The sequence below is a fragment of the Babylonia areolata genome, chromosome 27 (assembly GCF_041734735.1).
Source record: "Babylonia areolata isolate BAREFJ2019XMU chromosome 27, ASM4173473v1, whole genome shotgun sequence".
Lineage (NCBI taxonomy): Eukaryota > Metazoa > Mollusca > Gastropoda > Neogastropoda > Buccinidae > Babylonia > Babylonia areolata.
In genome coordinates, this window is record NC_134902.1 from 8,351,781 (window position 1) to 8,423,869 (window position 72,089).

Below are 72,089 nucleotides of genomic sequence, written 5' to 3' on the forward strand. Positions count from 1 at the left end.
TTTCGCCAAGTGTCTGAGGCTGGTATCCCTCACAGTCCCCTTCAAACACTCGAGAAAATCCAGAGCAATGCTGCATGGCGAATATGCAGAACACAAAGAGAAACCCTTTTGTTGAGAAAACTGCATTGGCTGTCTGTCTCTCACAGGATAGATTACAAACTTGCTACTGTGTGTTTTAACGGCACACACACACTTTTGTGATTGTGTGTGTGCATTTTGTGCCTTTTTCCTGTGATTACTCACATGTCTGCAATGTGTACAATTGTGTTGGTGGATACAGATTTTGTTTTGCCACTTCTTTGTCTTCATGTGCTCTTGTGTGCCACAATGCACTGTAATGTATGTACTGTTTCATGTGAGGCGCTTTGAGCCCATCTATGTGGAGTTTGCGCCATATAAATACTATATATTATCATTGTTATTATCATTATCATTATTATTGTCATAATTGTTATCATCATCATTTTTTTTTCGATCTATACTCCTCTCAGACCTTTACGGTCAGCTGCTGGTTCCACAGTGCTCACAATTCCTTGAGGAAGAAGAAGAAGACGAAGTAGGAGGAAGAGAAGAAGAAGAAGGAGGAGGAGGAGAAGAAGAAGAAGGAGACGAATAAGAAGAAGAAGGAGGAGGAGGAGAAGAAGAAGGAGGAGGAGGAGGAGGAGAAGAAGGAGGAGGAGGAGGAGGAGGAGGAGGAAGAAGAAGAAGAAGGAGACGAATAAGAAGAAGAAGGAGGAGGAGGAGAAGAAGAAGAAGAAGAAGGAGGAGGAGGAGGAGGAGGAAGAGAAGAAGAAGAAGAAGAAGTAGGAGGAGGAGGAGAAGAAGAAGAAGAAGAAGAAGAAAAAGAAGAAGGAGGAGGAGGAGGAGGAGAAGAAGAAGAAATAGAAGTAGGAGAAGAAGAAGAGGGAGGAGGAGGAGAAGGAAAAGAAGAAAAAGAAGAAGGAGGAGGAGGAGGAGGAGAAGAAGAAGAAGAAGAAGAACAACAACAACAACCTCACCAAAGCCAGCACTCTTTCCCCAGGCTTGCCCCCCCCTCCTCCCCTCCTCCCCCCTCCTCCCTCCTCCCCTCCTCTCTTTCTCGGGACGTCAGAAGGGTTGCCCAGTTCAGTTGAAAACGTCTCTCACACACACCTCTTCCCTTATGCCTACATCTCATTGACCAGTGTGCTTCTTGAACCCCTGCTGGCTGTGTGTGTATGTGCGTGCGTGAGCGTTTGTGTGTGTGTGTGTGTGTGTGTGTGTGTGTGTGTGTGTGTGTGTGTGTGTGTGTGTGATAACTTTTACTGTAAACGTAACGAGCTCCCTGTCTGAGAGGTGTGAGCGTCAGTCTGTATTGTCATTATTGTCATTATCATCATTTTTATCTATAATCATTATTATTATTTTGTTGTTGCTGTTGTTGTTGCTGTTCAGCGCAAAAACACAAAATGCACCCACTACTAGACAGGCTGGTTCCCTCCCTCCCTCCAACACCCCCTTCCCTATCGCCCTCCCCTTCCCCCCACTTCCACCTCCCTTCTCCCTCATTCCCCCCGCCCCCCTCTGTAACCGTGCCGATGACGTAAGCAAAGCCCGTGGAAGCAGCGGCACAACTGGCCGGGCCCAGGTGGTCAGTGTGGCGTTAAATCGCTAATGAGTGGTGAGCGGGCAGTCCGCACCCCGTGCTCACTGACCCCTTCCACTGCCTTCCCTCGCTCCCCCCCCCCCAATCTCCCCCCACTCTCAGAGACCCCCTCCCTCTCCCTTCCCCCTCTGTGTGCCACTTCCCTCTGCTATACCTCCCTCCCCCCTCTGTGCCACCCCTATCCAACCCCCTCTCTGTGTTCCTTTTCCCCCGCTGTGATCCCTCCCCCTCTGTGATCCCTCCCCCTCTGTGCCCCCCTCTGTGATCCCTCCCCCTCTGTGATCCCTCCCCCTCTGTGCCCCCCTCTGTGCTCCCTCCCCCTCTGTGATCCCTCCCCCTCTGTGCCCCCCTCTGTGATCCCTCCCCCTCTGTGCCCCCCTCTGTGATCCCTCCCCCTCTGTGCCCCCCTCTGTGATCCCTCCCCCTCTGTGATCCCTCCCCTTCTGTGATCCCTCCCCTTCTGTGATCCCTCCCCTTTCTGTGATCCCTCCTCTGTGATACCTCCCCCTCTGTGCCCCCCTCTGTGATCCCTCCCCCTTCTGTGATCCCTCCCCCTTCTGTGATCCCTCCACCTGTGTGATCCCTTCCCCTTCTGTGATCCCTCCCCTTCTGTGATCCCTCCCCCTCTGTGCCCCCCTCTGTGATCCCTCCCCCTTCTGTGATCCCTCCCCCTTCTGTGATCCCTCCCCCCCTCTGTGATCCCTCCACCTGTGTGATCCCTTCCCCTTCTGTGATCCCTCCCCTTCTGTGATCCCTCCCCTTTCTGTGATCCCTCCTCTGTGATCCCTCCCCCTCTGTGATCCCCCCTTCTGTGATCCTCCCTTCTGTGATCCCTCCCCCTTCTGTGATCCCTCCTCCCCTCCTGTGATCCCTCCACCCTCTGTGATCCCTCCCCCTCCTGTGATCCCTCCACCCTCTGTGATCCCTTCACCCTCTGTGATCCCTCCTCTGTGATCCCTCCCCCTCCTGTGATCCCTCCACCCTCTGTGATCCCTCCTCTGTGATCCCTCCCCCTCCTGTGATCCCTCCCCCTCCTGTGATCCCTCCACCCTCTGTGATCCCTCCTCTGTGATCCCTCCCCCTCCTGTGATCCCTCCCCCTCCTGTGATCCCTCCCCCCTCTGTGATCCCTCCCCCTCCTGTGATCCCTCCCCTCTGTGATCCCTCCCCCTCTGTGATCCCTTCACCCTCTGTGATCCCTTCACCCTCTGTGATCCCTCCTCTGTGATCCCTCCCCCTCCTGTGATCCCTCCACCCTCTGTGATCCCTCCTCTGTGATCCCTTCCCCCTCTGTGATCCCTCCCCCTCCTGTGATCCCTCCCCCCTCTGTGATCCCTCCCCCCTCTGTGATTCCTCCCCCTCCTGTGATCCCTTCCCCCTCTGTGATCCCTCCCCCCTCTGTGATCCCTCCCCCCTCTGTGATCCCTCCCCCTCCTGTGATCCCTCCCCCCTCTGTTCCCCCCTCTGTGATCCCTCCCCCCTCTGTTCCCCCCTCTGTGACCCCTCCCCCCTCTGTTCCCCCCTCTGTGATCCCTCCCCCCTCTGTTCCCCCCTCTGTGATCCCTTCCCCCTCCTGTAATCCCTCCCCCTCCTGTGATCCCTCCCCGTCCTGTGATCCCTCCCCCCTCTGTGATCCCTCCCCCCTCTGTTCCCCCCTCTGTGATCCCTCCCCCCTCTGTTCCCCCCTCTATGATCCCTCTGTGATCCCTCCCCCCTCTGTTCCCCCCTCTGTGATCCCTCCCCCCTCTGTTCCCCCCTCTGTGATCCCTCCCCCCTCTGTGATCCCTTCCCCCTCTGTGATCCCTCCCCCTCCTGTGATCCCTCCCCCCTCTGTGATCCCTCCTCCCTCTGTGATCCCTTCCCCCTCTGTGATCCCTTCCCCCTCTGTTCCCCCCTCTGTGATCCCTCGCCCCTCTGTTCCCCCCTCTGTGATCCCTTCCCCCTCTGTTCCCCCCTCTGTGATCCCTCGCCCCTCTGTTCCCCCCTCTGTGATCCCTTCCCCCTCTGTGATCCCTTCCCCCTCTGTGATCCCTCCCTCCTCTGTTCCCCCCTCTGTGATCCCTCCCCCGTCTGTTCCCCCCTCTGTGATCCCTCCCCCCTCTGTTTCCATCTCAGTGCCCCCTCAGTCCTCTGTGCCCCCCTTCCCAGGGGTGATCCTGCTTGTTTGGTGGCGAGGGAGTGCGGGGGCTGTGGATCGGGGGCGGATGAAATAGCAGTGATGGGGACCGGTCCCAGTACAGGTCCGGGATGACTCCAGCCTGTGGGGTCCGTGTGCTGTTGTAACACGGCTTCCCTGCAACACCCTCCCCTTCAGTCCGCTCCGCGTCCCCCGCCACAGGCCGTGTGGACACTGGGCATCGTCACCACCCGTCACGTGATGACAGTGGGCATCGTCACCACCCGTCACGTGATGACAGTGGGCATCGTCACCGCCCGTCACGTGCTGACAGTGGGCATCGTCACCGCCCGTCACGTGCTGACAGTGGGGATCGTCACCACCCGTCACGTGCTGACAGTGGGCATCGTCACCGCCCGTCACGTGATGACAGTGGGCATCGTCACCGCCCGTCACGTGCTGACAGTGGGCATCGTCACCGCCCGTCACGTGCTGACAGTGGGCATCGTCACCGCCCGTCACGTGATGACAGTGGGCATCGTCACCGCCCGTCACGTGATGACAGTGGGCATCGTCACCACCCGTCACGTGATGACAGTGGGCATCGTCACCGCCCGTCACGTGATGACAGTGGGCATCGTCACCGCCCGTTACGTGATGACAGTGGGCATCGTCACCGCCCGTCACGTGATGACAGTGGGCATCGTCACCGCCCGTCACGTGATGACAGTGGGCATCGTCACCGCCCGTCACGTGATGACAGTGGGCATCGTCACCGCCCGTCACGTGATGACAGTGGGCATCGTCACCGCCCGTCACGTGATGACAGTGGGCATCGTCACGTGCTGACAAGAGACTGCACTGTGGAAAGGCCTGTACTGTGTCAGTTTTTGTTACCAGACAGACCTGAAGCCTCTGGCATGACGTCTGGTTTACACAGCTGACACAGTGACAGATCTTCTGACAGCTGAACTTCACGTGACTCGTAGAATTCATCCAGAATGGGCATGTTTCTCCGTTCTCAGTAATCTCACTTCAGATTTATATTATTGTTCGTTTGAAAAAAAAGCACAAAAATCAACAACAAACATACAAACAACAACAACCAAAAAAAAACCAAAACAAAAACAACAACAAAAAAACACACACAAAACCCCCACCGCCATAGAAAAGGTAGACATAGAAAAAATCCTCCGGTTTACCTGGCTTGGTTGCGGAGTGATTCTCGGTGTGTATAACTTCACGAATGAAGAGACTGTCACGATTCAAATAATACTTCTGTTCGTCTGTCCTTCCTTTGTCTTGACGTATTTCAGCCCTCAGTTGCTGGTAAAAAACAACAACAAAAAACAAAAACAACCCGCCCAAAAAACAACAAAAAACAAAAACAAAAACACAAGAAAATAAAACCGGACAGACAGAAAAGAGATTCGCAATCAAAAAGGAAGGAACTGCGTAGACTCTAATGGTTTCCCTTTTTCTTTTTATTTCTTTTCTTTTTACCGGAATGTGAAGTAATGTGAAGTAATGTGAAGTAACAATGACACGTGTGGAGGACGCCACGTGTTTGTGGCGGGTGTCTAACCACTCGGCCACCCCTCCAGATTAGCGGAATCCCAAACATGCTTTACACCACACTGTTGCGGTGCGGCCACGAAAGGGAAAGGGGCTGGGGATTAGTCAGTCCTTTCATCCACTACAACCACACAAAAATTCCACCCGCTTTTAAAAACAATGATTAAGTGGGTAGAGAAAATGGGTGGGTAGGCAGGGAAGGCATTGTGGTCTGATCGTTTGGGGGGAGGTTGAGAAGTACTTAGTGGTTTGGGGGGTGGACAAAGACAACATACCAACTACTCCGGTGGGACGTTCTCTCTCTCCCTCTCTGTGCTCCCCCTCCCCCAGGCACCCCCGCCCCTCCTTTCCCGCCCCCACCCTCGTGCTCACCTTACCGTCCCCGTTTTGAACACACTGAAATGGAAATAAACGAACGAATACATAAACAACAGTTATAACATCTATTAAAAAACGAAAGAGAAAAAAAGAAGAAGAAGAAAACAAGTTAACGTGTCTACTGCCGGGAGACAATGAAAATGTATGTTGTTTTCCGTGTAAAATGAAATCACAACCAATGTAGACCTTACATGATCACGAAGAGGAACGTATTGCATTGTAGCGAGAAGCTGCCCTCAAAGACAGCGGTGCAAACACCCCAGGCATCTGGATTCGTGCTGTCAGGATTCAGACTGACACAAGATCAAAGCACAACACGCAGTTAAACATCAAAGACGAAAACCGAACACGCAAAAACTGAAAGACAGTTTGTCAGAAGATTCAGAATGTATATAAATGAAATCAAACAAAATAAAATGTTTGGGATCAGTTCAAAGAGTCCTTTCCTTAATTAAAGTCTCGTAGGATAAAGCAAACAAAGGGAGCAGCTTTTGTCACTGTGACGAACAGAGAAAAGAACGCTTAGTTTTAGAAATGCTTACACTTATCGTTCGAGGATATTTCCAGCAGGATCGTTAACAAGAGTAAAAACAATGTATTGTATTGTATTGTTGTTGTCACAACAGAATTCTCTGAAATTCAGGCTGCTTTTCAAGGGTATTGTGCTTTGCCACAGTGTAGCGCCACCTGTTTCTCATCTTCGTTTTTGTTTGCAGTTACGAAGAAATTGGATTTTTCTGCATAATTTTGCCAGGAACAGCCCTTTTGTTGCCTTGGGTGCATTTGTGTGCGCGAAGTATATGCTGTGTACGGGGGAACTCAGTTTATCATCTCATTAGAAAGACTTGCACACAGACTACCACTGAAGGTGTAGAGAGGGTAGGGGGTTTAAAATTTGCATGCTGTGTAAGTGAGTTACTTTTATTCGTCGATTTAGTCATTTATCTATTCATTAGTTTGCTTATTTATTTGTTTATCTATTTGTGTATGTGTACAGTTCACGTTTGACAAAACTTGGAGCGGGCATCGTACAATAACTGTGAAAACGATGGGAATTGCTCCATAAATGAGTCCTTTTATTTGTTTATTTTTTTATTATCTTATATGACTTATATACTTTTATTTATTTGTTTATTTATCTAATTATCTATTTATTTATTTATTTATTTATTTATTTATTCAGGTTGGCTTGGAGAGGGAGGGTGACGAATGCAAAGTCAGAAGGAAGATGTGCCTGATGAAGGACCTCATTCTGTATCACGAACCAAGACAATCTCTCTCTCTCTCTCTCTCTCTCTCTCTCTCTCTCTCTCTCTCTCTGTGTGTGTGTGTGTGTGTGTGTGTGTGTGTGTGTGTGTGTGTGTGTGTGACCATCGTCGTGGATAAGTTATAATGTTGACAGAAAATGTCATGAACAAAAACAAACAAACAAACAAAAAAAAAAAAAAAAGGGGGAGGGGTGTGTGAATGGACATCAAATAAATATCTTTTTAAACCATTGCTGGCAAAAATTACACACAGAATCCCTTAGAAGGCATCTAACTTTGCACATAATACGGTGAGAAGCTCAGTGTCATTATTTGGAAAACTAGAGAAAAAGGCTGGAGACCATATTTAACTCGATTTGAATCAAACTTGGTATCGACTGGTCATGGGTGAAGCATGATCCTTCAGGAAATTCAAGGAAGTTGAAGAAGTTGAAGGTCAAGGTAGCAAAATGGCATGTGACACTGATAAGAAAAAGGTTTCTGCTGGCAAGAGATAGAAAGCGTTGTATATAACCTGTATCACAGTTGGTCAATGACTGGTGATGGTGAGAATGGAATCTGTGTCGATAAAGGTCAGAGGTCAAATAGCATATTGGGGGGGAAAAAAAGGAAGCATGATAGATCTTGCTTTCATCATCCAATTTTCATTAACATGGTATAATGATTTGTTTTGGTCAAACCGTAACTTTGATGTAAATTTAAGGGTCAATGGTCAAGGTTTCAATAAACATGAGCTGTTTTACATTTTTTTCTTTTCTTTATCATACATGAGTCTTGAAGGCCAGTCCTCTCTTGTTTATTATTATTATTATTATTATTACTATCACACACACACACACACACACACACACACACACACACACACACACACACACACACACACACACACACACACACACACACTGCAGCTTTTTGATTCGCTTGTTTTACCTATATTATCATATGGATCCGACATTTCGTTCCCTTGGGCTGAAACTAAAACTACCAGTTCATTCAGTACAGGAATGACAGATTTCTTTTAGAAACTGTATTTCTTCGAAACATTCACATGAACAAATGCAGAAAAAAAAATTGCAAACTGCTTCTAGGGGTACATTCTAAAACAATGAATCTGCCAACTCTAGCAGAATTCGGCAGATTTCCAACTGGAATTCATATTGCATGCAAAATTCTTGGCCACTGGACTCATATTCTGGATGCACATGATGATAGCCATATCATGATGAACCAACCAGACACAATTGGAAACCCCTGGTTAATATTTGTAAAGAATATTCTACACATTGTAGGATTAGGTCATGTTTGGATTAATCAGTCGACATTTAGTAACAGCAGACTTAATTTCACATTACGCCAACAACTAAGAAATAGATATGTACAATTCTGGAAACAGAGAAAAACTCAATACAACAGATTAGACTTCTACAACAAAATCAAAAGAAACGATTATCAAATTGAGAATTATCTAACTGATGAAATCCATCCTGCTCACAAAACAAGCTCTTTGTCAACTCAGAATAAGCGCACATTATTTAAATATCGAACGAGGAAGATACGCAGACATTCCCAGAGAAGAGAGGTTATGTGGTATATGTGAAGTTGTTGAAGATGAATTATATTTCTTAGATACGTGTATCTTATTTCATAATTTGCGAAACCATCTAAATACAACCGTACAGCAGTATGATCATCAGTCAAATGTGATCACTGGAAAAATACAAAACAATATCCTAAAACCAAGTGATTTATTCACCTGCGATGACTGTCAAAAAACACTCACCAGCTATGTATTTCATTGCATGCGTATTAGATGACCATTTATTTCTTTGTTCCTTTTGTTCTTTGTTGTGTCTATTGATCCTTCGGGATTTTATGACAATAAATGAATTCGAAGTCGAGTCGAGTCACACACACACACACACACACACACACACACACACACACACACACACACACACGCATATATATATATATATATATATATATATGTACATATGTGGGTTTTTTTAAAATTATTATTCATTTTTTATAGTGATGATTAATCCTTGGGAATTCCTCCACACTATATGTGTCTCTCTGAGACACTCTGTGTCTCTCCCACATCTCTTGGCGTTGTCATGTGGACTGCAACAAAGCAGACCAGTGACCACTTTGGAACTCACTTCCTCCATTCACAATGTGTGTTACATATGCCTGCTCACAAGTGTCTGCACTGAGGTGCACTGGAAAATCTGTTAACCACTTCATCCATTCACAATATAAGTGTGCGCTGATGTCAGCTCACACGTCTGTGCTCTGTTGTGTACTGTGAACGGTCTGTTAACCACTTCATCCATTCACAGTGTATGTGTGTACTGACACACGTGTCTGACCTGAGGTGTACTGTGAACGGTCTGTTAAATGTCTTGCTGATCGACAGGTACGATGTATCGGCGATGAGTCTGCAGTGATTCATATACGACTGATTGACCTGATTGATAGATGACTGCCATGTGTGATGTTCTACTCAGCATCTGCAGAATCCAGTTTTTCTAAAACTTCTTGTCACATTAAAGGCTTTTTTTTTCTTCAATTTTCGTTTCAATTTCAAGTTGTCAGAGCGTGCAAACTGCTCCATGTACAAACATCATATCTTGACAGCCTTTCTTGGAGTGACGGCCTAGAGATAACGCGTCCGGCAAGGAAGCGAGAGAATCTGAGCGCACTGGTCAGAATCACGCCGGCAGTCGCCAGTATTTTCTCCCCTTCCACTAGACCTTGAGTGGTGGTCTGGACGCTAGTCATTCGGATGAGACGATAAAACGAGGTCTCGTGTGCGGTATGCATTTAGCGCACGTAAAAGAACCCAAGACAACAAAAGGGTTGTACCAGACAAACTTGTGTAGAAAAATCCTAGGAAAACAAACAAAATTGCAGGCACAAAAAAAGAGTGGTGCTGTCATGTAGCGACGCGCTATCCCTGGGGAGTAGCAGCTCGAATTTCACACAGAGAAATCTGTTATAGGTAAAATAGTAATACAAAATGCAAATGTACAAATGACTCACAAAAAAGTGCACAGGTTCGAGAAAGTCGAGTTACAAGCTTGGAAGCTAAACAACTGAAAATGAGTTTGAAAAGGTTTGGTTTGCTCAAAACTACAGATACAGATGAGAATTAATTAATCACGCGATCGATCAGAGCAGCAAAATAGTGTGGGATCTCAAACCGTTTTCCTGTGACAAAATCCAACTCTGTACCTTCTCGCTCACTTGCATGTGCTGACGATTTGTGTGGATAGACATTTATCTCCCTTCCCTCCTTTACCTCCTGTTTCTCTCTCTATCTCTCTCTCTAGCTTCTGTTTTCTTTTGCAGAAGGCGCGCACGCGCGCACGCACGCACGCACACACACACACACACACACACACACACACACACACACACACACACACACACACACACACACACACAATGTATTCGTCTAAAATCACACATGAGGATAGACGTTAAGCAAAAGAAGGAACGAACACACAGGAATGAAGAGAGAAGTGAGGGGTGTATGCACCAGTGTGCCTCAAGTCCTGATTGTGCATTGTCCCGACACGTCAGGAGAATGAAGTTTGCACTCTTTACTGACGGCGCTGCGGGCAGGACGTGCAGTGTCACCGTGGCCCTGCACCCCGTCAGGGTGACTGGCTCAATGCTTGGGGAAAACTTCCACCTCAAAGACCGCTGCTCGCACATTGTTGTCCCAGGATTCAGTGTTCAAACCTGACAAAGGGCGAGATTTCGAGTCATGCTGTGTTGCGCCAAAATAAGATGGTACAATGTGGGCAACTTGTCCGCTTTGTTATGTCAGCTGTTGATCGTGGACTGGGCAGACATTGTGACAGGTTAATGGATCAGGGTGTACTTGGTGTGAATGGCGTTCTGAGTAACAGTTGTCCCATTCACAGCCCCCAACACCGCAGCACCCAACAAACCCATGGGGAGGGTGAATGTCAGTAGGTCGTCAAGCTCAACTCTACAGATTCACTGTGTGTGTGTGTGTGTGTGTGTGTGTGTGTGTGTGTGTGGGCGCGCGCGCGCGTGCAGCTTTATTATTATATGTATATATATATCAATTTTTAAAAATAATTATTTCGTTTTAACTTTCTTTTCTTTTCTTTTTTTCCATGGGACAGACAGAGGGAAGGGTGTGAGGGAAGGGAAAGAGGGGATTCACAAATTACTGTTTTTTTTATTCTGTCGCCCACCCGTAGTGTAAACGAAGCGTATGACCACTGACTGTCTGAACGAACGGGGCACCAATGCCATAATTATGTTCTGCAATAGTGAATCCCCAGCGGAATGAGGCCAGCCTGTGCCCCCGTGACATGGTGACCAAGAGCACTGTGCTCATGTCTTTGTGTCCTGGTTGACATTTGCACAACAGGTCCACTTTGAAACAAGAACAAAACAAAACAACAGTGTTCTGTTATTTTTTTCCACTTGTAATATTCTGCAATATCCAATTGAAGCATCAGACATGTGTTGGCATGGCAGGGTGTGTGGGAGTTAAGCACGGTTTGGACGACGACATGGACCTGAAGACATGGGAGTTGCTCAGGGCGTGTTGACCCTCAAGGACAGTGCGGGCTTCACGGGACAGCGGACCTGGATTAGCCGCTCCTGCACAAACAGCACAAGTGTTCCTTGACATTTTCATGTTGAACGTGCAAGACTCGGACTCCGCATTCAGCCGCACTTAGAAAATGCCGATCTGGATGTCGGTGGCATCTCAGATTTCTCTAAGTTCCCTGACAGCCCTCCGTGGACCTTTAGAACACCTGAGGTACGATTTGATCTGGCCTCGTACCGTAAAGACTCCACCAGTTCTCTGGCCTACAGAACTTACTTTTCGGAACTCTGCCACAAATTCCCCACTTTTCAAAGTATCTTCACTGACGGTTCCAAGTCAGAGGACGGAGTCGCTGCATCTGCGTTCTGTCCCGCCTTTCCTGACCGGCCCTCAACGGAACACATCCTGTCTGACAGCTCGGTGTACACTGCGGAACTGACCGCACTGGTTCTGGCGGTAAAGATGGTTCTCTCTTCGAAACAAAAGAGATTCATGATCTTTTCCGACTCCTTGCCAGCCCTGGAGGCGATCGCCTGCAGGAATATCACTCATCCCAAACTGCTGGAATTTTATGAAGCTTTTACTCTCGCAACGAAGAAAGGATACGAGGTTGTGTTGGCCTGGGTTCCCGGACATGTTGGCATTCGTGGTAACGAAAGGGCGGACCTGCTGGCCAGGAACGCTGTAAAGAAAGAATTATCCAGATCCTTTGTACCATACACAGACATGAAGCAGAAGGTGAACACTTATGTTAAGGATCTTTGGCAAGAGGAGTGGAACACCCAGACGGACAACAAGCTCTTCCAGATCCGTCCAGACCTAAAAGAGACCCTCCCTTCGGGGGTGAAGAACAGAAAGGAGGAGTCTGTGCTGTGCAGACTGCGTGCGGGGCAGACTTTTTTTTTTTTTTTACTCATTCTTACTTGTTGAAGGGGGAAGAGGCCCCTCGATGCATTCCCTGTGATGAGCCTCTCACCGTGAAACACGTGCTCCTTGACTGTTGGGATCTGCATGACGTTAGACGCAGACGTTACACGGCGGTTTCTTTGAAGACTTTGTTTGGTGATGTCCCTCCGTGGGCGCTGATGGACTTCTTAAAAGAAGTGAACATTTTTAACCATATCTGAAGGTTTTAAACTATGGAAGTTTTTTTTTTAAACTTTAGAGTGGAAAGTTTGAAGTGGTGACTCGTTTTAATTGTTTTTTTTTTTTTTTTATCCTTGTAGTAGTTATTGACGCGGCGATAGCCTTGAGATGGCCTTAGTGGTCGACGAGTCTCTAAGCACCATAATTTCATTTTCCTTTCAACGTGCAAGAAAGTTCGTCTCTGACAGCCAATCGCCTGCAAGTTGGTTCAGCAGAGTAGCCATGTCGCACGTCAGAAAGTGGGGAGAGGCTGATGCTGTGGCATGGTGGAAAGAATCCGATAGTCACCTGTTGGGTGTGTCCACATGGTGCGCACTCCCTACTCCAGCCCTGGACACAGCCTGCCCACTCAACGGCTACTGCAGACCTCAAAGTGATCAACCGGACCATCAGAGCTCATCTCCACGACGTCCAGGAGTGAGGGGGAGGACCAGGGGATGGTGTGTCTGTTTCTTACTCAGCTTGCTTATTGGAAGTCAGTGTGTGAGCTGTGTAGTGGGTCAGTGTCTTCATGCACCTCACACGTCTGAAACAGGGGACAGCGTAGTGAGGGAAGGTGAGGGAAGTCAGCGTGGTGAGGGAAGGTGAGGAAAGTCAGCGTGGTGGGGGAAGGTGAGGGAAGTCAGCGTGGTGAGGGAAGGTGAGGGAAGTCAGCGTGGTGAGGGAAGTCAGCGTGGTGAGGGAAGGTGAGGGAAGTCAGCGTGGTGAGGGAAGTCAGCGTGGTGAGGGAAGGTGAGGGAAGTCAGCATGGTGAGGGAAGGTGGGGGAAGTCAGCGTGGTGAGGGAAGTCAGCGTGGTGAGGGAAGATGAGGGAAGTCAGCATGGTGAGGGAAGTCAGCGTGGTGAGGGAAGTCAGCATGGTGGGGGAAGGTGAGGGAAGTCAGCATGGTGGGGGAAGGTGAGGGAAGTCAGCGTGGTGAGGGAAGGTGAGGGAAGTCAGCATGGTGAGGGAAGTCAGCGTGGTGAGGGAAGTCAGCATGGTGGGGGAAGGTGAGGGAAGTCAGCGTGGTGGGGGAAGGTGAGGGAAGTCAGCGTGGTGAGGGAAGGTGAGGGAAGTCAGCGTGGTGAGGGAAGGTGAGGGAAGTCAGCGTGGTGAGGGAAGTCAGCATGGTGGGGGAAGTCAGCGTGGTGAGGAAAGGTGAGGGAAGTCAGTGTGGTGAGGGAAGGAGAGTGAAGTCAGTGTGGTGAGGGAAGGAGAGTGAAGTCAGTGTGGTGAGGGACGGTGAGGGAAGTCAGTGTGGTGAGGGACGGTGAGGGAAGTCAGAGTGGTGAGGGAAGGAGAGTGAAGTCAGTGTGGTGAGGGACGGTGAGGGAAGTCAGTGTGGTGAGGGACGGTGAGGGAAGTCAGTGTGGTGAGGGAAGGAGAGTGAAGTCAGTGTGGTGAGGGACGGTGAGGGAAGTCAGTGTGGTGAGGGACGGTGAGGGAAGTCAGTGTGGTGAGGGAAGTCAGCATGGTGGGGGAAGTCAGCGTGGTGAGGAAAGGTGAGGGAAGTCAGTGTGGTGAGGGAAGGAGAGTGAAGTCAGTGTGGTGAGGGAAGGAGAGTGAAGTCAGTGTGGTGAGGGACGGTGAGGGAAGTCAGTGTGGTGAGGGACGGTGAGGGAAGTCAGAGTGGTGAGGGAAGGAGAGTGAAGTCAGTGTGGTGAGGGACGGTGAGGGAAGTCAGTGTGGTGAGGGAAGGAGAGTGAAGTCAGTGTGGTGAGGGACGGTGAGGGAAGTCAGTGTGGTGAGGGAAGGAGAGTGAAGTCAGAGTGGTGAGGGAAGGTGAGTGAAGTCAGTGTGGTGAGGGAAGGTGAGGGAAGTCAGAGTGGTGAGGGAGGGAGAGTGAAGTCAGTGTGGTGAGGGAAGGAGAGTGAAGTCAGTGTGGTGAGGGAAGGTGAGTGAAGTCAGCGTGGTGAGGGAAGGTGAGTGGTCAGTGTGGTGAGGGAAGGAGAGCGAAGTCAGTGTGGTGAGGGAAGGAGAGTGAAGTCAGTGTGGTGAGGGATGGAGAGTGAAGTCAGTGTGGTGAGGGAAGGAGAGTGAAGTCAGTGTGGTGAGGGAAGGAGAGTGAAGTCAGAGTGGTGAGGGAAGGTGAGTGGTCAGTGTGGTGAGGGAAGGTGAGTGGTCAGTGTGGTGAGGCATGGAGAGTGAAGTCAGTGTGGTGAGGGAAGGAGAGTGGTCAGTGTGGTGAGGGAAGGAGAGCGAAGTCAGAGTGGTGAGGGAAGGTGACGGAAGTCAGCGTGGTGGGGGAAGGTGAGGGAAGTCAGCGTGGTGGGGGAAGGTGAGTGAAGTCAGTGTGGTGAGGGAAGGTGAGGGAAGTTATTGTGGTGAGGGAAGGAGAGTGAAGTCAGTGTGGTGAGGGAAGGTGAGGGAAGTCAGTGTGGTGAGGGAAGGTGAGTGAAGTCAGAGTGGTGAGGGAAGGTGAGTGAAGTCAGTGTGGTGAGGGAAGGAGAGTGAAGTCAGTGTGGTGAGGGAAGGAGAGTGAAGTCAGTGTGGTGAGGGAAGGTGAGGGAAGTTATTGTGGTGAGGGAAGGTGAGGGAAGTCAGAGTGGTGAGGGAAGGTGAGGGAAGTCAGAGTGGTGAGGGAAGGAGAGTGAAGTCAGTGTGGTGAGGGAAGGTGAGTGGTCAGTGTGGTGAGGGATGGAGAGTGAAGTCAGTGTGGTGAGGGAAGTCAGTGTGGTGGGGGAAGGTGAGGGAAGTCAGCGTGGTGGGGGAAGGTGAGGAAAGTCAGCGTGGTGAGGGAAGGTGAGTGAAGTCAGTGTGGTGAGGGAAGGTGAGTGGTCAGCGTGGTGAGGGAAGGTGAGGGAAGTTATTGTGGTGAGGGAAGGAGAGTGAAGTCAGTGTGGTGAGGGAAGGTGAGGGAAGTCAGAGTGGTGAGGGAAGGTGAGGGAAGTCAGAGTGGTGAGGGAAGGAGAGTGAAGTCAGTGTGGTGAGGGAAGGAGAGTGAAGTCAGTGTGGTGAGGGAAGTTATTGTGGTGAGGGAAGGTGAGGGAAGTCAGAGTGGTGAGGGAAGGTGAGGGAAGTCAGAGTGGTGAGGGAAGGAGAGTGAAGTCAGTGTGGTGAGGGAAGGTGAGGGAAGTCAGCGTGGTGAGGGAAGGAGAGTGAAGTCAGTGTGGTGAGAGAAGTCAGTGTGGTGAGGGAAGGTGAGGGAAGTCAGAGTGGTGAGGGAAGGAGAGTGAAGTCAGTGTGGTGAGGGAAGGTGAGGGAAGTCAGCGTGGTGAGGGAAGGAGAGTGAAGTCAGTGTGGTGAGGGAAGGTGAGGGAAGTTATTGTGGTGAGGGAAGGTGAGGGAAGTTATTGTGGTTAGGGAAGGTGAGGGAAGTCAGTGTGGTGAGGGAAGGAGAGTGAAGTCAGTGTGGTGAGGGAAGGAGAGTGAAGTCAGTGTGGTGAGGGAAGTCAGTGTGGTGAGGGAAGGTGAGGGAAGTCAGAGTGGTGAGGGAAGGAGAGTGAAGTCAGTGTGGTGAGGGAAGGAGAGCGAAGTCAGTGTGGTGAGGGAAGGTGAGGGAAGTTATTGTGGCGAGGGAAGGTGAGGGAAGTTATTGTGGTGAGGGAAGGTGAGGGAAGTCAGAGTGGTGAGGGAAGGTGAGTGAAGTCAGAGTGGTGAGGGAAGGTGAGGGAAGTCAGCATGGTGAGGGAAGTCAGCGTAGTGAGGGAAGTCAGTGTGGTGAGGGAAGTCAGCATGGTGAGGGAAGTCAGCGTAGTGAGGGAAGTCAGTGTGGTGAGGGAAGTCAGCATGGTGAGGGAAGTCAGTGTGGTGAGGGAAGTCAGTGTGGTGAGGGAAGGTGAGGGAAGTCAGCATGGTGAGGGAAGTCAGTGTGGTGAGAGAAGGGGAGGGGAGTCAGCGTAGTGAGGGAAGGTGAGGGAAGTCAGCGTGGTGAGGGAAGGTGAGGGACGTCAGCGTAGTGAGGGAAGGTGAGGGAAGTCAGTGTGGTGAGGGAAGGTGAGGGAAGTCAGTGTGGTGAGGGAAGTCAGCGTGGTGAGGGAAGGTGAGGGAAGTCAGTGTGGTGAGAGAAGGTGAGGGAAGTCAGTGTGGTGAGGGAAGTCAGCATGGTGAGGGAAGTCAGAGTGGCGAGGGAAGGTGAGGGAAGTCAGTGTGGTGAGAGAAGGTGAGGGAAGTCAGTGTGGTGAGGGAAGGTGAGGGACGTCAGCGTGGTGAGGGAAGTCAGCGTGGTGAGGGAAGTCAGCGTGGTGAGGGACGTCAGCGTAGTGATGGAAGGTGAGGGAAGTCAGCGTCGTGAGGGAAGTCAGCGTGGTGAGGGAAGTCAGTGTGGTGAGGGAAGGTGAGGGACGTCAGCGTAGTGATGGAAGGTGAGGGAAGTCAGCGTGGTGAGGGAAGGTGAGGGACGTCAGCGTAGTGATGGAAGGTGAGGGAAGTCAGCGTGGTGAGGGAAGTCAGTGTGGTGAGGGAAGGTGAGGGAAGTCAGCGTAGTGAGGGAAGGTGAGGGAAGTCAGCGTCGTGAGGGAAGTCAGCGTGGTGAGAGAAGTCAGCGTGGTGAGGGAAGGTGAGGGAAGTCAGTGTGGTGAGGGAAGGTGAGGGAAGTCAGTGTGGTGAGGGAAGTCAGCGTGGTGAGGGAAGGTGAGGAAAGCCCAGTCATTGAGACATGAGATGAGATCATGGACACAAGATGAACGGGATGGGCTATACGCAAGAGATAAGGAATGGGTGGAGATGGTGGAGAGGAAGAGAAGAAAAGAAAACGAAAGAAAAAGAAAGGGAAGGCAGAAAATTAGAGAGTTTAGTTCCGCCACAACGCATTCATCATTTCGGAAAGCAAAGGGCGGGTAATCCGATCCCCTCTCCCCCTTTCTCCGGGAACGTCTTTAACGTCGCTCGATCAGACAGGGGGCGCAAATGATCCCAAGTAGGGGACACAACTCTCTTTTTGTGGCTCCTGTCGGCGACCTGAACTATTCAGTGCGAGATCAAAACCACGCCGGCTTTGGGTCCACGGCCATTGGCAATGACACCACATGGGGTTGTGGAGGTGGGGGATTTCTTCTTCTTTTCTTTTCTTTCTTTCTTTCTTTTCAGTTTTCTTTTTAATATTTTTCTGTCATTTTTACACTCTTTTTTCTCTCTTTTTTGGGGCGTGTGGAGGTGGGGTGGGGTGGGGGGGTGGGGGGGTGGGTTCACTCCTTTGTGTGTTTCTTGTTGAACACAGAGTGGATGAAGCTGTGGCCAGAGCTGTTGAGCCACGTTATCTGACAACACGCTGAAACGTTGGATCGTTTCTTTTCCCGGGGACCTGTGGCAGAACGGGAGTGAGGTGGGCAGTGAGGGTTGTCCAGCAATACGTGTCCCCCGGCCGGTGAGGGACGCTCCTCTCACTGCCCCAAGCCGAGAGAGGAACTTATACCGTGTCCTCACACACACAGAGCCAGCCAGGAGTTCCAATGCCCTCACTTGGAAAGTGTTCCGCTACTTCAACGTGGAACCGTCACACAGTTTTTTGGATTACAAAAAACAACAACATATTTTGCTTCTTCACTGAAAATGTCCAGCGACCAGTCAGAAGTTTCCGTGGTATTGACTGAGACAAGCCGCATGCCGTCTGTGATACAACCAGACAGTTTTGATAGTTCCTATAGCGAGGAGAAACGGGATATCTTTTCCTGTGTAAACCACGGTATGATTTCGTGTGCAGCCACGTTACATGGTGGATATAAATGTACTTAGACAACCCCACTCCCACGCGCGCGCATTCACATTGACACACACACACACACACACATACACACACACACACACACACACACACACACACAAAGGGACAGAACTCACACAACACACAGAATCATTATTTTTTTGAGAGTGCCATAACAAGCCAGTTAAGAAGTGTTTAGCACAGCAGGAGGTCAGTCAAGACTAGACCTGTGTTAGAATCATTGACACAGTTGAGTAAAAAAAAAGTTGAATGTGGAAAGCTTTCAGCACACCTGTGTATCATCACGACATCCGGCCCTCACCCATCAACACACACACACACACACACACACACACACACACATCTGAGCACGGCCGCTCACACATCATCTCTGATAGACTGTTCACGGTTCCCCGAACAAAGTGACAAAATCGCTTTCGCCATTCAGTTTACCCTGGTGTTAACTTTTACACCTACACTCTCCCCTCCTCCCTCCCCCTTCCTTTAAAAAAGAAGAAGAATTTCTGTCGTTTTTATGTTGTGTGTATTATATTTGAATGCTAATTAATGTCTTAATGTATGTGCTCATCCATTGAAATAGTGCCTTTGGCCGAATCCGTAAACCATTCTCTCTCTCTCTCTCTCTCTTTTACTTTGATGTTGTCAGAGGCAGGCACCACACACGGAAAAACACCAATAATAAGAAACATGCATTTTGTTCTTTCTCTTTCTTATACAGGTATGCTTCTGTTCGCCTGTGAAACTGAAACGATTGGCTTTATTCTCTGACTTAGATTTATCTGTGTGAAATTCGGGCTGCTCTCCCCAGGGAGAGCGTGTCGCTACACTGAGAGCGCCACCCATTAAAAAAAACCAAAATTCTGCCTGCAGTTTCATTTGTTTTCCCATCAAAGTGGATTTTTCTATAGAATTTTTGCCAGGAACAAACCCTTTGTTACCGTGGGTTCTTTCACGTGCGTTAAATGCATGCTGAACACGGGACCTCGGTTTATCGTCTCATCCGAATGACTGGCGCCCAGACCACCACTCAAGGTCTTCTGGAGGGTGAGAAAATACTGGCGACTGCCGGTGTGTGATTCGAATCAGTGCGCTCAGATTCTCTCACTTCCTAGGCGGACGCGTTACCTCTAGGCCATATACAAGCACCCTACTGCAAATACGCTCCTCAGACGAAGATGTTGGGCCAGAAATATTCACTGATAAACTTTCTACACGTTACCGTGTTTTCTTTCTTGACTGTGTGGTGAGAGGGGTGCAGTAACTTTCTACACGTTACCGTGTTTTCTTTCTTGACTATCTGGTGAGAGGGGTGCAGTAACTTTCTACACGTTACCGTGTTTTCTTTCTTGACTGTGTGGTGAGAGGGGTGGAGTAACTTTCTACACGTTACCGTGTTTTCTTTCTTGACTGTGTGGTGAGAGGGGTGGAGTAACTTTCTACACGTTACCGTGTTTTCTTTCTTGACTGTGTGGTGAGAGGGGTGGAGTAACTTTCTACACGTTACCGTGTTTTCTTTCTTGACTGTGTGGTGAGAGGGGTGGAGTAACTTTCTACACGTTACCGTGTTTTCTTTATTGACTGTGTGGTGAGAGGGGTGGAGTAACTTTCTACACGTTACCGTGTTTTCTTTCTTGACTGTGTGGTGAGAGGGGTGGAGTAACTTTCTACACGTTACCGTGTTTTCTTTATTGACTATCTGGTGAGAGGGGTGCAGAAAGCATTCAGGATGATAGCAGGGACAGTTCAGTCGTCCGACAAGCGTAGCACCTCAACAGCAGACACAGCAGGTCAACAAAAAATACAGTCTGCAGGAAAACACGGCTTGCCTGTCACTCCACATCACTTTGACTTTCCACGTCACTTCATTATGAACGGCGAACATCTGGCTACCGATAAGGTAGGGTGACTGGTAGGCCTTGTGTTAAGAAATATTGCATGTTCACACACACACACACACACACACACACTATATATATATATATATATGAAACGCAAACACACAAAAAAAAACTTATTGCAGTGCACACACACATACACACACACACACACACACACACACACACACACACACACTATATATATATATATATATATATATATATATATGTATATGAAACGCAAACACACAAAAAAACTTATTGCAGTGTGTGTGTGTGTGTGTGTGTGTGTGTGTGTGTGTGTGTGTGTGTGTGTGTGTGTGGAACAAATAAACAAAATACTGATTGCAGTGTGTGTGTGTGTGTGTGTGTGTGTGTGTGTGTGTGTGATTCACAAATAAACAAAATACTGGTTGCAATGTGTGTGTGTGTGTGTGTGTGTGTGTGTGTGTGTGCGCGCGCGCGTACGTGTGTGTGTGTGTGTGTGTGTGTGTGTGTGTGAAAAATAAACAAACTACTGATTGCAGTGTGTGTGTGTGTGTGTGTGTGTGTGTGTGTGTGTGTGTGTGTGTGTGTGTGTGTGTGCGTGTGTGTGTGAAGCATGATGAATCAAAACACTGACAGCAGTGTGATGCACTGATCACTGTTCAAAGTCTTATGAAACGGAAAATACAGGAAGGAATGATTCAATTTTGTTGTTGTTGTTGTTGTTGTTTAAAAAAAAATCATCTCATCTCCCAGTTTTGTGTTGCTGTTGTCCTTTTGTTATTATTATTATTATTTTTATCATCATCATAATAATGATAATAACAATAAGTAGTAGTAGTAGTAGTAGTATATTGTTGTTGTTGTTGTTGTTCTTCTTACTATTATTATTATTGTTGTCATAAGTTTTGAGAATACCACGGTAACACATTCAGTGAACACCAATACAAATTTCGTTCGACAGTACCTGTTTTTTTTGTGGTGTGTGTGTGTGTGTGTGTGTGTGTGTGTGTGTGTGTGTGTGTGTGTGTGTGTGTGTGTGTGTGTGTTTTCCCCAAGATAAGTGATAAAAACATGTTTTTTTTCTGTTCGTTGATTGTGTTTTCACTTCACTGAGTAGTACTGGTGGATGATGTGTGTATGCAGCATTGGGGTGGCTGGTCATGGCTGTGTGTCTGAAACAGTCAATGCCACAAAGTACTTAACCTCCTTATGTGGTGTCAACGGTGAAGAATGTTTTTTTTGTGTGTTTTTTTGTTGTTTTTTGTGTGTGTTTTTTTTTCAAAGGAAAAGTCTTAACAAGTAACAAAGCCCAGTTTTAAACGTAAACAAAATCTTTGATTTCTTTTCCATGCTGCCTATATGCTTTAGGAAATTCATGTTTATTCCAGAACTCCAGTCATTGTGTCTATGTGATTCTTAATGTGGGTCTGGGCGGACAAAAATAGTAACAGCAAATTGATCAAATGGCAGTGGACCTTTTCCATGCAATGCTTCGATTCTTGAAAACGAATTTTGAGTTCTTCGTGGCTTTTGAAAAATCTCTACTTGAATTTTAAAAAATTGAAAGTATATTTTCATATCCAGTAACATTCAACATTTGTACTTTATTTAAAAATAGATAAGTGAATAGATAGACTAAAAAAAAGAAAAGAATAAATAAGTAACAAATTGATTAAATAGATAAATGAACGAATGAATAAATGAGTGAATAATAAATTAATAAATAAATGAGTATATGAATAAATGAGTGAATAATAAATGAATAAATAAATGAATGAATATATAAGGAAATAAAGAAAGACAGAAACGAATAGATACATAGATAAAAAGATAATTGAATGAATAAATGAGTAAAACAACAACAACAACAACAAATAAAATTAAATGAGTAAGCTGGTACCGGTATTGAACAGTTCAACACACACATTACTGTTGTCATTATTACTACTTTTTGCCTTGTCCCCAAAGATGTTAGCTGAAGCTCTATAGTCGCTGGCAAACTATATAGTGACAGGGTTTTGTTCGAAGCAGGAAAAAACGAAACGAATTTTATTTCAAGGCGGTAGCGGAAGAAGCTTTATTACCAGTTATAGGCGAAAAAACCTCAACAGCATCATCTTATACTACACAGGCGATACGTTTCTCCGTATTTAAGGTGATGCATTGGTTAATGTATGTATGCGTATAAAAACATGCACAACAAAGTGTGTCACACACACTCGCTCACACACACACACACACACACACACACACACACACACACACACACACACACACACACACACACACACACACACACACACACACACACACACTTACTCAAACACACACACACACACACACACACACACACACACACTTACTCAAACACACACACACACACACACACACACACACACACACTTACTCAAACACACACACACACACACACACACACTTACTCAAACACACACACACACACACACACACACACTTACTCAAACACACACACACACACACAAACACACACACACACACACACACACACACACACACACACTTACTCAAACACACACACACACACACACACACACTCACTTACTCACACACACACACACACACACACACACACACACACACACACACACACACACACACACACACACTGCACTGACAAAACCAAAAACCAAACCAGACCAGCATCGCGTGACACAGTGACAGACAACAAATATTTCTCTCTGTCAGTCCACGATCTTTGACAACAAACACTCTGAAGTTCCATGCACTTGCCCCCCAAACCATCATCTAATGCAAGGTAAAGCTGTGGACTCCGGGAGAAATAGGACGCGGTAATGGAGGAGAACTATTCAGGTCACTTCATTCAGCGGGGCCCACCAGCCTTACGTGTGAGGTGTGGACTGTCACCAGTCTGACAGCGGACACAAAGAGTGGGGGGGTGGGTAGCATCTTTCAAAGCCCAGAAAACATTCTGGCCTTCCACTTGACAGTGCCCCCGAGGGAGCTGAACACGACATGCCAGGTGATTACAGGCCGCCACACTGAATGCCGACAGTTTTATGCGGAATCATTTGTCAGCCTTGCTACGAGAAGGGACTGCCGTTAAGCTCCTGATTTGGCTGTTAGAGCTGTGTCAGAGCTGTATCAGCACCCTCCAGGACTGCTGCTCCTCTCACTCCCCCAGTCATTTGGGATTTTGGTTGTGTGTGTGTGTGTGTGTGTGTGTGTGTGTGTGTGTGTGTGTGTGTGTGTGTGTGTGTGTGTTCAGTCAATTGCCTATTGTATTTATTTTTTGTGTGTCTATTATGTGTACACAACTCCACATAATTCTTTTGACAATCAGAGAATAAGAACCGAGAAAATATGAATGGACACATGAAAATGAAGTTCACGCAAAATCAACTAGCATGGTGGAATTTTCTGTGTGCATAAAGATGACCGTGCAAAATTAGGTGCTGTGTAAATAGTGCTTCCCGAAAGACATGAATGACGTAGGTGTGTTACTCAATCAGATGCGAATTAGAAAATAAAATAAAATATTAAAAAATATAAAATAAAAATGACGAAAAAACATTTTATATCTGTATTTGATTTTATTCGCTGTCGTTGTTCAGTTAAAACAAAATTATTGATAGGTTCGAGGACCAACAATACGTGACTTAGCAATCTATTGCTATTGACTTGCTCTGTTTTCCAAGAAAGAAATGAGGAAGACTGAGCAAAGAGACTGCCGGAATTTTGTTTGATTTGAGGAAGATCATCTTCTGAGCTTAGAAATGGCGGAAATAATATTTCAAGGAAAAACTCTGTCGACCATCACTGGCAAAGTCATCGCAACTGAATCAAGGTGAACTGTTTGACTTCAGTAAAGAAGGTGTCATCTTTACACCAGTAAAGGATATATCCCTTTGACCTAAACTGACCACACTGACCCCAGGCAATCAGACATGACCTTGAACTCAGTAAATAAAACATTGCCTTGACCTCAGTGAGATTTAAAAAAAAAGATATTTCGCTGCCCCATAATCTGCACTGTTTCAGTGGCATTAATCACACGCCGCTCATTCCGAGTCCTCCACACACAGCCACACCCGAGATCGTCTGCCACAGTCCCAGTGCCGGCAGTCCGCAGGGAACCATCGATGTTAGGTCGCCAGGAGGCCACACACCAGAGGAGACTCTGCACTGCTGCTGAGTCACCGGTGGTGTTCAGTGGTGCCTGTTCTGATTTAATGTATTTAGGACACCACCTACTAAGCCCCCTACTGACGACAATAATGTCTTAGTTGCCGAGCCAGACTCAAGTGAGCGTCCCTCCCACAGTGCAGACCGCCTCCAAGTCCCTCCAACAAGAGCCACCCATGAATTCGCCGACACTGAAGATCTTGACAGGACTCACCCCAAACACGGAAGTGGAGGGGTACCGAAACTGAGGTCACCATGAGAGCAGGGCATGAAAGGCCACATACGTCGGGACTATTTTGTTTATATTGATGATGATGGAGGAGGAGGAGGACGATTACGATGTATCTATGGAAGTCCATTTTGGTTTGGGACTACATGACAAGGCTGTACTCTACGCTTCCTGTCATAATGATATCCCGGTGTCAACCAGGCCCAAGAGATACAGACACTTGCAGTGTTGGTCAGGTAATTAGAGCAACACACCCAAAGACGCATCCGTGAAGTGGATGTTACTCGACTGTGTGGTCCCATTCTCCCCATTTAAGCCCATAGTACACTTAACTCTGGGAAGGAGGCGGCCGCGGGCCGAAAAACCCACCTCCGCTGGGATTCGAACCTGCGTCTTCCCAGCCGTCAGTCCGCGACGCTAACCACTTCGCCACGGCGGCTGGTAACTTCAGTGAGACATAATATTGATCTCAATGTCGATATCACCATGAACTCAGAAAGGTAGCATCATTCTGACCTCAGTAAATAGGGCAATATTTTAACCACGTGAAGAAGACATTGTCTTTACTTCAACAAAGAAGACATCAAGTTGACCTCAGTATTCAGTACATATATAGCGAAACTAGGGAAGGGAGGGCTGTGAACAGTCTGACCTGTGCAAACCTAGGGCACTAACTAGTGAACACCCACCAGAAGTGATGAAGAGGGGGTAGTGTTACTGAAGAGGTGGGAGTGGAGGGGGGATGGGGGGGGGGCGTGCACAAGCGATCCTAGCAAGCGCCATGTTTGGTTAGCAGCAAGGCTGTTCCGAAGACAACTCTAATTTCCCTGTGCAGACTTCCACACCCTGCTGGATTTCAAAACACCGCAGGTTTCATGGGAAACAGGGACTCGCAAGGAGCACGGGGAAGGGTGCTGAACTCAAGAGACCTCTCATATCGGGAGAGACGAACCACACTTTGTCTCTTCCAAACAAACCACCCACACAAATGATGCTGGAATGAATGAATGAAAGATGCCACTGACCAGAAGCTAAGAAATGGACAGTTGGGCTCCAGAAAAGTGTGAGTCGTGTATGACTCAAACTGCAACTGTACGGATATATAAATTTGAAGCGAATTGTTCATTTCATTTCATTTTATCATGTTGTGTTATTTTTCCTGAATGATTATCGGTGGAGACAGGCCAGTTGTGAAAACATCGTGCAGTGGTGATGTAAGACAAATGAAGGTATAGGTCCAGTCATCATGAGGCTGGCACGTGCTGACACACCGTCACTCCACCCCACACCCTGACAGCTCTCTGTGAGTTGAAGGCAGGTGAGGGATGGGGGCAGGAGGTGTGTGCTCTTTCAAGTTAAGAACTTGGAGGACAAAAACCAACAGAATATTGATAGAGATCAAAACTTCAACGGCTGAAAGCATGTCAGTGTTGTGTCATTAATAACCTGAAGGAGATGGTAGGAAAAAGGACGAGGCGTGTGTCGCTGGTTCAGGCGGGGCCGGGAGGGGGCACAAAGGCCTCCCTGTCCTTCACAGCTCCTGCACATGCAGCGCCTGCTGTAATAAACCCATCCTTTAACAAGCAGCCAGCTACACCAGTCCCCCAAAGGGCGGGAGGAGGGAGAGGGGGGATGAAAGGGAGGCTCCCTGCTGAGGTGCTGACGGGGTGCCGGGCAGGCCGGGGCTGACAACTTCACAGCCCACTTCCCGCACACTAAAGCCCCCTTCAGACCTTTCGCTGGATCAGCGCCTCAAGAGCTGAAAAACTCAGCAGTGTAGCCATTGCCGTCAACGGGTAGATGACAAGCACTTGGGCCACAGGTGTGTCCTATCGTATCGTTTAAATACACTTTAAAGACCTGCCTTTTGTCGGCGCAAATAGTGCCCCCCCCCCCCCGCCCCCCCGGCTCACTGCCTATTCAGTTTATGCGATATCTATCCGGGCTGTTTTCAGCTGCCTAGGGCTGCCTGTCCAACGTGAGGATATTATTACTGCCCATCTGCAAGGAACTTGTGCCGGATTTTGTGGTACTCTTTGTGAAGGCAGCTTCTGGGCTGTGTGAAAAGGGGAACGTGGGGCTGATAATTGAATACCTTACATCCGTTGGCAGTCGTAAAATGTCTTCGGCATGGGACACAGATGGAGATTCAAACATGAAAACAACATCAAATATACAGAGGAGGAACTACTCATGGATCAGTAAGTTTGATGTGACGTCACACTTCACTGGGTTGGTGTTCCGTGTCTTCGTGCTCCTCTTTTGCGGAAGTATCTTTATGTATGTACATGTATTCATTCATCTGTCTTCTGAGTTGTGCAACTGAGGCAAAATGTTGAGAATTGCCGAGCCATGGGCGAACAAAAGGCCTGTGTGCATCACTCAGCCTGTGGTGGTCACCTGCTCCAAGAGAACTGCCTTGGTGTGTTCATGTTGGTGTCTTCATGTCATGTCCGTACAGTCCTTGATGGTCCACGCTTTCTCGCCAATCGCTGTCACTTGACGAGAACTGTGGGACTGGGAGAAAGTATGGTCGTTTGCCTGCCACGTGAGAAAGCGTTGGAAGTTCCACTTATTTGGTTTTTTGTTGTTGTTTTTTTTTTTTAATCCGAAACATTTCCTTTAGTTTCTTCACTTTTCCCATCACAAATCTTAGAGAAAAACGAAATAGGAAAAGAAGACAGATAATTGGAGGACGACGATCATGACAGTGGCGAACCACCAGGCTTTCTTCCAATCCTACACTTTCTCGCTAAGTGAGAGAAACTGCGGGGACACCCCCTGCTCTTTAAAGCAATGTGCGAGAAAGCGTGGGATTTGGGAGAAAGTGTGAGATTTGGGAGAAAGCGTGGGATTTGGGAGAAGAGTGAGATTTGGGAGAAGCGTGGGGTTTGGGAGAAAGTGTGAGATTTGGGAGAAAGTGTGAGATTTGGGAGAAAGTGTGAGATTTGGGAGAAAGCGTGGGATTTGGGAGAAGAGTGAGATTTGGGAGAAAGCGTGGGGTTTGGGAGAAAGTGTGGGATTTGGGAGAAAGTGTGGGATTTGGGAGAAAGCGTGGGGTTTGGGAGAAAGTGTGAGATTTGGGAGAAAGTGTGGGATTTGGGAGAAAGTGTGAGATTTGGGAGAAAGCGTGGGGTTTGGGAGAAAGTGTGGGATTTGGGAGAAAGTGTGAGATTTGGGAGAAAGTGTGAGATTTGGGAGAAAGCGTGGGATTTGGGAGAAGAGTGAGATTTGGGAGAAAGCGTGGGGTTTGGGAGAAAGCGTGGGATTTGGGAGAAAGCGTGGGATTTGGGAGAAAGCGTGGGATTTGGGAGAAGAGTGAGATTTGGGAGAAAGCGTGGGATTTGGGCGAAGAAAGCGTGGGATTTGGGCGAAGAAAGCGTGAGATTTGGGAGAAAGCGTGAGATTTGGGAGAAAGCGTGGGATTTGGGAGAAAGCGTGGGATTTGGGAAGCGTGAGATTTGGGAGAAAGCGTGAGATTTGGGAGAAAGCGTGGGATTTGGGAGAAAGCGTGGGATTTGGGCGAAGAAAGCGTGGGATTTGGGAGAAAGCGTGGGATTTGGGCGAAGAAAGCGTGGGATTTGGGCGAAGAAAGCGTGAGATTTGGGAGAAAGCGTGAGATTTGGGAGAAAGCGTGGGATTTGGGCGAAGAAAGCGTGGGATTTGGGAGAAAGCGTGGGATTTGGGAGAAAGCGTGAGATTTGGGCGAAGAAAGCGTGGGATTTGGGCGAAGAAAGTGTGGGATTTGGGAGAAAGCGTGAGATTTGGGAGAAAGCGTGAGATTTGGGAGAAAGCGTGGGATTTGGGCGAAGAAAGTGTGGGATTTGGGCGAAGAAAGCGTGAGATTTGGGAGAAAGCGTGAGATTTGGGAGAAAGCGTGGGATTTGGGAGAAAGCGTGAGATTTGGGAGAAAGCGTGGGATTTGGGAGAAAGCGTGGGATTTGAAAGAAAGCGTGGGATTTGGGAGAAAGCGTGAGATTTGGGAGAAAGCGTGGGATTTGGGAGAAAGCGTGGGATTTGGGAGAAAGCGTGAGATTTGGGAGAAAGCGTGGGATTTGGGAGAAAGCGTGAGATTTGGGAGAAAGCGTGGGATTTGGGAGAAAGCGTGGGATTTGGGAGAAAGCGTGGGATTTGGGAGAAAGCGTGAGATTTGGGATTTGGGAGAAAGCGTGGGATTTGGGAGAAAGCGTGAGATTTGGGAGAAAGCGTGGGATTTGGGAGAAAGCGTGAGATTTGGGAGAAAGCGTGGGATTTGGGAGAAAGCGTGAGATTTGGGAGAAAGCGTGGGATTTGGGAGAAAGCGTGAGATTTGGGAGAAAGCGTGGGATTTGGGAGAAAGCGTGAGATTTGGGAGAAAGCGTGGGATTTGGGAGAAAGCGTGGGATTTGAAAGAAAGTGTGGGATTTGGGAGAAAGCGTGGGCTGACAGCTCTTCTATCTGTGTGGCAGTGGGCCTCGTGTGTCACATGTCGCTTACAATGAACGATGGTGTACACAGTGCCTGCAGTCACAGCGGCACCGTCACGGTCTGCCTGGCGGCTGTTCCACAGTGCCACCACTTTATCTTCCGACATCCTGATGACAGTCCAGAAAGTACCGGTATGTCTGTTCCTAACCCCTCCCCGTCCTCCTCCTTACTCACAAACGCCCGCAACAGAAGTTTGGTTTCAATGCCGGTTTTGGTGCAGCGATCTGCTGCCCCCCCAGCCACCACACCCCACCTCATCCACACACACCCTTCCCCACCCCGTCCCCACCAACAGTAGTTTGATCGGTGGAATGCAGAAGTAACAACACAACGCATTATTAATTGCTTTTTTGTCAAACTATGTACAGGTCAGTTAGGTACAACCTTGATGCCGTTAATCATTTAGTATAACTGGCCACCACAAGAGCACTTATGATAATTATGATCTTTCAGAAAACAAAGAACAAGCTGGAATGCAAGAACAAATTTGAAGAGTGAAATACAAGACAAAAAGTGTTCGTAAAGTACTACTACAACAACAACAACAACACAAGAGAAGAAGAAGAAGAAGGGTATTTATGTAGCACTTTGATCGTGTGCAGTGACAAATCAAAGCGCTGTCACACCAGACATGCAGAGCTGTGAGACAAAGGGATGAAGGACAAAGCTCATACAGAAGCTTGGAAAAGTCTGGGCAGGAAGATGGGGGTGGGGGGGGGGAGATGTGGTGGGAAGAGGTAGGTTTTGAGGCCAGACCTGAAAGAGCGGAGTGCAGGGGTGTGACGAAGCGAAACAGGGAACCCGTTCTGTGTGAAAGGTCCACAGACAGAAAGAGCCGCGGCCCAGTGCGGAGTCAAAGAGTCTGTTGAGATATCGGCATTTTTGGCGGAGGGATGGAATCCGTGAATACCGAGACAGAGAGGATCTGAAGCTGACTGTATGGAGCGAGATGGAGAGCGGAGGTGAAAGCAGTTACAAAAGACTTGATAATACATTTTCGTGACAGATAGTGCTGATCTCATTCTGTATTCTGCGTGAGACAGGAAGTCAACAGAGATATTGCAAAAGAGCAGTGATGTTGCTCAGATCTTTTCTTTGTGAGGACGAGTGGAAAAGTGTGTATCTCAAGCGGACAGACACAGCCCACTGGGAAACACACTGACAGACAGACCACCTGGACTTCTGGCTGTGTGGCCTCCTCCAAAACTGCCTTTCACTTGTGGACACTGTACATCACACAGCATCATGCTGTGAACAGAATAGTCACTCTGTTTGGAGATTGCCGGAAAATCTTATAGTTTTTGATGGAGAGGAATTTATTAAATAGTTGCTTTTGCTCTTTTGTCATATAATGCCCAGTTACACGAGGCAGGAAGTGTAGTTCATGTACCCACCGGGATCATTGTAATATGACACATACACACATCTTTTACACACACTATGCAAATTGACGCCAAAAAACAACAATAAATAAATGAATGAATGAATAAATAAAGTTTAAAAAAATAATCAAAATTATAAAATAGCAAATAAATAAAGCCCAATCAAGCAAAGAAGCAAATATATATCAACAAATTCTTTTTTTTTCTGACAATAGACAATTTTCTATAAAAGGAACGCTCGGAAACTGAACCAAGGAGTGACTGACCAGAAAGAAAAGGTGTACATCAATCCAGACTATACACCATCAGAAAGAAAGGGTGTACATCAATCCAGACTATACACCATCAGAAAGAAAGGGTGTACATCAATCCAGACTATACACCATCAGAAAGAAAGGGTGTACATCAATCCAGACTATACACCATCAGAAAGAAAAGGTGTACATCAATCCAGACTATACACCATCAGAAAGAAAGGGTGTACACCAATCCAGACTATACACCATCAGAAAGAAAGGGTGTACATCAATCCAGACTATACACCATCAGAAAGAAAGGGTGTACATCAATCCAGACTATACACCATCAGAAAGAAAAGGTGTACATCAATCCAGACTATACACCATCAGAAAGAAAGGGTGTACATCAATCCAGACTATACACCATCAGAAAGAAAGGGTGTACATCAATCCAGACTATACACCATCAGAAAGAAAGGGTGTACATCAATCCAGACTATACACCATCAGAAAGAAAAGGGTGTACATCAATCCAGACTATACACCATCAGAAAGAAAGGGTGTACATCAATCCAGACTATACACCATCAGAAAGAAAGGGTGTACATCAATCCAGACTATACACCATCAGAAAGAAAAGAGAACAAAGAATTGAGGGACGAACTCCGACAGAGAATAGAGAAAGGAGAGAAGGACATTGGAATCCGAGGTAGGAAGATAGTGCATGTCCAATGGAAACCCAGGCCTGGCCAGGGAGACCAGGGAAAAAACTGACTTAACCCCAAAGCGCAAGACCATGTACATAGTTGTAAAAAGAAGTTTGTTAATGTTAGGAAAACTGTACAGGAAGTTTCTTATTCACTTTTGTATACAAACGCAGATGGCCTTCTAAACAAGAAAGATGAACTACTTGTTTTGATAGAAGAGAGTAAACCACATATCATTATGGTAACAGATTCTATAGTAAAAAATAAAAAAAGGAAAAAAAGAAAAAAAGAAGAAGTAAACTTATAAGAATATTCAATTGCAGGCTATGAACTATTTTTTTTTTAATGAGAAATCCAAAAAGAGGCATAGTAATGTATGTTAAGGATACCATAAATACTAATAAACACACACTAATGGAAAATAATAACTTTGAAGAAAGTTTGTGGATTACCTTTACAACTAAAGACAGACAAAAGATATTGATTGGAACTACATACAAAAGCCCAAGTACAACAATCGAAAATGAAGAAAAAATGTTTGGTCTACTGAGTGAGCAAAGACTAAAGCAGTTTGACTTCGTCAGCATTACAGGTGATTGTAACTTCCCAGATGTCAATTGGAAAGGCACATGTTCTGGCGAAAGAGGACAGAAATTCATAAACTGTTTACATGATGCATTCTTGACTCAAGTAGTAAAGCAAACAAGACAAAGAGAAGGGCAACAAGCAAATATACTGGATTTTGTAATAGTTAATGATGAAAACAAAATATCAGATATAGAACATCTAGCCCCTATAGGTAAAAGTGACCATGAAGTGCTTATGTTCTCATTGTACTAAGGTGATAACCAGGAATGCGAAAAACCCAAGCAATCATATAACTTTAAGAAAGGGAACTTTAAACAAATGACAGAAGAAATGAAGATGATAGACTGGCAAAAAGTAGATGAAGTCAGTGTAGAACAATGTTGGAAAGAAATAAAAACCACTCTACTTTCTACATTAGAAAAATGTCCCACAGCAAACCACCAAAAATAATAAACAGAAACCAAGGTGGATGAATGGAAAAAAAAGAAACGTAAATTGTACCAAAAGTTCCTAATTACTAAACAAAGGAGAGACTATCAAAAATATATAGAGAGGCACGTAATATATTTAATGAAAAAAAAAGGGAAGAAAAAAAAAAGAATCCGAAAAGAAACTGTCACATGAATGTAGAAATAACCCTAAAGCTTTCTAGAGATATGTACAATCAAAAACTAAAACGAAAACAGGAGCGAGTCCATTAGTAACTAAAGATGGAGACACAGTAGAAACAGACAGTGGAAAAGCGGATATTTTGATTTGAATTCTTTTTTTTTTCCTAGTGTTTTTACAAAAGAAGATATAAGTACTGTACCTAGTACTCTAAGTGCAGCTTCAAAGTCAAATGGTACGATTTTGGATAATGTAGACGTTTCGGTTGAAGCTATAAAAAAGAAACTTCAAACTCTGAATCCAAACAAAGCTTGTGGTTCTGATGCCATTCCTTCAAAAATACTAAAAGAGCTGAGTGAAGAGATTGCAGTCCCATTATACCTACTCTTTAACAAATCAATTGAGGAGAAGACTGTGCCCATAGACTGGAAAACAGCAACAGTTATACCAATTTTCAAAAAAGGAACAAGAACAGACCCAGGTAATTACAGGCCAGTGAGCTTAACATGTATCATATGTAAATTATTAGAATCATTCATAAGAGAGGCTATTGTTAGGCACATGACTGATGATAAATTGTATGCTGAGTGCCAACATGGATTCCGCAAAAACAGGTCGTGTGTGACTCAACTTCTGGAAGTGATGGAGGACTTAACAAAAGACATAGATAAGGGCGAAAACAGAAGTGGTATACTTAGACTTCAAAAAAGCATCTGACTCTGTACCACATGAAAGACTACTAAAGAAACTGGAATCTTAAGGAGTAACAGGAAACACACTTGGTTGGATAAGGGACTTTCTAACAAAGAGAACTCAAAGGGTTAGGATGGGTAGTTCCTTCTCCGGTAAAGCTGATGTTATAAGTGGCATACCACAAGGTAGTATATTAGGGCCTATACTATTTACTTTATTCATAAATGATCTCCCTTGCGAACTAAAGAGTACATGTAATTTTTTGCAGATGACACGAAATTATACAACTCTCCAAAATTCTATCAGAATTTACAAAAAAATATTGAAACATTAGTAAAATGGTCAGACACATGGAATATGTATTTTAATGCAAAAAAAATGTAAAGTGCTTCTTATTGGAAAATCAAACCCAGAGAAGGAGTACATAATGAAAATCGGAGACAAAGAAATAAAAGTATCAAAATGTGATGAGGAAAAAGACTTAGGTGTCACATTTGACAAATTTATCATTTCACAAACATAACAAATAGTATATAAACAAAGCGAACAGAATGATTGGAATAATAAAAAGAGCATTTACATTCATAGATAAGGTTACTTTTTTACGGTTATATAAAATATTATTAGACCTGTCCTAGAATATGGAAACACTGTATGGTACCCAACGCAAATAAAGCAGTCACAAGCCATAGAACGGGTTCAAAGAAGAGCAACAAAGCTGATCTATAGCATAAAAGACTGTTCATATCAAGAAAGATTAAAGTACTTACAACTACCATCACTTAAAGCAAGAAGATTAAGAGGGGACTTGATACAGACGTACAAAATATTTAACAAAGCATGTTTTTTTGTACTCCAAAGGTAGACACTACAAGAAACAGTACAGACAAAATATTTAAACAATATTCCAGAATAAATTTCAGAAAGTTTACATTTAGTAACAAAGTAACAAATTATTGGAACAAATTAACAAACAATATTAAACGTGCACCGAGTATGAATACTTTTAAGAATCTCATACATTAATGACAAAAACGAAATACGACTTTGATGGATAAAATGACTGAGCTAGTCAATGACCTGACCAACAATAAAAAGGAGTAAAATCTGAAGGGGCATAAAAAGCCAAAAATGGCTAAGTTGTATATAACAACGCCCCAAATGCTGATCCTGATCCCGAGTACTATTTTTACTAGTTCGATTTAACAACAGTTAGGTTCTGAGGATGTTTCAGAATCCTCAGCGGCTGGCCTGTTTTCAGACGAAAGTGTTTGGCTGATATATTGCCCACTGAAAGATGTTTGGGAAGCACCAACTGACAACACAGTAGTGAAAAGAAATGGTGAAAATTATCATTATGATTTAAAAACTATAACGGAAAGTGTAAGAGAGAATAGAAAGTATTGATGAAAGTGGACAGGTCAAGGAACACGTGCTGCATACAAAGCATTGTTGTCCGTAAGCCAACTGCTCACATGCACAACTCCACACCCACTCACACCCCTCATCACCCACACACCTCCTCTATCAGTCTCTCTCTATGTAGCAGAATCACGTACTTTTCATTAAATGTACTCCATATGTGGTTTTAAATACAGACTTTCAACAGTGTTAACTTTGAGACAGGATAATGTTTCGTTGCACATGCAACCTCCTGAGTAAGACAGATTTGAATGAACAGATTAGTCCCTGGGAGTGGTAGCGTAATAACGGCGAGTGTTGGTTTTCAAGTTTGTTTTTTAGTGAGGGGGAACAAAACAAAATGTTATTCTAAACCTGAACAGAGCCTTGTTTTACTGAAGTTTTGTTTCAAGTGGAAGAGTATCAAGAGCTTTAACACGGAGTGATGGCCTAGAGATAACGCGTCCGCCTAGGAAGCAAGAGAACCTGAGCGCGCTGATTCGAATCACGGCTCAGCCGCCGATATTTTCTCCCCCTCCACCAGACCTTGAGTGGTGGTCTGGACGCTAGTCATTCGGATGAGACGATAAACCGAGGTCCCGTGTGCTAGCATGCACTTAGCGCACGTAAAAGAACCCATGGCAACAAAGGGTTGTTCCCGGCAAAATTCTGTAGAAAAATCCACTTCGATAGGAAAAACAAATAAAGCTACACGCAGGAAAAAAAAAAGGGAGGGTGGGGGGGGGTGGGCGCTGTAGTGTAGAGACGCGCTCTCCCTGGGGAGAGCAGCCCGAATTTCACACAGAGAAATCTGTTGTGATAAAAAGAAATACAAATACAAACCAAAGTCCGGGAACAGGCCACTCCCAGCTCAGTAGCGGGGCCACCATCCCTAACCCGGCGGGTCCCCAGGTGACAGACTGGAGGACGGCCCTCAGACATGAGGGTCAGCTCCGATATTGGCAGCCCCTGACCAAGTGGCGATGTTCCTGTCAGGACGGGGCGGGGCAGCAGGTGGTGCTGTTGCACTCACTGAAATACTCCTTTTACAAAAAAAACCAACATTCACTGACATAACAAGGAATGCCACTGACAAACTATTTATTAGGATTTCTTTTATATAAACTTTAGTTTTTTTGTTCTGAAGTATCCTGCAGTCAGCTTTGCCTTCTTCCCTATTTATCAAGTATTCAAGAACTAACATTCGAAAAAAATTGTTTTAGCAACAGAATTGCATCCTATTGGAATGCACTACCTTTGCATGTTAAGAGAGCTTACAATGTTAACATTTAAAAAAAATCTTAGAACAGGTAAGATGTATCAGTAAGTTGAAATTCATATATGATGAATGATAAAAATTACTACTATTAGTATTATTTCTACGCAAGTACACTGGCAACTTCATCGATGTTTTTGTTAGACTGGGACAAAAGACAGAGAAAGAAAACAGAAAAAAAGTCGCGAGGCTTATGAAAGTCCCAAGAACTGAACTGTACTGAACTGATCAAGAAGCACGCAGTAACCTCCAGCCCTGGGGTGGGATCCTCGAACCCCGAACTCCCCCCTCCACACACACACACACACACACACACACACGTCCCCCGTGCGCTCACAGGGCAGGTCCTTGGGTCATGAGCTAAGGGCGAGGTAACCCCGACAGAACCCGCGAGTGCTGAAGACGGAGGTGTTGGGCCTCACTGCGCACTCTAACAAAAACCGCAACACCAGGCATCATCGCCTTGGACAATGTCACATAGCCCTGAGGTTCCTTCAGGGTGAGGCAGCGCCGGGCTCCGAGCCTTCAGAGTCCGCCACAGTGACTGGAGGTCTGTACTGTCACCCCATGCCTTCAGAGTCCGCTACAGTGACTGGAGGTCTGTACTGTCACCCCATGCCTTCAGAGTCCGGCCACAGTGACTGGAGGTCGGCACTGTCACCCCCATGCCTTCAGAGTCCGCCACAGTGACTGGAGGTCTGCACTGTCTCCCCATCCTTCAAGTCCGGCCACAGTGACTGAGGTCTGCACATGTCACCCCATGCCTTCAGAGTCCGCTACAGTGACTGGAGGTCGCCTGTCTCCCATCGAGTCCAGTCTACAGTGACTGGTCTGTACTGTCACCCCATGCCTTCAGAGTCCGCTACAGTGACTGGAGGTCTGCACTGTCACCCCATGCCTTCAGAGTCCGCTACAGTGACTGGAGGTCTGCACTGTCACCCCATGCCTTCAGAGTCCGCACAGTGACTGGAGGTCTGGTACCCCTGTTCAGAGTCGCTCACAGTGACTGAGGTTGGTCATGCCTTCAGAGTCCGCTACAGTGACTGGAGGTCTGTACTGTCACCCCATGCCTTCAGAGTCCGCTACAGTGACTGGAGGTCTGTACTGTCACCCCATGCCTTCAGAGTCCGCCACAGTGACTGGAGGTCTGTACTGTCACCCCATGCCTTCAGAGTCCGCTACAGTGACTGGAGGTCTGTACTGTCACCCCATGCCTTCAGAGTCCGCTACAGTGACTGGAGGTCCTGTACTGTCACCCCATGCCTTCAGAGGTCCGCCACAGTGACTGGAGGTCTGTACTGTCACCCCATGCCTTCAGAGTCCGCTACAGTGACTGGAGGTCTGTACTGTCACCCCATGCCTTTCAGAGTCCGCTACAGTGACTGGAGGTCTGCACTGTCCACCCCATGCCTTCAGAGTCCGCTACAGTGACTGGAGGTCTGTACTGTCACCCCATGCCTTCAGAGTCCGCCACAGTGACTGGAGGTCACTGACGTCTGTACTGTCACCCCATGGGGCAGCAGGAAAAAAAAGAATCAGATAAAATTTATCATGATTTACAAAAAAATATCAGTTATATGGTTTATCCATGAGGCATAAAACTGCTGACTGGTTTGGGACAAAACAGCGAGTGAATGGAAGCATCCAGCTTACTTATTGTCAGTCCACCGGGGTCATTACTTCTTTCAGCCAGTTGTAAAGAAACTCAAAACAATGTCAAAGGTCAATTAAAACTAACGTTAAAAAACTAGTTCACTCACGTTTCTATCAGGTATTTATTTGTGAATGCTGTAGAAATAAAAACAAGACACGCAACCCCCCCCACCCGCCCCCCCTAAAAAAAGAAGATTAAAAACATTGCAACATTAATAACAGCAGCAACAACAATAAAAATGACCCAAACAACAAAACAACTTATTTCAATGTACAAAGGGTGCCTGTAAACCTAACCTGCGACTAACGGTTACTGCATATGTTTCCTAACTGTCGAATTTATGTAAAAAAAAATGCGACTAAATAAATGACTAAATAAATAAAGGACTCTCTCTCTCTCTCTCTCTCTCTCTGTATATATATATATATATATATATATATATATTATTGAATAAAGAAATGACAATAAATAAATGAATGAATAAATAAATAACTAGGTGAATAAATAAATAAATGACTAAATGAATAGATAAATAAATGAATATTAAACTAACTAAAATAAATGACTAGGTGAATAGATAAATAAATGAATATCAAACCAAATAAATAAACAAATAAATGAACATGTAAATAAATGAATAAATGAATGATTAATAAATGAATAAATTTAAGTGTACAGTCTGGAAGAATTTGGAGATGATGGTAGGTATGATGCTGCTGCTGCTGCTGCTGCTGATGATGATGATGATTTCAATTATCCTTTATGCCCCACACGGCGGGTACTAACTACCAGACCCCATAACACTAGTTCCATATGTCAGTGTGTGTGTGTGTGTGTGTGTGTGTGTGTGTGTGTGTGTGTGTGTGTGTGTGTGTGTGTGTGTGTGTGTGTGTAATGCAATGCGTAAATCATTACTGTTTATGCCCCAAAAGGAGTAAAATGATTAAATTTCTTGATTCTTTATGCTCCCTTTCTTTCTTTATTTCCTTCTTTTTCCTTCTTTCCTTTCTTTCTTTCTTTCCATAACCAATGTTATTGATTAAACCAACAACAGCAACAACAACAACAGCAACAACAACAACAACAGCAACAACAACAGCAACAACAACAACAACAGCAACAACAACAACAACAACAACAACAACCACAACAACAACAACAGCAACAACAACAACAGCAACAACAACAACAACAACAACAACAACAACAACAAAACCCCGCAGAAAACCAACTTCCGAATGATGTGTTCACAATGATGACCGTTTACTCCTTTTTAGCATCCTGTATTGTCCAAGACCAGGTGAAAAAGAAGAAACAAAACATCATCGTTCGTTGAAATCCTTTACACTATTTCATTAAGAATCATGATAGAATGCATTGATTTCCAACTGAAAAGATATCCACCACCTACAGATTACAGATTACAGAATACTCTATTATCTCAACAAGAGAAATTCATTTGTGGTGTTAAACACATAAACAATACACGGAAATCACAGTCATTCAACATGTATACATAAGACATCATGTTTAGATGGCCACCCATGCGTACAATCATTAATCACAGTAGATAATACAACAGAAACCTTTCAAAGGTAACTTATAGTAAATCATACATACATTATCACAGCCATACATGTGCAACACAAAATCATTTAAAGGATATGAATAAAATAGGCATGAAATAACATACTAAAAGTAGACATAAGACTTTAAAATATATAATAATGCAATTCAACAATACTTTGATTTAAGAGTGGAGTGGAGTGATGGCCTAGAGGTAACGCGTCCGCCTCGAAAGCGAGAGAATCTGAGCGCGCTGGTTTGAATCACGGCTCAGCCGCCGATATTTTCTCCCCCTCCACTAGACCTTGAGTGGTAGTCTGGAAGCTAGTCATTCGGATGAGACGATAAACCGATGTCCCGTGTGCAGCATGCACTAGCGCACGTAAAAGAACCCACGGCAACAAAAAGGTTGTTCTTGGCAAAATTCTGTAGAAAAGGCCACTTCGATAGGAAAAACAAAACTGCACGCCGGAAAAAAAAAAGAAAAAAAAAGAAAAGAAAAAAGAATGGCGCTATAGTGTAGCGACGCGCTCTCCCTGGGGAGAGCAGCCCGAATTTCACACACAGAAATCTGTTGTGATTTAAAAAAAAAAGGTTACAGTTCACATACACACTCTGGCATACATTTTTTTTTTTAAATCACAGAACCTATTTAATGTATATGATACAATGCAGTGTGAGAGTTTCTTGATGCCCTGTCGAATTCACGATTGCATTGTGACATGTACCTTCTTCGTTGTGGGCTACAACTCCCACGTTCACTCGTATGCACACGAGTGGCTTTTACGTGTATGACCGTTTTTACTCCGCCGTGTTGGCAGCCATACTCCGTTTTGGGGTTGATGACATGTATGAAAATGAAATAAAAGTTCAAACGAAACAGACCTTTTTCGTTTTTCCCCCTTTTTTTCAAAATAGATATTAGGACTATAGTCCATGTCTTGATTTCTACCACATGTGGTTCTCTGTCAATCAGTGTTGTACTAACGCACACCCAGTCGGAAACATCAAATCACGCGAGGCATTAAAATGTCAGTCACAAAAGCAAAAAAAAAAAAGAAAAAAAAAAAAGTGCTTTGAGAACGTGCATCCACTTGAGGCAACAAACGTCAGTTCGTTCGTTTATATATCTAAGGTCTGTTCATCTAAGATGGTGATATTAGACTGAAAATAAATATGTTACACATGATGAAAATGTGTCCACCTTGACCAAAATTGATTAAAAAAACAAAAAAAAAAAACAAAAAAACAAAAAGCAAACAAAAAAACACAAAAAAACAAAACAAAACAACAACAACAACAACAAAAAACAAAACAAAACAAAAACGGTCATACACGTACAAAAAAAGAAGAAGAAAAAAAAGATTGTTATCTTTATTACTGTTATAATTGTTATTTTTATCATCATGATCATATTTTCATTGCCTTTACTTAGAAATCATCATTTCTGAAAATCAATCTCGAAGCAACAAACCAAACACACAACAATAGAAAAAAAACTCACCACATCCAACTTTTTAAAATACCATGGATTATAAATAACACTTGAATACTAAACTGTTAACGGGGGAATTCATGCATGACTCTTGTTTTTAGCGTCAACTGATTTGTTGTGTGTAGCGGAGAGTAATTCATCAGGTCCTAAACACGTTTTGGAAGTATGCTGGTCTTCTGTGCATTAAAATAATTAATTAAAAAAAACAATTAAAAAGCTGCAGACGAAAAAGAAAACATGGAAGCAAACAGAACTGGACATTTATCGAAAATAAGCAGCTCAACATTTTTTTTCAAAGAAAAGCATGAGACATGTATGTGTGTACATATACGAATGGAAGAGAATAGAACATTGCCAAGAAGCCTGAAGGGTTTTGTCTCACGGGTGTGTTTGCATACGTGAGTCTCTGTAATATGTAGCACGGTGTTTCGTGTGCGTGTGTGTAGGGGGGGGGATGATTTTCTCTAGAAGTAAATTGCTGACAGTAAATGTGGCTTAGAAATAGGGAAAAACAGTTTTTTCCCACATATTCTATCTGTAATGACAATGCACTTCTTGGAAGGGTACATCGATGAAAAAAAATCACTGTCACGTTACTATGATAATTTTTTTTATATATACAATTCACTGTCAGGTTACTATAACATTTTTATTTCTTATTCACAAAACTGAATTTTATGTGACCTGGTAACACTGATTAATAACAGCAGTCATTTCATAATCATTTGCTCAAACATGAATACCTCTGCTTTGTATGGAACAAGCATTGTAACAGGTATGTGCAATAGTGAATTGATTTCTACCAACAAAGGGGAAATAAGTCTGAATCACGTACAATGGCGAGTTTTTTGTTTAAACGGACATCACCCATCTAAAACATTACATACTATATATGGCTCACGGCACACTGAAAGGCTATCACGTTACACAGTGTTAGGGTCTTACACTATCTGCTTTCGCCCAAACGTTAGTCGGTAGAACTCATTTTGCAGTGTCTTCATACATTATGTGCATGACCTCGTGCACTGTTGGCATGGCACAATCATATCATCCAGTTCAATTCAGCTACTGAAGGAGGCGTCAGTCTTCGGACACTACACCACATCTGCAAACCAGATGCCTGACCAGCAGCGTAACCAAAAGCGCTTAGTCAGGCCTTGTGGGAAAGTATTACTGAAAGAAGGCAAAGGAAGCCACTAACTTTTATTCAGATAATGGTTTCTGCAAAGGCCCTGTAACTTACTGCATCATGTCTGCGATCGACGATCGAAATTGACAGATTTCCTACACACAAGAATGAAATGGCAAAAAGACATTTGGCACATTACTTTCATTGCGGCACTGCGCTTGCGCCAATCACGAAAAACTTCCGGTTTTTCCGGTTTGGAAATGGATCAGCCTGATCCGCCCTAAAGCCCGCCCCCTGAAAAAAAAAAGAAAAAAAAGAAAAAGAAAAAAAAGAAGAAGATACCACCCCCCCCCCCCCCAAAAAAAAAAAAAAAAAAAAAAAAAAATCAGATAAAATAAATAAAAAGGTGAGTGGAATTGAAACACTTTGAAAATGACGCGCGCTTTCACAAACTTTGACAAATGAGCAGCCATTATTTTGGCGTTTGTGCTGAAACCTTCGTCACGGAGCATAACGTGATTGCAGTGTGCGGAGTTCCTGAAGACGTGTAGTCCGTCAAAATCTGTTAAAAGAGCTGAACTTATCCGGAGTGATCATCGTGCATGTTACCTCCCAACATGTGCTTGGCGCTTTCCTTACGGTTGATCAAAGCCAGGACGTGGTGATGAAGACAGGGAACGTCTGACAGCCAGACTGGTCAACGTCATGATCATAATTCATTGACAGCCAGACTGGTCAACGTCATGATCATAATCCACTGACAGCCAGACTGGTCAACGTCATGATCATAATTCATTGACAGCCAGACTGGTCAACGTCATGATCATAATTCATTGACAGCCAGACTGGTCAACGTCATGATCATAATTCATTGACAGCCAGACTGGTCAACGTCATGATCATAATTCATTGACAGCCAGACTGGTCAACGTCATGATCATAATCCATTGACAGCCAGACTGGTCAACGTCATGATCATAATTCATTGACAGCCAGACTGGTCAACGTCATGATCATAATCCACTGACAGCCAGACTGGTCAACGTCATGATCATAATCCATTGACGGCCAGACTGGTCAACGTCATGATCATAATCCACTGACAGCCAGACTGGTCAACGTCATGATCATAATCCACTGACAGCCAGACTGGTCAACGTCATGATCATAATTCACTGACAGCCAGACTGGTCAACGTCATGATCATAATTCACTGGCAGCCAGACTGGTCAACGTCATGATCATAATCCATTGACAGCCAGACTGGTCAACGTCATGATCATAATCCATTGACAGCCAGACTGGTCAACGTCATGATCATAATCCATTGACGGCCAGACTGGTCAACGTCATGATCATAATCCATTGACAGCCAGACTGGTCAACGTCATGATCATAATCCATTGACAGCCAGACTGGTCAACGTCATGATCATAATCCACTGACAGCCAGACTGGTCAACGTCATGATCATAATCCACTGACATGCCGCCGACAGAGATTAGGACAACGTTGGACAAATACTCGTTTCTGGTAGTGATAAAAAAAACATTCGATCGATGAATGTAAGTACTGGTGTCCCCCTCCTCCTCCTCCGCCTTTGAATTTAAGTGGAGTGATGGCCTAGAGGTAATGCGTCCGCCTCGAAAGCGAGAGAATCTGAGCGCGCTGATTCGAATCACGGCTCAGCCGCCGATATTTTCTCCTCCTCCATTAGACCTTGAGTGGTGGTCTGGACGCTAGTCATTCGGATGAGACGACAAACTGAGGTCCCGTGTGCAGCATGTACTTAGCGCACGTAAAAGAGCCCACGGCAACAAAAGGGTTGTTCCTAGCAAAATTCTGTAGAAAAATCCACTTTGATAAGAAAAACAAATAAAACTGCAGGCAGGAAGAAAAAAAAGAAGAAAAAAAGGGTGGTGCTGTAGTATAGCGACGCACTCTCCCTGGGGACAGCGGCCCGAATTTTACACAGAAAAATCTGTTGTGATAAAAAGAAATACAAATATAAATTTTTGGTTCGGTTGTCAGTAAGAACTATACGTGAGCCATGAAGGCTTCTTAATTTAAAAAAAAAAAAAAAGAAAAAAAAAAAGGTATTTATATAGCGCTGAATCTTGTGCAGAGCCAAATCAAAGTGCTTTCACACCAGTCATTCACACGCATGCATAACCCTAAAACTGGAGAAACTGAAGACAAGGAAGAGGCAGGGAAGGAAGGCTATTTTAGGAAGAGGTGGGTTTTAAGACCAGACTTAAAAGAGCTGAGTGAGCTTCTTCCCTCTTGTGAAGACATGGAACACATTGTACAGATGATACACTGATCAGCTGAGGATGTAGAAACTGGACAAAGGATGCGCGGCACCAAAACATACAGTGACACCCAGCGATGTGTGTGACTGACAAACCAGCCACCAGTGTGTGTCCTTTCAGCCAACCTTTACACCACCTGCCCTTTCTTCTTTTCTGGTCTGTTCAGTTTTGAATTTTTTTTACAGAAGGTCTAGCAGTCGTCCTGTTTTGATTTCTCAGTTCAGGTTTGGGTATTGCTACCCGTCCATTTCCTCAGAGGCCACACTCACGGAAAATGGCAAATCTCACAGTCACTGTCACAGCCATGTTGGTTTAAACATTTTTAATATCAAGAAACAAGGCGAAATACAGCGTTCAATTAAGAAAACTTACTCGTACACAGCCGTGTTCTCACAGACAGCTAGAAAAAACTCACAAATGTCGTAAAGTCTTGCTCGCAGCCATTTTCTGTCTCTCTTCACAGACACGGCATTTGGCCGGCTCAGTAAATCTTGTGTATGAATATATCGCACGGTGTTGGAAGAAACTAGTTTCTTCCTCTAATCTCACATGCAGCGTTAGTATTTGTTGTTGTTGTTGTTGCTTATGTTGCTTATGCTGCTCAGTTCAGTCAAGAAGACACGGGATCTGATTTGCAGCCTATAGCCTATCCTTGCCTGTCATTTACATTTTGTACTTGTTAGATAGGATTCAGTTCATAGTTCACCATAACAATCTGGACACTAAGAAAGGTCAGATGAACTGTTTGGTTTTTTTGTTTTCCAAAATTTTGCATATTACTTTTCCGGCTTCTTCATGTGGCACATTTTAAACTTTTAACACTGAAAATGGACGTTTGTTCCAAACACGCTGTTAGATCTGTTCCAGCTTTTATGAAACAACCACTGATCAGTTGCATTTGTTAAGCAATACACATGTGGTATCCAGTAGCATCAATGTTTCTGCTACTTTTTATGCTTTCTTGTTTCATTTTAAGCACCGGATTGTAAAGCGCTTAGAGCTTGCTTATGGTTGAATTATACCGCTATATGAAAATAAATTATTATTATTAATCAGCTCATTTGTCGTAATGTGTATGTGTTTCGGCTCAGTAATATTAACTGCCTGATATAGTTAATAACAAACCCAGTGAACATCAGAACGGCAAATCATGGGTTTAGCGCTGTGTAGTACGATGATTATTTATGAAATGAGCAGGGTTTTTGTTGTTGTTGTTGTTGTTTACTTGATCTCCACTCAGTTTACAAATGTCTTTTCTTTCACCAGTAAACTGTTTCATAATACCATCGTCACGACTTCAGTGTGAGGGCCAGTTGTAAAAAGAAGCAGTCGTTTGAACAGCGATGTCATAGACTTGACAGGCAATCGCGGGTCGCGGTTTTCAAAAGGAAAAAACAACAACAACAACAACAAACAAACCTGTGCAGTGTATTTTGAATGTGAAACGACTCTAAATCCTGGACGCGACCTGAAGATTGTGCATTCATGAAGCGATACAACACGATGGCTGTCGGTGGGGTGAGCAGCATTATCGCCCCTGTCAGGACGTCTCCACAGTTTTATGTGAATTGAACCAAGTTTTTCCCTCAATCCTGGACGATCATTTTGCTTGTGAGCACAGCAGTGAAAAAACAAATAAACAAAAAAAAAAAAAAAAAAAAAAAGGAGAGGAGAGAGAGAGAGAGAGAGAGAGAGAGACCTGTATCGCTGTGGTGGTGACGGTGATGGTCGCTTGGCAATTAAAACTCCGAGGACCGGGATTGACTCACACCCTGCCGTGTTTATGGGCCTGTTTCAGTCGCTGGGTGGAGGTGAAGAATGCCCATAAGCATTCCCTTTCTGCCCCCCCCCCCTCCCCGCCAGTCCCCCCCCTCCTCCCCCTCCCCACCCCCAACACACACACACTCTCCACACTCCATCCCTCCCTTCAAATTTTTCATCCTTCAACTCCCACCTCGCCCCCCGCCCGCCCCTATTTCCCAGCCCCACTATCTACCTCCTGAACAAAGCGTGTGCTCCCCCCCTCCCCCCTCCCCCTATCCCACACCCCAAAGTTGACTTCAGCCCCTCTTCACTGTGAAGGCTGCAGTGGTTGTGCGTTGTGTTGGAAATGACGGCGTTGAATGCAAGTTTGGCGGATGTTATTCGAGGCGTGTGTTTTCTGATCCAGTGATGCATTTTAAAGAGAGGCGGGGGTTTTTTCGCCTCCCCCCCTCCCCTCCCCCCATTTTGGTTCACAATGAAAAAAAAAAGTTTTGTGAATGGGGGAAGTGTGTGGAATGGAGGAACTGGGGGGAGGGGGAGTAAGGTAGAGGGTGGGGGTAGGGGTGAGGGATGGTGGTGGGGTGGCGGGAGGGTGGGGAGGGGGCGGAGGGGGTTGAGGGGGAAGGAAAAGCCAAGACAGGTTGTGCATTCAAATGCTATGGATGAAATGAAAATACTCAGAATAGAAACCATTGATATTTTCAGAGCACGGTTTACCGCAAATCGCAGCAACATTTGGGATGTATGGAGGGTGGGGGTGGGAGGGGTGTGTGTGAGAGAGACGGTGGGGGGGGGGAGGGGGGCTGTGGTGTTGGGGGGAGGAGGGGGGCTCTCCCTCTGTCTCTCTTCCTACGTCAACCCCTTTTCTTCAGGATACATGTACAATGCATGCTAGAGGGACCCTGAAACGTTGGTCACAGGACACTACACAGCGATCCTGTTTCCTCTTGGAAGATATTATGGATCCGGTATTTTTACGTTACGTTTGTTTTCCTTGCAGGGGAATGGGGGGGGGGGGGGGGGGGGGGGGGGTGAGTGTGTGAGTACGGGCGCGGGCGTGTTTTTCGAGTTGGAATGCAAGGTGCGCGCGTGTAGAAGAGGGTGGACGGCATGGCGGGGGATGATGGGTCGAAGTTGTTTGGGGAGAATGGAGGGGGAGGGGGTGGAGGGGGTGGAGGTGATTGTGAATGTGTCAGGTTTTTTCTTTCTTTTTTAATGAGTGAAAACATGTGCTTATATATTGAAGCAGTTTATCGTTTTAAATTGTATTTGCAGATAGTTGTCTCCCGAGTTTATAAAGGTATTTTGTTCACATGTTTGTAAAAATATGTTTAATGCATACCGTCTATACCTGCATTTTTTTTAAAAAAGAATTTCTGATAACCTGGCTTAGGGTTTCTTATTCTGAAAATCAATGTTTCTTAATGTATGTGATAAAATTAAAACATATTTTGTGGCATCCAAGAATGTGATATTTTCATTACACAAAATACCACTGAAAAATTTATGATAACAAAGTGATAATTTCATCATCATGTCTCTTGATCGAAAATAGCGATTCTTAGTTTTTCTTTTATTTGTATTTGTATTTTTTTTTTATCAACAGATTTCTCTGTGTGAAATTCGGGCTGCTCTCCCCACGGAGAGCGCGTCGCTATACTACAACGCCATCCATTTATTTACTTCTTTTTTTTTTCCCTGCGTGCAGTTTTGTTTTTGTTTTGTTTTTGGTTTTTGGTTTTGGTTTTTTTAGTTTTTTCCTATCGAAGTGGATTTTCCTACAGGATTTTGCCAGGAACAACCCTTTCGTTGCTTTGGGTTCTTTTACATGCGATAAGTGCATGCTGCACACGGGACCTCGGTTTTTCGTCTCATTCTAATGACTAGCGTCCAGACCACCACTCAAAGTCTACTGAGTGGAGGGGAGAAAATATCGGCGGCTGAGGCGTGATTCGAGCCAGCGCGCTCAGATTCTCTCGCTTCCTATGCGGACGCGTTACTTCAAGGCCATCACTCCACTTTTGGATACACGTTATAATAGACCGCTGGAGAGTTCCTTGCTTTCATGACTTATAGAGGCGCGTCACATGATCTGTGCTCCCGAAGTTGGTTGGCTCTCGAAAATTTCGAGCAACAAGGTGATCGAGAGAGGTAGAACATGCGAAACAGAAGGCATCTTTTTTCGACTTTTTGCTTCGTATTTTGTTCTTTTTCTATCGTGCATACATTATACATAGTTTGATTGTAGCAGTGGAGGCTATTAACCGAAGAAATGGGGGACAGCGCATGTTTGCTGCTTTTGTCTATGTCGATCGCCTTTGACATTGCTTGTGATTTCCAGTAAAAGTTAAATTCGCATGTGCAAGATCCAAGATGGCCGCGGAACTCTCCAGCGGTCTGTTTCATTACCGGAAATAGCGTTACCGGAAATAAGTTAAAATGTTGCTATGCTCATATGTTAGACTCGACTTCTGGTGTGAGTGACGAGCCTTTGAATGCACATGTAATTTCCAGTCGGATGAATAAAATTGTATTGTGTTGTAAGTTGATGCATGTTATCAAAGCGAGTCTTATTTCACAACACTCAGAACAGACTCCATTTCTTAGATTCATAGACTGAGCAGTTAACTTTTGTTTTACCGCCGACACCTCTTCACTTTACGTTGGTGTTCACGTGAAATGTTTTTTCCTCACACACACACACACCCTGAGAGAGAAAGTGAGAGAGAAAGAGGGGAATTAAATCAGCCCACACAAGATGTCCACATTAGATATATTTATTTAGACTTGTGAAGTGGATCCGGTGTGATGTAGTACCGACACCTGTACAAAGCACATTAGAACAGGAAATCTCAGAGAAAAAGCATCCACCTTCATGGACAAATGCATATTAGTAGTACAGAAGTTATTGTACATGTCAAAAAATTCTACCCCCTTTTCTCATTTGGGAGGTTTTGAAGGAGGGGTGGGGGGATCATAAAGCATAAATAAACCCAGCTGACAGAGACAGTGCTTCATTTCCAAACTGACTGCTGATCGGAGTGCTTCACTCACTGCAGCCACTTGGAGGTTCAGGGAGAGGGAAGGGTGAGGGGGGTAGAATAAGGCGGGGGGGTGGACATTAGGGATTGTGGGCGGTGTGTGAATAGAGGGGTGGGGATGTGGTGGAGAAAAGCGATAATAGTTAAATAGCTCGTACCCTGAATTCACATACAGGTACATATTTCATTCTGCATTTTTATTGGAACTCATTCTTGTGCACCGGTCGTCTTCAATAAATGTCCCTTTAAATATGTGTTTACTATGAGAGAGCAAGGGTGTCAAAAGAAAAAAAAACAAAACCAAACATGCATTCATCTTCAAAATTTTACCCAGTTCAATTTCTTTCACATGAGATCCAGTGCCAGAAGTATTATGAAATGTGCTGTTAGTAATAAATCAATGCATGGTAGACATTACCACGAGATTGTTTTTTTTATTTTTTTTTATTTCTCAAATGTGCTGCTCTGGTGTAGTGTTAATTTGCAGAAAATGTTGAGTTGCCATTTACAAGACAAGCAATATTACATGCCCCTAAAATATCTAAACCCGTTTTCATCATCTAAACCCGTTTCTCGTGAACCAAATACATGAACAAACTGGTAAATTAGTGCTAGAAACAATAATATAATCACTGAATCATTTAACCATGAATAAATGTATAAACACATCAGAACAACGCCACCCTCATAACAAAAAATATAAATTCATGATTATTTAATCCGGCAGTTTGACATTAGTAAATATAATATCTTATTGTATTCACTGACCTATTGCCCCACAGGGAACACAATTACAACACAATCCAGCCACACGTGTGGGCAATGCCAGATGTGTAAGTGCATGTGTGCGTGCATGTATGTGTGAACAGTCACGTGTGTGTGTGTGTGTGTGTGTGTGTGTGTGTGTGTGTGTGTGAACGGGGCTGAGTGCAGACAGGTTGAGGAAGGGGCAGATTCCCCATGGCGGCATAGCCACCCTCTGACATGCACACAGACCCGCTTCGCTGTCAACCACTTCTGAGATCGTCAACGAGCATGCATGAAATAAAGAATACACGATGTTGTTCCAGCGTCGGTGTGTCTTACCAAAGCTATAATGGTACACATTCCATTGTGCTATTTCATGGGACTGCTTTCATCTTGGTCGGTTAATCAAACACGGCAAAGTGTTGAGAAATGAGCACGTTCTTGTTAAGACGAGAAATGAATGATGAAACGAGATATCTCTACGTGCTGATCAAAATGTTGGCAGGGGGTTGCCACTTACACCGCGTCAAACCAATCCGTGACTGAAGCTGGCATGGTACAATGGGACTAATGGGAAAGATAATACAGATAACTGTACAACAGAAACACGGTGGTTGTGTCTGATAATTGAGCGTGGTGCTCACCTCCAGCCTACAGAACCCGTGCCACCCCCACCCCCCTCCTTCCTTCCCTCCCCTTCCCTCCCTCCCATCCTTTGAGGTCACCTGACACAGGGATGTCCTTCCTATTGTCTTCTTCACTACACGCTGCCTGCTGCCTCTGTCAGTGATGAGGGTGGTAAGACGTCTTCTGTCAGTGGTGATGAGGGTGGTAAGACGTCTTCTGTCAGTGATGAGGGTGGTAAGACGTCTTCTGTCAGTGGTGATGAGGGTGGTAAGACGTCTTCTGTCAGTGGTGATGAGGGTGGTGAGACGTCTTCTGTCAGTGATGAGGGTGGTGAGACGTCTTCTGTCAGTGACGAGGGTGGTAAGACGTCTTCTGTCAGTGGTGATGAGGGTGGTGAGACGTCTTCTGTCAGTGATGAGGGTGGTGAGACGTCTTCTGTCAGTGACGAGGGTGGTAAGACGTCTTCTGTCAGTGACGAGGGTGGTAAGACGTCTTCTGTCAGTGGTGATGAGGGTGGTAAGACGTCTTCTGTCAGTGGTGATGAGGGTGGTGAGACGTCTTCTGTCAGTGACGAGGGTGGTAAGACGTCTTCTGTCAGTGATGAGGGTGGTGAGACGTCTTCTGTCAGTGATGAGGGTGGTGAGACGTCTTCTGTCAGTGACGAGGGTGGTAAGACGTCTTCTGTCAGTGGTGATGAGGGTGGTAAGACGTCTTCTGTCAGTGGTGATGAGGGTGGTGAGACGTCTTCTGTCAGTGATGAGGGTGGTAAGACGTCTTCTGTCAGTGGTGATGAGGGTGGTAAGACGTCTTCTGTCAGTGGTGACGAGGATGGTGAGACGTCTTCTGTCAGTGATGAGGGTGGTGAGACGTCTTCTGTCAGTGGTGATGAGGGTGGTGAGACGTCTTCTGTCAGTGATGAGGGTGGTGAGACGTCCTGTCTCTAAATATCCACACCCCTAATACAACTCTTCCTCAGCCATGTGTTACTCTTTATGCATACCAAATTCAGACACCGCTGAAAGTATTACAAGTTTAATCAGTACCAGAATGATGTACGGCGAAAAACATTAAAGGCATACAAAAGAAAGAGGCTGACCCAGGCTGTTGCCCAAGCACAGGAATATTGTGTTTACCTTGCAGAAAACAGGGGAATGGGAACATACAGAAAACTTACATCATTGCTCCAAGACTTCACATCAAATTAGTCTGGATAGTTCGTTTTGATAACAATGAATTCCGATAAAGATGCAACGTCCCAACACGTTGCACAATCTTCAGACCACTACTGTGTGTTGTATTACTGGCTTCATTCTGTTGATCAGCATTACATCAGAGAAAGAGCGAGGCAGACACATAGACAGGGAGATGGTGGGTGGGGCGGGGTTGGTACATAAGGGGTAAGATTATGCGTCTTCTGAGGATGTTTTATTTGTGAGTCATGACATATCTTTAATTAAACATCACGAATGCTATTCCCGATATTATTACAATGCTGCTTGACTATGAAAAAGGACATCGTCATTAAAAACAAGAAAAAAAACCTTTCACGTACATAAGGAAAATGGTCATACACACACCAAATTGTCACGTCCAGAAAGTGGCAAAATACCTAAGGCTCGTACACATACACAAAGCTAAAGAAACGAGTGACGGTGAGAAACCACAAGAGGAGTTGACAACGAGATGTACACATTATGTACAGCAGGTGAGCTGCTACAAGTGTCCAGAGCCACACACTGACCATCTCTGTACACGGGCTTGAGCATATTGCACTGTGGAGAATGTCTCAGTACATAATACTGACATCAAACACAACAGGTCACGACAAAGGAGTGGGGGGTGCGGGCGGCCGACATGGTCACAATGAAATCAAACGAGGGGTGGGGAAGGTAGGGGTGGGTGGGGGTCAAGGGGCAGACGACGAGGAAGCATGACAGAGTGGAGAGAAGGTCAGTTACAGCTGAGGCCATGTCTTTGTGAGGAGTGACCTCTACACCAGTCCTGCTATCAAGCAAAGGCAACAAAGGCGGGGAGGGCAGTCTAATGATCACCTGATCATACGTCTTGTACAAACCCAACATACATATCCTTGCTTTTTGTCCCGACTACTTTCTGTTAACTGTACAAAAGGGGGGGGGGGAACAGAGAGAGAGAGAGAGAGAGAGAGAGAGAGAGAGAGAGCGAGCGAGCGAGCGGGGGCAGAGCATTTTATTGGGCGCCAAACTTCAGCAGTGGCCTCTTTTTTCCTCTTAAAAGCTCTGCCTCCACCAAATTATACAGAAACTAAAATGTTCTTTAAGTTTTACACACACACACACACACACACACACACACACACACACACACGTACTCCTAATAAAAAAAATTGCAAGTGCAACTAGTTTCACAACTCTTATTCGCTAAAAAATAAAAATAAAAACTGGCATTATGTTAATGGCCATATTTTGTACGCGTCGACAAATAAAGAACAAAATATACACTTGGAACATGTTTAGTAAATCCTGTTAAAATCGCTAGTTTTGGAGAGATGTCCTCTGTCCGGAGAACGTGCTCCGCCACTGTCACCCTCTACTGCACGTGTGCACAGTGCCTTGTGTGTGTGGTATCGGCCAGGACACCCTGACTACACTGTCCATTCTCTACAGTCATTCCTCGTGCAGGTCGGCTGGGTCAGGTCCTACATGGACAGTGGTCAGTTGTGCTGACAGCGAGCAATGACCATTGCCGTGTGGTGGAGACTAACACAGGGAAACAACATGTGACACTACACACATTGACAAAACACTCAGCAAGAATGAGAATACCGTAACACCGATATGTCAAACATCAAGATATGTAATACCCCATATACACACACACTGTTCGTCCAAATGCTTTCACAATTAGATAATTAACACTGAAAAAAAGTCACATGTACACAGGAAAATTTTTTAGTTTTAAATTATGTCAGGCAGCATGATACGATCAAGTGGTGAAAACAATCACAAAAGGTTTGTTGTTCAGATGCCAGATGGGTGACTGCTGATGACCATGTTCCACACCTGGGGACAGCTGGACACAGTGCACGTCACCACTGTCCGACACCTCGCTGCCCTCACCAATTCGGATTTCTTTCGCCGCTCACAACACTGTCCTCACCACATGGGCCGACAGCTCACTTCGTTCCAAGGTACGTGTTGCATCATTTCTGGGACTAGTAAACGCAGAGTTGTTCAGCCATAGTTCGCCTTTCCCTGATGACGGTCACTGTGTTCCTGCACGTGGTGTGGTCAGCGGGGGACGTGGAGCAGTGACCACTGTCTGTTGTGCACATCGTCAGCAACACATTGTTTACTTTAAGACACACGGAGTTTTTACATCTGATGTCATTGCTGGTTTCGGCTGGGGCAGTAAAAAAAAAAAAAAAGGGGGGGGGGGGAGGGGTGCGGGGAGGGGGAGTGAGGGGGCGGGGGGGGGGGGGCAGAAATGCTGAACACAGTTTCTAACAAAAGACCTACTTTGCTTCCGTATGCGATACGTTGTTATGTTGAAAACGAAGATTTGATGAAAGGTTAGCGTGGATTCTCTGACCTCTTCATGTAGGGCTGTAGTGAACAAGTTTCCAAACAACGAGGTGAGAGAACCTGCACGAGCTGCTCACCTCGGGAAGAAGAGAATCCACAGCGAGACATGAAGCAGTGACCACATGCTGGCTGCCCCACTGACTGGACTCGGCACAGGAAGAGTCACCACCCACAGTGCCCGTCAGTCAGTGTGTGGTGTGTGCTGCAGAGAGTCCTGTCTGGCACCAGTTGACACAGCTCCGTGCCGCCATTGTAGGGGAGGTGCCGGACAGCGCCCCCTGGGGGCGGTGTGTGATGTGGACCAGCTGTGTGAAGCATTCACATCCAATATCGGTCACCTCCCCTTCCTGTTGTTGGCACCCCACCCCGGGAGGCGGGCGGCACGTGACACGTGGAGACGTCTGATTGGACTAAAAAAGTCTCCTGGGCAACGGGGAGGGCACACAACTGGGAGGGGCACGTGGCTGGGGTGGTGACCTCCAGCAAAAGGATGGTTCCCTCGGGGTGTGTGTGTGTGTGTGTGTGTGTGTATCTGTGTCTGTGTGTGTATACGCGCGCACGCGCGTGTGTGTGTGTGTGCGCGCGCGACCATGTTAATGTATGTATCCATGTGTCTATGTGTGTCCTACATGCATATGTGTGTGCGTGCGTGCGTGCGAGCGCGTGTGTGTCAATGCGTGCATGTACGTGTGCACGTTTGCTGGATGTCTGGTGAACACGAACAGCTGCACATATCGATCATGTCAAAAGCACAAAACCAGTGCAGTACATCTTTGAAGCTAACCGATGATGGCTGTTCCTTTGACGGTTCAGAGTGCTTGCTTCACTGCAGTGTGTTGTGCCCGACGATAGAGCTGTGCACTCCCCAGGAGAACCAATCACTTGTCACGGCTCAAAAAATCAGGTGGCGGTCACTGTCCCCGTCCACTGATATCTTGTGTCCACGTGTGAGCCTCTCGCTCTGCCACGTGTGGCGGCCACTGGACACTGGCACTGCGGCCCGTGTGGCCACTCGGTGGTCAGTCCGCTTGGGACGCGTGACCCGGGACACCGCACGTGCACGTCACAGCTGACACGTGCCAAGGTGACAGGCTGCACTCCCTGCCCCGCCTGGTCAGGGCCCGGGCTTTTCTTGTCTTACTCCTCGCGCCTCCTCGCTTCCTGCCTGCCTCCCCCACACCACACTGTGTAAGGAGGCCAGTTCCCATTGACAGTGGTCAATCAAACAGTTCTGCTCTGTTCCAAGCTGACCAACAGGGTTGTGGGGAGAGACCAGGGAACGGGACACAAGTGCCACAAACCAGGTGGTCAGTCACATCACTGTAAAAAAGTCCACCGAGCGACATGTAACTGAGTTGTCCCTGCCCATGTTTCCAAGGCCATGACGCTGGATGCTGACCACAACCATCTCACCAGTGCAGACTCTGCACGTGCAACATGTCCAGGTCCCTGAGTTGGTGAAGCAGTCATCTCCGATGAAGAGTGACGTCACAGCACGGTAAGTTGAAGAGGGGGGGTGGGGGTAAATTCTTTCAGTTCATGCACAATGTCACAAAGATGCCTGAACGTTAAGTCATGATTGTGGGGTCAGCCCAGACTGGAACCACTGACATCCGGTCCTTAAGGGAGGGCACAGCGGTACCACCAGGTCAGGTGCTGGTGGCGACGGGATGCGGTGGACAGTGTGACGTCAGAAGGCTAGGAGGGGTGAGCGCGGAGCCGTGCCCTGCCTTCATCAAGGCGCTGTGCTGTGCAGCCAGTCACTGAGGTCCACTCACTGACCGTTGTCTGACCCTCGCCGAGAGGTCAGGCCCACTGCCCTCTGTCCACACCCCTCTCTGCTCCAAGGTGCTTACTTCTCTGCCAGTCTCTCGGCCTGCCGTCACACGTGATCAAAGTTCCGGTGTGAGCGCCACACCGTCCCCAACAGCGCTTCCCCCATGCTGCGTCACGTGACAAGTCTGGTTGCTTGGAGACAATGACTGAATACAGAAATCTCGGTTAATATCAATGTGGTAGAGAGAAAGATTCACACACACACTGTGCCTGACCTATTTCCAGACTGATCCTCAGAAAGTCCGCAGGTTAGTCTGTCGCACATTCACTCACAGAATCAGCTCAAGGAGAAAAAACGGTACCAGCTTGCATCACTTTGCTCGGGTTCAAGAAACTCGTTCCCGGCAAGAACCGAGGGCAGCACAGCGCGTGAACAAGATGTCCTGACAGAGTGCTGGGGTCAGGGGTCAGTGTGCAGGGTCAGAGGTCAGGCCGTTATTGGATGCGCGGCCAGTACTGGGTGGCCATGGACCCCATGTGGGCCCCCATGTCTTGGTGGTGACCCGGCACCTGGATGGGCACTGACACCCCGGGGGAGATCAGACCTGGAACACAACACAATGCAATGCAATGCAATGCAACACAACACAATGCAACACAATGCAATGCAACACAAAACAATGCAATACAACACAACAGAATACAATACATTACAATACAATGCAATAACACAATACAATGTAACGCAATACAACGCAACAGAATACAATACATTACAACACAATACAATGTAATGCATAACAATACAATGCGATACAATGCAATGTAATGCAACAATACATTACAATGCAATTGTTACGCTCTATAAGAGAGCCGACTAGAAACCCCCACCCAACCCAGCACTAACACCCAGACAACACAAACACAGACTAAAATAATTCAAAGTTCACATTCACTTATTCAGTCACACACAGATTTTGACTATAAAAATAATAACCGCAATCAGCCGCAATAATTGCACTAAAATAATGAGTGAATGGGTAAATAATCACAACCCCCCCTCCCCCACAACTCACGGCTGTCCAGATGAAACCACTTTGAAAAATATTTCAGCGAACTTTGGATTTCATAAAGAAATAAAAAAACTGAAGCATTCTGCACAACACAAGAGAAAACAATGCTTTGGACACCGAAGACTGACGAGGGAAAAAAACAGATGAAGATGAAGCTAGGTCACGAAAGACAACAGTGACAGTGATGAGATGAGGGCAACAGGAAGACAGCAGCCAACAGATGACAGTGATGAGATGAGGACAGCAGGAAGACAGCAGCCAACAGATGACAGTGATGAGATGAGGACAGCAGGAAGACCGCAGCCAACAGATGACAGTGATGAGGACAGCAGGAAGACAACAGCCAACAGATGACAGTGATGAGGACAGCAGGAAGACAACAGCCAACAGAGAGATGAGGACAGCAGGAAGACAGCAGCCAACAGATGACAGTGATGAGGACAGCAGGAAGACAGCAGCCAACAGATGACAGTGATGAGATGAGGACAGCAGGAAGACAGCAGCCAACAGATGACAGTGATGAGGACAGCAGGAAGACAGCAGCCAACAGATGACAGTGATGAGGACAGCAGGAAGACAGCAGCCAACAGATGACAGTGATGAGGACAGCAGGAAGACAGCAGCCAACAGATGACAGTGATGAGGACAGCAGGAAGACAACAGCCAACAGAGAGATGAGGACAGCAGGAAGACAGCAGCCAACAGATGACAGTGATGAGGACAGCAGGAAGACAGCAGCCAACAGATGACAGTGATGAGGACAGCAGGAAGGCAGCAGCCAACAGATGACAGTGATGAGGGCAGCAGGAAGACAACAGCCAACAGATGACAGTGATGAGATGAGGACAGCAGGAAGACAGCAGCCAACAGATGACAGTGATGAGATGAGGACAGCAGGAAGACAGCAGCCAACAGATGACAGTGATGAGGACAGCAGGAAGACAGCAGCCAACAGATGACAGTGATGAGATGAGGACAGCAGGAAGACAGCAGCCAACAGATGACAGTGATGAGATGAGGACAGCAGGAAGACAGCAGCCAACAGATGACAGTGATGAGATGAGGACAGCAGGAAGGCAGCAGCCAACAGATGACAGTGATGAGATGAGGACAGCAGGAAGGCAGCAGCCAACAGATGACAGTGATGAGATGAGGACAGCAGGAAGACAGCAGCCAACAGATGACAGTGATGAGATGAGGACAGCAGGAAGACAGCAGCCAACAGATGACAGTGATGAGGAGAGCAGGAAGACAGCAGCCAACAGATGACAGTGATGAGATGAGGACAGCAGGAAGACAGCAGCCAACAGATGACAGTGATGAGGACAGCAGGAAGACAGCAGCCAACAGATGACAGTGATGAGGACAACAGGAAGACAGCAGCCAACAGATGACAGTGATGAGGACAGCAGGAAGACAGCAGCCAACAGATGACAGTGATGAGGACAGCAGGAAGACAGCAGCCAACAGATGACAGTGATGAGGACAACAGGAAGACAGCAGCCAACAGATGACAGTGATGAGGACAGCAGGAAGACAGCAGCCAACAGATGACAGTGATGAGGACAGCAGGAAGACAGCAGCCAACAGATGACAGTGATGAGGACAGCAGGAAGACAGCAGCCAACAGATGACAGTGATGAGGACAGCAGGAAGACAGCAGCCAACAGATGACAGTGATGAGGACAACAGGAAGACAGCAGCCAACAGATGACAGTGATGAGGACAGCAGGAAGACAGCAGCCAACAGATGACAGTGATGAGGACAGCAGGAAGACAGCAGCCAACAGATGACAGTGATGAGATGAGGACAGCAGGAAGACAGCAGCCAACAGATGACAGTGATGAGGACAGCAGGAAGACAGCAGCCAACAGATGACAGTGATGAGGACAGCAGGAAGACAGCAGCCAACAGATGACAGTGATGAGGACAACAGGAAGACAGCAGCCAACAGATGACAGTGATGAGGACAGCAGGAAGACAGCAGCCAACAGATGACAGTGATGAGGACAGCAGGAAGACAGCAGCCAACAGATGACAGTGATGAGATGAGGACAGCAGGAAGACAGCAGCCAACAGATGACAGTGATGAGGACAGCAGGAAGACAGCAGCCAACAGATGACAGTGATGAGGACAGCAGGAAGACAGCAGCCAACAGATGACAGTGATGAGGACAACAGGAAGACAGCAGCCAACAGATGACAGTGATGAGGACAGCAGGAAGACAGCAGCCAACAGATGACAGTGATGAGGACAACAGGAAGACAGCAGCCAACAGATGACAGTGATGAGGACAGCAGGAAGACAGCAGCCAACAGATGACAGTGATGAGGACAGCAGGAAGACAGCAGCCAACAGATGACAGTGATGAGGACAGCAGGAAGACAGCAGCCAACAGATGACAGTGATGAGGACAGCAGGAAGACAGCAGCCAACAGATGACAGTGATGAGGACAGCAGGAAGACAGCAGCCAACAGATGACAGTGATGAGGACAGCAGGAAGACAGCAGCCAACAGATGACAGTGATGAGGACAGCAGGAAGACAACAGCCAACAGAGAGATGAGGACAGCAGGAAGACAGCAGCCAACAGATGACAGTGATGAGGACAGCAGGAAGACAGCAGCCAACAGATGACAGTGATGAGGGCAGCAGGAAGACAACAGCCAACAGATGACAGTGATGAGATGAGGACAGCAGGAAGACAGCAGCCAACAGATGACAGTGATGAGATGAGGACAGCAGGAAGACAGCAGCCAACAGAGAGATGAGGACAGCAGGAAGACAGCAGCCAACAGATGACAGTGATGAGGACAGCAGGAAGACAGCAGCCAACAGATGACAGTGATGAGGGCAGCAGGAAGACAACAGCCAACAGATGACAGTGATGAGATGAGGACAGCAGGAAGACAGCAGCCAACAGATGACAGTGATGAGATGAGGACAGCAGGAAGACAGCAGCCAACAGATGACAGTGATGAGGACAGCAGGAAGACAGCAGCCAACAGATGACAGTGATGAGATGAGGACAGCAGGAAGACAGCAGCCAACAGATGACAGTGATGAGATGAGGACAGCAGGAAGACAGCAGCCAACAGATGACAGTGATGAGATGAGGACAGCAGGAAGGCAGCAGCCAACAGATGACAGTGATGAGATGAGGACAGCAGGAAGGCAGCAGCCAACAGATGACAGTGATGAGATGAGGACAGCAGGAAGACAGCAGCCAACAGATGACAGTGATGAGATGAGGACAGCAGGAAGACAGCAGCCAACAGATGACAGTGATGAGGAGAGCAGGAAGACAGCAGCCAACAGATGACAGTGATGAGATGAGGACAGCAGGAAGACAGCAGCCAACAGATGACAGTGATGAGGACAGCAGGAAGACAGCAGCCAACAGATGACAGTGATGAGGACAACAGGAAGACAGCAGCCAACAGATGACAGTGATGAGGACAGCAGGAAGACAGCAGCCAACAGATGACAGTGATGAGGACAGCAGGAAGACAGCAGCCAACAGATGACAGTGATGAGGACAACAGGAAGACAGCAGCCAACAGATGACAGTGATGAGGACAGCAGGAAGACAGCAGCCAACAGATGACAGTGATGAGGACAGCAGGAAGACAGCAGCCAACAGATGACAGTGATGAGGACAGCAGGAAGACAGCAGCCAACAGATGACAGTGATGAGGACAGCAGGAAGACAGCAGCCAACAGATGACAGTGATGAGGACAACAGGAAGACAGCAGCCAACAGATGACAGTGATGAGGACAGCAGGAAGACAGCAGCCAACAGATGACAGTGATGAGGACAGCAGGAAGACAGCAGCCAACAGATGACAGTGATGAGATGAGGACAGCAGGAAGACAGCAGCCAACAGATGACAGTGATGAGGACAGCAGGAAGACAGCAGCCAACAGATGACAGTGATGAGGACAGCAGGAAGACAGCAGCCAACAGATGACAGTGATGAGGACAACAGGAAGACAGCAGCCAACAGATGACAGTGATGAGGACAGCAGGAAGACAGCAGCCAACAGATGACAGTGATGAGGACAGCAGGAAGACAGCAGCCAACAGATGACAGTGATGAGATGAGGACAGCAGGAAGACAGCAGCCAACAGATGACAGTGATGAGGACAGCAGGAAGACAGCAGCCAACAGATGACAGTGATGAGGACAGCAGGAAGACAGCAGCCAACAGATGACAGTGATGAGGACAACAGGAAGACAGCAGCCAACAGATGACAGTGATGAGGACAGCAGGAAGACAGCAGCCAACAGATGACAGTGATGAGGACAACAGGAAGACAGCAGCCAACAGATGACAGTGATGAGGACAGCAGGAAGACAGCAGCCAACAGATGACAGTGATGAGGACAGCAGGAAGACAGCAGCCAACAGATGACAGTGATGAGGACAGCAGGAAGACAGCAGCCAACAGATGACAGTGATGAGGACAACAGGAAGACAGCAGCCAACAGATGACAGTGATGAGGACAACAGGAAGACAGCAGCCAACAGATGACAGTGATGAGGACAACAGGAAGACAGCAGCCAACAGATGACTAGAGCACCGACGCCACCTAGCCAACACAGGCTGAAGGGAAAATGGCACAGGAAGTGGGAAGTTCTACCCTGACACTGGAAATAAAAATTGACGACACAAGCCCAGCAGGGCACTCTTACCCTCTTCGCTGGAAGCACAAAGAACATAGAAGCATGTCCACCCGGAGGAAAACTTATCCCTAGGCGAGGGTGCCAACTGGGCAAAAAGCCCCAAACCTAACAGACACGACCTTTTTCCAAGAAGGCCGCGGGCGCAAAGCCTCGAAACTTGCCACTGACATTAGAGAGAGATTGACTTGAACATCTGCTCAGCAGTGGCACAAACGCACAACCAAGACTCCATGATTACACGAAATAAAGGTAAAACAGGGAACTACACACACACACAATGACCGGCAAGCTGGGGAGAGGAAGTGGGGAACTACACACACACAATGACCGGCAAGCTGGGGAGAGGAAGTGGGGAACTACACACACACAATGACAGGCAGGCTGGGGAGAGGAAGTGGGGAACTACACACACACAATGACCGGCAAGCTGGGGAGAGGAAGTGGGGAACTACACACACACACAATGACAGGCAGGCTGGGGAGAGGAAGTGGGGAACTACACACACACACAATGACCGGCAAGCTGGGGAGAGGAAGTGGGGAACTACACACACACAATGACAGGCAGGCTGGGGAGAGGAAGTGGGGAACTACACACACACACAATGACAGGCAGGCTGGGGAGAGGAAGTGGGGAACTACACACACACAATGACAGGCAGGCTGGGGAGAGGAAGTGGGGAACTACACACACACACAATGACCGGCAAGCTGGGGAGAGGAAGTGGGGAACTACACACACACACAATGACCGGCAAGCTGGGGAGAGGAAGTGGGGAACTACACACACACACAATGACCGGCAGGCTGGGGAGAGGAAGTGGGGAACTACACACACACAATGACAGGCAGGCTGGGGAGAGGAAGTGGGGAACTACACACACACAATGACAGGCGAGCTGGGGAGAGGAAGTGGGGAACTACACACACACAATGACAGGCAGGCTGGGGAGAGGAAGTGGGGAACTACACACACACAATGACCGGCAGGCTGGGGAGAGGAAGTGGGGAACTACACACACACAATGACCGGCAGGCTGGGGAGAGGAAGTGGGGAACTACACACACACACAATGACCGGCAAGCTGGGGAGAGGAAGTGGGGAACTACACACACACACAATGACAGGCAGGCTGGGGAGAGGAAGTGGGGAACTACACACACACAATGACAGGAGAGCTGGGGAGAGGAAGTGGGGAACTACACACACACAATGACAGGAGAGCTGGGGAGAGGAAGTGGGGAACTACACACACACACAATGACAGGCAGGCTGGGGAGAGGAAGTGGGGAACTACACACACACACACAATGACAGGCAAGCTGGGGAGAGGAAGTGGGGAACTACACACACACAATGACAGGCAAGCTGGGGAGAGGAAGTGGGGAACTACACACACACACAATGACAGGCAGGCTGGGGAGAGGAAGTGGGGAAGGGCACGTAGGAAACAGAGCTGTGCACTGATTGTCATGAGCTGTGACAGCAATACAACACAACACAAAACCATACAATAAAATACAACACAATACAATGTATTACAATCCAATACAATGCAATACAATTCAATGCAACACAGTGCAATGCAATACAGTGTAATACAATGCAATACAATATAACACATTACAATACAATGCAATGCATTCCAGTACAATGCAGTACAGTAGAACAAAGTACAATGCAATGACATACAATACAATGCGCAATGCAATGCAATACATCACAACACAATATTCTACAATACAAATGACAATGCCACAGTCCGGGATGAAAGTAACAAATGACTTGAACCGTCTGATGACAGACACACAACATGAAGCAGGATGGATATGAAGGCTGGCCACAGGCACCGAACTCAAGCAAATTCACAGACACCATATACCACTTTTAACGGTTTCCTTTAAAGACACTCAGAATGGTGGGCAGTGGAACGACAAATTAAGGTTGGGCCGAAGTCTAATTGAAACGTTGATAATACATCTTAATCACGGGGGCTAGCAGTCAATACTGAAAAGGAACATTAGTTGTTTAGAGAGAGAGAGAGAGAGAGAGAGAGAGAGAGAGAGAGAGAGACAATGAACTAAGTACTAGCCTGAATTATGTGTCTTTGTCTCATTATGAGTAGCAGTACTTATTTCTTGTTTAAAATCGACACTTGTCCTAACCATTTCAAGACAATGTTGTAGGAGGAGGAGTTTTGTTTAATGTCAATGGTGATTGTAAACATTTCGTAAGAGTATTATTTTTTGCGTTTGAGTGTTATCGTTGAGGAGAGGAGGGGGAGGTGGGAATGAATGGTGAGTTGGGGTGGGGACGGGTAAATGTACACTGTTGTAGCATCACTAATACAATGCTGACATTTTGTGGAAGTAAACATGTGAACAGGTGTCTTGAGACATGCTCAAGTCCATCAGACAGAATGTACATCCTTCATGGTCATCTGATGTAGACAGACAGACAGACAGACAGACAAAGAGACAGACCGACAGACAGAGAGCACTGACCAGTGGAGGCATTGGGCGGCCCGTGGTTCATGGCCTGCATGCCGCCCCCAGCACTGCACGAGGGCCGGGAATAGTTGCTGAGGGACAGGTGGTCGTAGGTCCTGGTGGGGTACTCTGCACACCACACAATGCACATTGCTCACTTCACACTTTTGTAGCAGTAGCAGCAGTAGTTGTAGTAGCAGCAGCAGCAGCAGCAGTAGTAGTAGTAGCATAGGATACTGAAATACAATATATGTGATAAGAAACTCTAGGTCTAACCATTTGCCTTTGGCAATACATATATATAATATAATATATAACAAATAAAAACTAATAACATGATATAATAAAGATTATATATACTTCGAGACAATCCACAACGCTCCACCATTAGTCCCCTCACATGCATGCCAGCTCTCACCCATATGGACCAAAGACAAGACTGAATTGCACACACACACACACACACACACACACAGAGTACAACTGTTTCACACCAGGCTAAACCAATGAAATACCCGACAGCAATCGTCACCAGTCAAACAGCCTATGCAGCGATCCATGTGTTGGTGGGTGTGTACGTACCGGGCAGCATGCAGGAGTAGGAGGAGGCCGAGGACTGCAGGCAGGCAGGGTTGGGGCCGATGTTGTTGGACAGCGAGTAGCTGGGCATGGGCGGCATGGGACTGCACAGTCAGGTCAGTATGGTGATGATGATGGTCATACAGTGACAATAATAACAAAACAACATTAATGATGATGATGATGATGATGATGATAAAGTGACAATAATAACAAAATAACATTAATAATAATAATAATGATGATGATGATAATAATAATATTATTAATAATATATCACACGTCGCATATTATATTAACCATAACAACAACAAAACAACAACAATAATAAAAATAATGATAAATAAATGAATAAAAGAATTAATTGATTAGAACAACAACAACAATAATAATAATAATAATAATAATAATAATAATAATAATGGTAATGATAAATAAAAATGGATAAATGAAACAAAGAATAAACATTAGCAATAATAAGGATACACACAGCACCGGTCATAACCCCACAACAACAGGCGTCATAATCATGCCAGTGCATTAAATAATAACTAGATTTTAAAAGAGTAAAAGAATAAGTAAGCACACATCCCCATCCAAGATCTCACAACAAAAATCAGAATATCATTTGTTTTAGACTAAAACAGCAACACAACAACAACAATGATGATGATAACAATAATATAATAATTTTAAAAATAATGATAATGATAATAATAATGATGATGATAGCAATAATGACAAGAAATGTCAAACGTCCCAAGCCCAACGTTATTCTTAAAAAAAAAGAATGAAAAAAAGAAGAAAAAAAAGAGAAAAAAGAAGAGGGATGTTCACAAGCTTCAAAGCTAGCTTAACCGGCAACATGGCTATCATACACTTGTACAGCTAATTACTACTATTACTATACAGAGCAATACTCATAGTAGGTATAATAATAGTAATGACAATACAAAACAAATAAAGAAATAATAAATGATATAGCAAAACATAACATAAGTAACATAACAGACATTCAAAACTATTCCCCTTTTGATTCTGTCAGTCGCGAAAATCACGGAATAAGAATATTTCTTTCAATACATGTGGTGTTTAGTGCGGACGTTATGTCAAAGATAAATTTGTAGCTTTTGGATTTTGTTGTTGTTGATTTGAAATGTCCTGCATTTCCCTTTACTTCTCTCCGTGTATATATATATATATATATATATATATATATATATATATATAGAGAGAGAGAGAGAGAGAGAGAGAGAGAGATGTGTGTGTGTGTGTGTGTGTGAGGGGTCCAGACCTGTAGTTGTCGGGCATGGAGGCAATAGGCTGGTGCAGGGAAGGGTACATGGTGTTAGTGAAAGAGGGGTTGATGGGAAGGCGCGCGCTGCCGTTACACGAGTCCCGCCGTTGATTCCTCAGTTTCTCCTCCCTCCGCCACTTGGCTCGTCGGTTGGAGAACCACACCTGTCAGACCAACCAATTAACATTCAGGTTTCCGAGATGGGTTTTAGAAACACAGGCTGAATGATTATATATTAGCCTTTAATGAATAACTTAGGACAACGACAAAATACAATTTCGTGCGCGTACGAACCACACAAACAAAACACCATCACCAAATGACACCAAAAAACGAACGACTCATTGAAAAGCACAAAATTATGAATAAATGCTTGAATGAATAAATACATGGTCAGGATATTCTGTCATATATATGTACTATTATCATAATCATTCATACTATTATCATTGTTGGTGTCACATACGTATTTCAGATTGTGAGCGCATACGCAAATCTTATCAAACAAGAATTGCTGTTTTGTGAAATTAAAAAACAAAACAAACAAACAAACAAAAATTAATAATAAAAAATCAAACGAATAATGTTGAAACACACTGACAGACAAAACAGACACTAATCATATTCAAATTTCTAAAATATTGCCCATACGCAGAAAACAATTCCATCTTTATTTCGTGTTATTAATGATAACAATAGCCAGTGGACAAACGAGTTACTAAGCATACATTACAGGAGACAGTAAAGGGTAAGGCTAACCAAAACATAACATACACGCGTATCTATATTTTTCTGTGACATTGATATATATAGATACTGCTTCTTTGTTTTTTGGTGGGTTTTGTTGTTGTTGTTGTTGTTGTTTTGTTGTTTGTTTGTTTGTTTCATTTTTCATTTCTACAGTTTTAATTATTTTGTGTTGTTTTTCTTACGAAATGACGAATATATGATCAACAGCGCCAATATTTCAACTTCCAGCTGCACTGACTGTGTATATATCACTCAGTTTATCAATTTCTGAATTACTTCTGTCTCTTGTCTATATTGTTCGTAAACACAAAGCTACATCTCTTAATTTCAGCCCCGCCGTTTACAGCGTACACTGAAATCAATATCAAACACAAAACACTTGAAAGAATACATCTGGCTGACAGCGAGCGGGACTGTTCCACTTGTGTGACTTGCTGAGCGTTATTGTGGCACTGCATCCTGCCTGCGGATAACGCTGTGTTCTGCTTTTCATGGGAACGCTTTTGAATAGACAAAACAATTCATAGTGCGATGCTGATGGACGCAACCATTATCAGAATTCAGACATGCAGCTTTTCGAGAGACAAAGAACAATACAAAACCACACAAACAAAAAACAAAACACCCTTCTTCACACAGAACACAGCAAAAACAAAGACCTCAGTTAATCTATCCCCCACTAGCAAAATGTGACGGGCATGATGATGCAATAAGAGATCTGGCCATTTCAGTGTTATGTGTCAGTGTTTTACACTTTGTGCTGTGTTTGTGGGGGGTCTTTGGCAAATGCTGGATTCTAACCCACCAGTCTGCTTCAGCCTCTTCAAGACAGCTGACAGCTGGACACAGAAACAGCACCACAGACACACGGGGTGGCGGGAGGAGGGAGGTAGTTACCTGTATTCTGGCCTCAGGCAGGTCAATTTTCTGGGCAAGTCGTTCCCTAGCAAAGACGTCAGGGTAGTGGGTCCGTTCAAATTCTGCAACACGCAGGTGCACTTTGCTTCAAATATTTATTTTTTATTCATCCAATATTGTTTTTTTTTTTTTACATTGTACAAAAATAAAGAGCTAAACGATACAGATGCATCACTGTATAGTAAAGCGTGATTAAAAAAGAAAGAAAAGAAAAAAAAGAACGACTTATGACATTGGTAGGTTACATGCTGGTTTATGGACACTGCCCAACACTTCATCTATACCTCAGAGAACAGTATGAGCTTTAAAGGACGCAGTGAATTAAAAACAACAACTGGGCCTGTAATTTACCATTATGAGAACCACCACTGTCGTCATTATAATCGTTGACCTTTTCCTTATCAGCACATTTGCAACAATCATGATAATGTTAAAAATTTAAAAAATAACAAAATAATTACTACAATAATGAATAAGTAAAAACTGTAAAACTCGATACGTCTCGCTTCATCAAAAGACGTATTTCTGACATAACATAAACTGAGCAACTGAGCAAGAATGAGATTTAATTCCGAACTTTGGTCATTTGAACAATTTGATGAAAACTACAAAAATAACCAATGAATAAAATGTGTGTGCTTCGTACAATACATAACATGAACAAAATGAGCACAGATGGACAAGTGTGCAGCGTACAAAATAATGCGTAATGTATAATAATTTGTATTACACTGAATACATTTGAGTGTATGAATGCATTACTGAAGGGATTATTTGCATGTATGAAATCTCTGAGATGGAAGCATTACGACACACTCTGACTCGGTAAAAAAAAAAAGAAGAAAAATCTCTACCTTTCTCCAAAGACTCGATCTGAGCTGCTGTGAAGGACGTTCTGTTTCGTTGCAATTTCCTCTTCAGGCGCATGCGCATTTGCTCGTCTGTTTCTCCATTGATGCTTTCTGATTGGCCGCTAGGTGATCCACTGCTGCTCGTGTCGCCTGCTGAAGGAAAGAGATGGACGTGAGGGAGGGGCGTGTGAAGGGGAGGGGGTCACCACACAGAACATGACATGACCACAAACTTCACTGTGACCCCTCTCCTATCTCAGATTGGACTGGGTCCACACTGTGTCAGACAATCAATACAGGGCTGACCCCCAATGGACAATCAGCACAGGACTGACCACAGTAGACAATACAGGATTGGCCACAGTGGACAATCAGCACAGGACTGACCCCAGTGGACAATCAGCACAGGACTGACCACAGGACTGACCACAGTGGACAATACAGGACTGACCACAGTGGACAATACAGGGCTGACCCCCAATGGACAATCAGCACAGGACTGACCCCCAGTGGACAATACAGGTGTCACAACCCGTAAGGGGTTGCCCATGTACCCCCACCCCTTCCCAGACTAGCTAACGTCCCGACAACACAAATATAGACACAGAAAAGTAAAGCTCGTTTTCTTTTTACTGTCATCACAGGAAAAATAAATAAACGCCACAAGGCAAAGCATTCAAATATATAACCCCTGTCTAACCACAGCACAAGTCTACAATTTCACAGTTCAGCTCAGCGCCAGTTCAGCTCAACTACACTGTCAGAGTTCAGACTCATTCAGACAGCTGAAGACCGACGACGCTTGCAGTTTCGATAGCTGGGAAAGGATCGTGATGAGAGGGGCAATGGGAAAGTGGGAAAGGGTACGTTGGAAGTGAGGAGTGGGAGCGGGAGTGAGGAAGTTTTGGGGAGGACACGGCAGAAGGGGAACGAGGACCGCTCCAGAGTTGTCTGGAGATCCGTCGAAGGCAGTGGCACGGAAGGTGGGAAAACCTTTTACATTAGCCACCAGCGTACAAAAGCTATAGCCGTGAAATGTATCTGAACCGTTGTTATAGCTTTCCAAAATAATAAAAGGGTTAAACCAGCACACAATCCAAAGCATCCATCACGACTAACTATAAACGGCAATAACAATATTTCAGTATGTACGTGTTCCGAATAACAGAAACAGCACCCAGTAAAGCTACATCACAATTACATTTCATTTCAGTATCCACACCAAAAATGTTTGGGAGAATTTACAGACAAATCAGACTTTTTTTTATGACAAAGAAACCAAATTGAAACAATAACCCGAGCTGAATAGATGGCAAAATGACACCTAAACACAAATTTACTGACCCCAGTGGACAATCAGCACAGGACTGACCCCCAGTGGACAATCAGCACAGGGCTGACCTCCAGTGGACAATCAGTACAGGGCTGACCACAGTGGACAATCAGCACAGGACTGACCACAGTGGACAATCAGTACAGGGCTGACCACAGTGGACAATCAGCACAGGACTGACCCCCAGTGGACACGCTGTTACACTGTGTTTTGTGTGAAGTGTCAGGCGAATCACAGAACCACAAGACAAGTGACAAACACTGCACAGAGCACTGAGTGGGAGTGGGGGGAGGGAGGACGGTGTGGGCCTGGAGAGGGGGTGTGGGCCTGGAGAGGGGTAGAGGGGGTGTGGGCCTGGAGAGGGGGTGTGGGCCTGGAGAGGGGTAGAGGGGGTGTGGGCCTGGAGAGGGGGTGTGGGCCTGGAGAGGGGGTGTGGGCCTGGAGAGGGGGTGTGGGCACAAGGAAAGCCCTTCAATTTTACACACACATCATTTTACAAGCTGTGTTTATTTACACACACACACACACACACACACACACACTATATATATATATATATATATATATATATATATATATTACAATCGCACTTCAGCATCCTAAATTCAGCTCCAGGAATTTAGAATACTAAAGTGCGACATATTGTGTGTGTGTGTGGGTGGGGGGGGGGGGGGGGGGTAGGGGGGGGGGGCGGTGGGGGGTAGTAACGGAAGGTGTTCATCCTTTCTTTTCGCTCTATGTATTGACATCTGTATTCATTCATTTTATGCATGCATCTACCTCTCTTATCTCGGGAAGCATTATATACTGTTAATGACCCGAGCAGCTGACAGTACGTCAAGATAATGAATACGGAAGCACCCGGTATGCAGTACGCGATACAGTGTGCAAAACGATATACAAACTGTCAGCGGGAGCATGCCAAACGGCACTTTGCAAAAAGGGCATGTGGATTGTGCTGACAGGCTGTTCGGTATGACGTCACCTGTCATTTGTACAACATGGCGCTGGCCTTAAAGTCACATTCCTAGTATGAACTACACAGCATTAAGCTACTTTGATAGCAGGACATTAAGCAAGAGGCCGCTTTGCTGGTATGAGCTGTTCCCTTGCATCAAGCCGCATTGTTTTGCGTGATCTGTACACCAGGGTGAAGCCAGTTTGCCAGCATGACCCACACACCAACATACAGCCAGTTTGCCAGCATGACCCACACACCAACATACAGCCAGTTTGCCAGCATGACCCACACACCAACATACAGCCAGTTTGCCAGCATGACCCACACACCAACATACAGCCAGTTTGCCAGCATGACCCACACACCAACATACAGCCAGTTTGCCAGCATGACCCACACACCAATAGGCAGCCAGTTTGCCAGCATGACCCACACACCAACATACAGCCACTATGCCAGCATGACCCACACACCAACATACAGCCACTATGCCAGCATGACCCACACACCAACATACAGCCAGTTTGCCAGCAAGACCCACACACCAACATACAGCCACTATGCCTGCATGACCCACACACCAACATACAGCCACTATGCCAGCATGACCCACACACCAACATACAGCCACTATGCCAGCATGACCCACACACCAACATACAGCCAGTTTGCCAGCATGACCCACACACCAACATACAGCCACTATGCCAGCATGACCCACACACCAACATACAGCCACTATGCCAGCATGACCCACACACCAACATACAGCCACTATGCCAGCATGACCCACACACCAACATACAGCCAGTTTGCCAGCATGACCCACACACCAACATACAGCCACTATGCCAGCATGACCCACACACCAACATACAACCACTATGCCAGCATGACCCCAGGCCCCACGTGTGGCGTGAATCCCCTTCCCCGGAAGACCGCCAGCCCCGGCATGAAGCACTTTCCTGCTGTAACCTGGCACTGGGGCCGGGGGTGCTGGGGGGGGAGGGGGGGGGCTGGCGCTGAAGGAGACAGCGGCGACGCCCCTCACCTCTCAGTGAACCACAGCAGGTACAGGGTACTTTTTCTTTGTGGCTCCGGGCAGGCCGTATCATCTTGGAGCTGGCCCGTCTTTGAAGCAGCCCACATCAACGTGGTAGCCGCGGGTCGCTCAGTGCTGAACCACTCTCCGGTTTCTCCCCCCGCTTCACGCACGCACGGGCACTGTGTGGTGGAGGCTTAGAACGCGACAAAGTGGTCAGGGGAAATGAGGCCTCAGCATGCAACACTGTGGGTGTGGAACTGGGCCTGCGGAGTTTTTCGGGGATTATTAACAGCACAATAAGCTTTTTTACAACTGGGCGTGCGTGCATGCGTGCACCTTGCTCACGTGGTGTGTGTGTGTGTGTGTGTGTGTGTGTGTGTGTGTGTGTGTGTGTGTGTGTGTGTTCGGTCTTTTAAGTGTGAATTTTTTTTATGATTGGTAA

At 45.9% G+C, this 72,089-nt stretch overlaps 1 protein-coding gene and 1 long non-coding RNA gene across 5 annotated transcripts in view; both read right to left on the bottom strand.

Moving 5' to 3' along the window:
* Window positions 1-11,453: 11,453 nt before the first annotated feature.
* On the bottom strand, window positions 11,454-45,912 carry LOC143301235 (uncharacterized). Its single transcript, XR_013057747.1, has 3 exons — window positions 45,841-45,912; window positions 35,554-35,753; window positions 11,454-11,610 (listed from the first exon to the last, which is right to left on the bottom strand). It is a non-coding gene; the product is annotated as an uncharacterized LOC143301235 (long non-coding RNA).
* A 10,227-nt stretch (window positions 45,913-56,139) lies between these two features.
* Window positions 56,140-72,089, bottom strand: part of LOC143301438 (paired box protein Pax-6-like) — a 145,354-nt gene continuing 129,404 nt past the window's right edge. For 3 of the 4 annotated variants that reach the window (XM_076615730.1, XM_076615731.1, XM_076615729.1), the window contains exons 6-11: window positions 68,312-68,461; window positions 67,437-67,519; window positions 65,787-65,953; window positions 64,496-64,596; window positions 63,929-64,042; window positions 56,140-56,264 (exon numbers count right to left, since the gene is read on the bottom strand). In XM_076615730.1, the coding sequence (XP_076471845.1) occupies window positions 56,155-56,264; window positions 63,929-64,042; window positions 64,496-64,596; window positions 65,787-65,953; window positions 67,437-67,519; window positions 68,312-68,461 (725 nt within the window). In that variant the 3' untranslated portion in view covers window positions 56,140-56,154. The remainder of the gene's footprint in view (window positions 56,265-63,928; window positions 64,043-64,495; window positions 64,597-65,786; window positions 65,954-67,436; window positions 67,520-68,311; window positions 68,462-72,089) is intronic. The other variant, XM_076615732.1, reaches the window with a different exon arrangement.